The sequence below is a fragment of the Eretmochelys imbricata genome, chromosome 20 (genome assembly GCF_965152235.1).
Source record: "Eretmochelys imbricata isolate rEreImb1 chromosome 20, rEreImb1.hap1, whole genome shotgun sequence".
NCBI lineage: Eukaryota > Metazoa > Chordata > Testudines > Cheloniidae > Eretmochelys > Eretmochelys imbricata.
Genome location: NC_135591.1, coordinates 12,498,093 through 12,569,946, shown reverse-complemented (window position 1 = coordinate 12,569,946; position 71,854 = coordinate 12,498,093). Strand labels below are relative to the sequence as shown.

General features: G+C 47.3%; 1 protein-coding gene across 1 annotated transcript; it reads left to right on the top strand.

Moving 5' to 3' along the window:
• Positions 1–32,282: 32,282 nt before the first annotated feature.
• LOC144277890 (uncharacterized) lies at positions 32,283–65,413 on the top strand. Its single transcript, XM_077838913.1, has 8 exons — positions 32,283–32,347; positions 55,670–55,869; positions 58,047–58,172; positions 59,801–59,863; positions 61,476–61,538; positions 61,725–61,787; positions 64,202–64,291; positions 65,124–65,413. The coding sequence occupies exons 1-8, from the start codon at positions 32,283–32,285 to the stop codon at positions 65,411–65,413; spliced, it is 960 nt and encodes a 319-aa protein (XP_077695039.1).
• The last annotated feature ends 6,441 nt before the right edge of the window (positions 65,414–71,854 follow it).

The window sequence follows — 71,854 nt, the reverse complement described above, 5'->3', positions numbered from 1 at the left end:
ACAGGAGATCAGACTGTAAAATGGGACCTGCGAACAACCCCGATGTGTTTTTGGTTACTCTTCAAGGAGCAGCAGTGAGACCTCCTAGGGACAGAACAATGTGGGCCCTTCAACTGACACCCTATTTAACCAGGGAAGCACATACAGGGCTTTTAGTGATGAGCAGGCAAGAGATTATGACATGATTAAGGCAGCCATGCTGGACGAGGTGGGGCCTGTCCACAGAAAAGTACTGCCAGAAATGTAGAGTTGAAAGATGGATTGAGGGATTATGCCTCTGTGCATTTGGACAGGAATTAAAAGATTGGGCCACTCATTGGTAAGGCCAGATACTCAGACTGTGGGGGAGATCATGGACTGCATGATTCTAGAAGTTTCTTCAGAGTCTCCCTGAGCATATCCGAGGATGGGTTCTGTGGTGCCAGCCAGTTCATCTGGACCCCACAGTTAAAGTGAGAGGAATTTGCAGAGGCGGACATTCCCAGAGTGAGTCAGTGGCTTAAGGGACTAGATCTGAGAAGGACCAGAGTGCCTACAGCTGGGAAGGGCAGCAAGAAGAAGAGGGAGGAGCCTCAAGGAACTGTAGTGGGAGCTTGGCCTACAGTGTGCTTCCGACATGGACCTGAAGGACATCTAAAAAGAGACTGTCCTAAAATGAACTGTGGGTTTGCCCAGTTTTGTGGTTGGGACAAGACTCCCAGGCAGGAAAGAAAAAAGAAAGTACCTACCGTATCGGTCTGGGTAGGGAGGAGCCAGCAAAGGGACTAATGGACACAACTTCATCCTGTTTGCTAATCAGGCAGGAGTTAGTGAAACCCCACTGGATACTTCCCAGAGGTAGGATCAAAACTGAATACCAGGTCCATGGGGACAATAAATTCTGCCCAGTGTCCATGGGGACGATAAATTCTGCCCAATTTTAAGGACTCTGAATATTAAGGGGAAGTTTAGGCAGAAACATGTAGCGGTAGTGGATGGATTGCCCCACTGCCTTCTACTGGGCATGGACTGGAATCCCTTTCTAACAGGGACACCAAGGCAGGTATGGAGGCCCAGGAGGGTGGAAATAAAACCTGAAGGGCCAGGTAAAGAGGAAATATATGTAAAGGGGCTGGAGAAACCTAGACACGAAAGTATAGACAAGAGGGAGGAGAAAGAAAACAAAGGTCAAGCGTAAAGGTGACTTAAGATCATCCGTTGGGGTCAAACAGTCATCAGAGCCCTTACCACCAGGATCTCAGGAGCAGGCATCCCTAGAACACTTTGGAGGGACTCGGAGCAGTCTGTGTCCATGGAAGAGGCCGGGGCACAGCCTACCACCCCGTCACATATAGGTACCTAAAATGGGCCTGCACATGGGCCAACAGCATGAGCAGAATATATACTCGTGTCTGCAGCGCCTGCAATCACATAGCTAGGTACCCATCCATCTGAACAAATTCAAGTTTTGTGGACAAAACTGAGGCACCCATCTTGAAAACCTGACCCACTGTGGCCACTACCTAAGATCAGCCTTACTGGGCCAGTCCAACGGTCCATCTAGTCCAGTACACTCTCTTCCAACAGTGGTCAATGCCAGCTTCTTCAGCAGGAATGAACAGAACAGGGCAATCATGAAATGATCCAATCCCTGTTGTCCAGTCTCAGTTTCTGGCGGTCAGAGGCCTAGGGACACCCAGAGCTTGGGGTTGCATCCCTGACCATCTTGCCTAATAGCCATTGATGGACCTGTTCTCCATGAACTTATCTAATTCTTTTTTTTTAAAAAAGCCCAGTTATACTTTTGGCCTTCACAACATCCCTTGGCAATGAGTTCCACAGGTTGACCGTGTGTTGTGTGAAGTAGTACTTCCTTATGTTTATTTGATACCTGCTGCCCATCCGTGAACAGAGCTGAGATCCTGGTTTCCTAGGAAAATTCAGAGACATTATAAAACCATGAAGTCTGTAATTTGAGCACCTTGTTGGCATGGAATAAAGAAACACAATAAGAAGAGAAACTAATCATGTTGTGAGATTGGTGGGAAATGTACATTAATGTGCTACCAGAGCTGAAGTCAACTGAGGACTCAGGAATCTTAGTGTTAACTGGCGAGGGGCACAGAGTGGGTGCCGAGGGACCTGGTACGTACATTCTAGTTCACTAAAAGATTGCCCCATGAGTCTCAAATAAAAGCCCATGTCACCAAGATCATTGTGAAACGCATGTACAGATGCTGTGTAAAGAGTCATGGATATGCATTGAAAATTACATTCTTAGGATCTGTGTCTCGGGACTAGTCACCAGGAAAGGTGACAAAATGGTTTTCTTTCAGGCAAGAAATGTTTATCCATCTGTTTGTTTACATGTGAACTCTACATGCTTAATGTACATTCAGTTGAGAAGGACTGTGAGAACTTCAAAGAAAGAAAAGTAGCAGGAAGTAGACAGGGGGTGGGGACCCAATTTTGGGGTACACATCAAAGGTTTGCTCTCGTCTATTTGGGGGACATCTTTCACTTAGGAAGTAGATGGACCGCGAGTTTGCTTCATGAAAGAGGGGTCGCGATCAGGCTTGGTTGAGAACTTTGGGTGGGAAACATCTTTAGACAGGAGATTAACCTGTTGGTTAAGTTTAGTTTCTAGGAGCAGGTTATGATTTCATTTGACATGTAACCATTTTTTGCTTGCATTCTTACTGACGGTCACTGGAATCTCTGTTCTTTGATAATCTCCCTTCTTGTTTTCACTAGAAATATATCTAAGTGCTGTGTGTTTTGCAGTACAGAGTCTAAGTATCGAGTACAGAGTCTAAAGTAGAAGTAATAAACTGGTGTGTACTATTCCATTGGGAACAGCAGGCCTGACAATTCTGTGGGAGTTCAGTGGATAAAGGGCTGGACACTATATGGAATGGTCAGAGGACTCGGGGGTGGGTGTGTGCCTGTCATTAACCTGTACAAAGAGACTGAGGTCTGAGGAGGCCTGGGTGGCAGGGTTTGTTTTGCCAGAGCCTGGTAGTTTCAGGGAACTGACCCACAGCAGGCACAGACAAGACTTCCTCACTCGAAGGGCACGTGGTGGTAAGGTGCCTCGTAACCCTGGGAACTCCTGGGGAGCGTCACACAACTCTCCTGGAATTCTCTTGGTTTCTCTCCCTTCCTTCTAATTACCGGCAAGGGTTGCCCTCAGTAAGTTGTAGCCCTTTTCGGATTTCTCTCGGGCTGCTTCTCGTTGGCAAAGGCAGCTTTTGTCCGAGGGTTTGGCTGACCTGCTGCAGGAGAAGAGGAAACAACTCTGGGAGCAGTTCCCGCACAGCTTTGCTCGACTGCAGGGCTGACACCACCTCAAAGATGGCACATGTTGCCTGAAAGGAGAGCATGGTAAAAAAGGAGATCTCTTCCCAACACCATCACACCCTCTCTCCCCGTCTGATATCTGCTGTACGAAATTCTCCCTTCTGCCAGTAACTTGAACGACAGCGAGCAACTTGCTTAACTCATGGCTCACTTTCCCACATCTGTACAAATGTGTATGACCTCCCAAGGCATGCTGTGAGTCCAAAGGAAGATTTGCAAAGAAACCTGCTCCAAAGACTTTCTAATGGCCAGATAGTATTAAGTAAATCAGTAACGTATCTAAAACTGCCGTATTTGTTCCACAGGCAGGAGAGCTGGACTCAGGGAAACAGTCCATCAGAGGAGAAGTGCCCACACAGCAATATTATACCATACTTCCAGCTTTCCATCAGCAGGATTATCGCAGGGCACAGGAAAGCCTGAAAGACGTGTCTGCCATCTAACTTACTAAGAGAGGTTCAGCAGCTGCCAAATGCCTGTCAATTTCGGTCTCTGAGGTGATGCTGCCTTCTGTTCTTGTTGGAGTCTTTATCTTCTCTATTAGGGCTCGTAGGACTTGAGTGGCAAGCAAGGGGTCTCCCCCCAGAGATCTCCACTGCTCAGCGGTGTCACTGCAGTTTAACAGAAGTTACAGGTGAGCCCTGGACGCTTTTGTGGCTCACCCTGAATGTGTCATATTTTAGCAAAGACCAAATGTTCTCCTTGCCTATGATGAGAGAGTTAGGAGTCCTGTCCTCCTTTAATGCTCCTCATCTTTAAATATTGAGTTTCCAGTTACAGAACTAAGTTAAGTGACCTAGTCCTCCTGCAGCCTAACCATTAATACTAGACTTCAGAAGGACAGGACACAGAGCGCCAACCTCACTTCCTATTTTCTCCACTTCCCAGTCAATATGGAATCATGAGCATGTGGCTCCCAAAGATCTAGAGTTTGGAAGGCAAGTGGATGAAAGAAAAGCCAGATTCCTACTAGATGGACATACAACTATGAGAACGAATGTTCATGGCCATCCTAGGTCCCCTTCACAAATGGCGTCCCTACCCTCTGTTTGCCAGAAGCTGGGACTGGGCAACAGGGGATGGATCACTTGACAATGACCTGTTGGGTTCATTTCCTCTGGGGCATGTGGCACTGGTCACGGTCGCAAGACAGACTACTGGGCTAGATGGCCTTTTGGTCTGACCCAGTATGGCTGTTCTTATGGTCTTACATTCCAGCACTGATAACTGATACCTCAGTTAGGGATCTTGAAATGAAATGATGGATCTGCTTCCAGTCCACTTTTAAGTACCAAGGATGGCAACTCTGCTCTAGCAGCCACACCCTCACTGATACCAAGCAGAGGTCTGATGATAATATTGGCTCTAGTCTTTGCAATCAGCCAGGGATTTGCACCTGAAGCTGTCATGCTACCAGGAAACCAACAGCCACTGCTCATTTCCAGAGTGAGCTCAATTCAGGTGTCTAGAGAGGTAGATGTTTCCAACAATACACTCCAGTTATACCAGTAAAGATAGATCTTTAGGATGTCAAAGCAGCTATTCATGAATGGAAACAGAATGACACTTAATTTCTCTCCGCACCCCACCTTAACATGTTCTTGGACCTTCCTGCAGAAAGAGCCAGGCTATTAACCCTTAGGAATGATCCCAAACTGTTTGCGGCTTAAATGAAGCCCTACATCTCCTAGTAAAGCTGTGGGATCCATGTTTTACCAAGATGAATGCAATAGGTAGCGGTATATACCTGTCCATCGGCAGACGTTTGCTGAGGAGGCTGGAGATCACTGCCTCTTGGTGATGGTGAGCTAGAATGGACACTGCCTCCACCAGGAACTGCCTCAAGCTGCCCTCCTGGATAGTAGGCATGTGGCGATATAGTATAGCCAGGATATCTGGCACCTGGAAGGAACAAAACCAGAAAGAAATGTTCCTTTTTCTTTCTCTCCATTCAGTCTACAGAATCAAAACCTTTATTTAGCCATTTGCTGCTTTTTTAGAAATGCCTCACTTCAAGAAGCAAATGTTCAAATACGTCTGCGTAACTTGAACCCACACAAATTGCCCACACACGGCTGTAAAAATTAACACTGACACACACATAGACATACCAGGTAATTTAATGTGGTGGTGCCCAGCTATACATTACATAAACCAGTTCACATGCACAAAAGGCAGCTTTGCTTGCCCAGATTTTGCAGGTGTGATTTAAGCAGCCAAATCTGACCATTTGCCTCGAAGAATGCAGAGCTCATCAACAACCACAAGCACAAAATATGTAAGTGCTTTAAAGAGAGTGTGTAAATGCCTGGGACTATGAACAGGTGACTACCTCTCATATTCATTCCTAGCCCTTCACATCTTCAAATCACTGTGCAAACATGGCAGTTCTGCTGCGAGGGTTCCCTGTCCTGAGGCCTTTCACCAGCCTTGTTAGAGGATTTGTGGAGTGCTCCTTTCTCTAGCCCTAATGCACTGGGCTCCAGAATAAGGCATATAAATAGTGGATCCCAAAGACACTAGAGTTTTCTCCCTCCTTCCTTCTCTTCTTAAAGGGTAGGTCTACACAGCAAAAAAATCCCACAGCAGTGAGTTTCAGAGCTCAGGTCAACCTGGGCCTGTGGGGCTTGCACGATGGGGCTAAAAGTGGAGCTGTTCCTGCTCGGGCTGGAGGCCAGGCTCAGAAACCTGGCAAGAGGGTGGCAATAGCCCCGTGCTCTTTTTAATCCATGTAGCCCTTAGCCATAGGCCTCCTAATACCTGGAGGCCTCCAAGTGCCAGTCATTCTGTCTTCTTGTATTTTCCCCAGAGTCTGTTTTCTCAAGCCTTTCTTGGCTGAATACTGTGGCAACAAGCTAGACCAATAAAGAACCAACCATCTTCCTTTTCCCTTGGATTATCTCGGTCTACTGCTATTGATTCTGCCATTGCCTATCTTAGGGTAGGAACAGAGATGGAATCGACTCTATGTCCGAGGGGGAGAAACAGCAAGATTTTTCTTCCTTACACATGAGGGCAAAGATCAAAAAGCCTAGAGTTTAGGCAGAAAAGCTCTCCAGTTCCCAGTTTTACCTTGTCCAGCATGGCATCTCCACACTCCTTCAGGATGATCTTCATCCATAGTCCAGCTGCCGTGGCACAGGTGGGGCTAGCAGACAGCAGACCACCCAATGTGGCCGCAATAAAGTCTGTGGCCTGTTCGGAGGGAAAGTACTCACTAACAACCTGGGAACAAATCAAAAACAGGAGAGACCGCAATGATGTTTGGCTCCCGCACTTTTAAAAATGGAAAAAAAGATATACCTGCATCAGCAAATGGTGAATTCGCCTCCTGTCTAGCTCGCCATTTGGGATTACAATTCTCTCTCTAGTCTATAGACTACATTTTTGTCTTCTACACTAATGATATCAGGTTAGAGGCAAAGACTCTGTTGCAGTTAGCACAACATTGTACTGGATATGCAGGAGGTAAGTTTCCCTTTGTAGTCTCTTACATACACTGCATCTTTTTACAGCACAGAGAAGTCAGTCAAGAGAGGCGTGCACACAAATATCGGTGAAGGCAAACCCACAAGGTGACGGAATGAATCCTGGGTGGTTTCTCAGCTTGATGTTCCACTAACACAGTTTTTCTCCTGGATGGCTGGATGGCAGGGCCGGCTCCAGGCACCCGCCGAGGAAGCTCGTGCTTGGGGCGGCAGATTGCAAGGGGCGGTGTTCCGGCCAATCTTAGGGCAGCATGGGGGCTCTTTTATTTCATTATTTTTTGTGCTTCACTGCTCTGGATCAGTGAGAAAGCAAGAGCCGGCCCTGCTGGATAGGTACATGCGTGTGCATCCGCGTGCGCATTTTCATGGGCGTGCAACATTCTGTGGAATCTGGTTTTTACGTGGCATTCAGAGCACACATCTATGAAAAGCACCTTGCTGGTTACTAGCAGCCAACGCCCCGCTCCCACAGCTCGCTCCGAGTACGGAAAGGCATCATGAAAGAGCAAATGTCAAATGAACGGTGCCCGGTCACTCGCACATCCGCACAAGCTTTTTGAGTCAGTTACCCTGGCCATTTTGGAAGATGCCTGAAACAGAGCCTCGGGGTCTGGAGCTGTTAGTGCTTCACGGAGACATCTCAGCTCCTCCTCTGCTGAGCCCAGGTTTATGGACTGGCCTGGAGTGGAGAAAAGGAGAAAAAGTACTGTAACAATTAAGGAAACTGAACCCCTACTGCATGGATCTTCATACGGGAGGATCCATGTGCTATGTTGTCATCAGCATAGTGTAAAATCTTGGCCCCACTGAAGTCAATGGCAAAACTCCTGTTGACTGGAATGGAGTCGGGATTACACCCTAAAATGTCTGAACGTTAACAGTAGTGGTATGTTATTGTGAATGATCCAGGATTGAACAAGCACTGTATTCAGCTTGGAGCAGCTTTCTGTGTGTGTCTGGTTTCAGTAGTCTCTCTGCTCTCACTATTTACATCTAAGCTCCTATTCAAGAACAACTCATGCAGGTAGATCAGAGGTTCCAGTTTAGAGGTGAATCCCTCCACCAAACTCTCCTTGTAAAAGAGACGGGGATAGACAAAAAACTTTGGCAAGAAACCCAGGCTCATCATCAGTCACTTCTAAACAATGCTGGGATTACTATGTTGTACATTCAAAGGTTGGAGTCCCTTATTCTGTTTCTGAATCACCAACACTGTTTTTAGGACTGATTAAGAATCATTGGAAATAGGATGACCAGGGGTCCCGATTTTATAGGGACAGTCCCCATTTTGGGGTCTTTTTCTTAGATAGACTCCTCTTACCCCCCACCCCCGTCCCGAGGTTTCACATTTGCTGTCTGGTCACCCTCATTGGAAATGGCCTTAAACGATAACCAAGCTCTATCCCTTAACATCTAACCATTAGGTGAAAAGAATATCCTACTCTTTCACAAAGGGGGAAAATGGCCTCTACTTACTCCAGTAGCTCGGAATGCTCATGACAGAGGGCTGCTGGAAGAACTTTTTGTTTACAGAATTATTCCAGGAAACCCCTCCAATCCAGCCAGTGGCAGGGTAAAGAGAATGAAAATGTTTAGTACCAAGGGCTTGTCTCCATGGAGATATTCAAGAAAGCTAATCCCCATTCATTTTCAAAATGCATTAGTTAAACTTCATTCAACACCTGTGGGGACACACTTTTTTAGAATTAAAGTGGCCTTCATTCAGGTTAGTTTCATTCATGGAATTCACTACAATTAATAAGGCCCATTTTAATTCAGAATCAGAGCATCCACACATGTGTTTAATGCCATTTACCTCATGCATTTGAAATGTACACCTTTAGTTCATTTGGATTAACTTTCCTTACTGTCCCTGTGTAGACAAGCCCTAAGGAATTTCGCCCTTATCTACCTGTATGCAGACCATTTATTAGTTGTACAGTTCCCAAAAGTGTGCTAGGCTCTTTACACATCAGAATCTTCTCTTCTAATGAGCTATTTACAAGATGCCCACCATTCTGTTATCTAAGCGACAACAGACAGGACAGAAAGAACTAGATAGGCAGACAAATGGACATTACAACAGTGAAAGAAGGTGAAGAATTCCTTATACCTGCTAATGGTCTCCTCACCTTGTATACAGAGAAGGCAGCTGATACAGTCAACCACCCACTGACGGGACGTGGCCAGCGAATCACAGCTGTATGGTGCTATTAGTCCAATCAGAGATCCAAACTGATCAAAAGTTCCCTGAGTCTAATGAAAAAAGAATGAAGAACGAAGAATGAATGGTCTCCAGTTGGACTAGACTTCACTTGCCATCCTTATTGTTCAGACCAGTCAGCTCTGTGTTTTTTGGGGAACCACGGCACAGTATCTAGCCTGTCTGACTCATGAAAGACACCCCCTGCCCCCACCAGTCTCTGTTTGAACCAAAACCCATCAGAGAAAAGGCTTGCAGAGAACAATGAAGGGTGTTGGGAGACACACGTAGACCCCTCCTGAGAAGGGTGACAAGATTAAGACATCTCCATTTGCATACAGAATGAAGAACAGAGACAACTCCCCTAGCCTCATCTGCATGAAAGATGGGATAGGAATTAGCATGAAGAATGAGGAACAGAGAACCGCACTGAACTCTGGGACCAGAAAAGCAGGGACGCATTGCATCATGGGAATCCCTGCTCCAGATGCTAATGAACCTATGCCTGCACACACCTAGCTCAGCAATTATCAGACCAATTCTAGTAATAAATCTTTATTATCCTAAAATACTGAAGCAGCCTAGTTGCCTTGTGAGCTCCCTGGAAAAAAACCATCACCCCTAGCCAAGAGTTATCAGCTCCTATTGTCTAGCCTAAAGAAAACCCTTGAAAACCCATTAGTTTACCCATAAACAAATCTAGTGTTCTCCCTTGAACCATTGTATTTTCTCTACAAAACCCCCTACCTATGCCCAAGGAAGGGTTCTGATATATAGACCCAAACTCTGCATCAGTTCCACTGGGATTCCATCTCCTGACTGATTGTGCTGGGGGCTCTGCCTGTCTCCAGCACTCAGGACCCTGAGCTACCACCATTACCTGGGAACCCCACCCAGTTCAAGCTTCATGGAGTGGATGAGATTCCACCCCCCGCCGCCCCTCCGTTTTCTTTTCTTCCTCAGGTATTAACCTTTCAAATGTAACCATTATGTTTGTTTAGCCCTCCTTGTGTAGTTATCACTATTATTCAATAAATAACTTTTATGGTTCAGCTGGTTGCTTCTCTCTCGCTCTCCAAATTTTACTCTGTATTTTCCGCTTCCCCCATTTACTCTGCAGCAACCCTTCTTTTACCTAAGCTAAAGGTCCCGGTAGCGCCCAAAAATACAGTGGGGTTTGCTCATGAAGTGGGTTACTACCAGTACAATTGTAATGTGGAAGTGTGTTAAGGAAAAGTTAGCACATGTGACTCCATTTTGGTTTAGGGCCCACCATTGTTTAAATGCCAGCACATCATACACCAGGAAAAGTAATCCTTAGATATTGAATCCCTGTGAAAATCCTCCTCCTTGTCTCCAGCCTGCCTTGACTCCCAGTATCTGGTTTTTGTCAGTCTTTAACTCCCTATCTCTTGGCCTTTGATGTGAGGCCTCCCATCCTGAAAATAAAAGTTACTAATGCATGGCTTTAGGACCATGCTGTGTAATTAACATACTGGTTTAGCAGGAGGAATGCACCAAGCAGGAATAGGTGGTAAATAAGACAAGGGTTTGTTTATTGGCTAAGGTTTCCGATGCACGAGGGCAACATGCTTTGCTAAAAGGTATATAACCTTTGTATAATCTGCATTCAGGGTCCCCTCCTGGCTAGCAGGGGGGCACCACGCTCGAGCGTAATAAACTTAGTGTCTTTTGGGAACTCTGCAGTTGTGGACTTTGTTTCTGTGCCTCAGCCTACATTCGAACTGTGCGTGACCTATCAGGTATAATTCGTAGCACTTGTGTGCGTGTCCTACCAGGTTGTAATTCGCAGCAGTTGTGTGCGTGTCCTACAAGGTGTAATTCGTAACAAGTGGGATAGGGATGTGTTAAACTTGGGGCACATAAGAGGGGAGCAGCTGAAAGTGCTGCTTAACCCAGCCCATTGAGTCCAGGGCCATATGAGAGGATCAGCTGGAGAGGGCTGATGGACTTGGTCCGCTCAGACTCGCTCTGCTAGTGTGAGCGTACGTGCGTGCGTGTTCATCTAGTTCTAGGCTGGAGGGACCCAGCCCTGGGGAACCGAGGTCCTGCAGGGTAGCTCCATTGGGAGGGGACTTGCAGAAGGAAGGAGCAGAGCTCCCTATGAACACACAAGTGACATAAGCAGCACATTAATAGAATTACAGACCCCCTCCCCCCCGCCCAAGAAGAGTAACCCTAATCAATGAGCCTACCCCAAAGTAACAGGCACATCTGGTAACATTGTGCCCCTGATTCCTGTACTGTACTGGGTAATGCACATTGGAAAACATAATCCCAATTGTACATAGAAATGGATGGGGTCTAAATTAGCTGTTATCACTCAAGAAAGAGACCTCAGAGTCATTGTGTACAGTTCTCTGAAAGCATCCGCTCAACATGCAGTCAAAAAAGCTAACAACATGTTAGGAACCCTTAGGAAAGGGATCGATAAGAAGACAGCAAATATCATTATGCCACGATAGGAATCTACAGGACCCCCACACCTTGAATACTGCGTGCAGTTTTGGTCATCTCATCTCAAAAAAGATGTGTTAGAATGGGAAGAAATACGGAGAAGAGCAACAAAAATTAGGCCTATGGGATAACTTCTCACCCAAGGGAGATTAAAAAAAGAGCGACGTTTCAGCTTGGAAAAGAGACGACTCAGAGGGAATATACTAGAGGTCTATAAAATCATGACTGGTGTAGAGAAAGTCAATAAGGAAGTGTTATTTAGCCCTTCACCTAACACAAGACCAAGGGGTCCCCCAATAAAATTAATAGGCAGCAGGTTTAAAACAAACTAAAGGAAGCATATCTTCACACAATGCAGTCAGAAGACAGGATACTGGGCCAGATGAACCATTCTTTTGCGGGAGGCAGGTTAGCCATTCTTATGTTTTATGTTCTTAGCTGGTTAAATAGAAATTTTCCTTTACCACCCTGGGAGCATAAGAACCAAGAATGCATTTGTGACACTGGCAGACCAGGCAACCTGTGTATGACCCATAATAACTTAACAAGAGGCACTTCCACTGTATCAAGACAGTTCACTTGCATGTGAATTTCAAAGAGATGGATTAGACTAGCAATCCTCAACTCATTCAAAAACGAACAATAGATGCTAAGTCTATTTGTCTGTGTTGATCTATACGTGGTTAGAAGTTTCACAATGTAACCAAATTAGCTTGTCGATGCTCATTCCCTTTCAGGTCTTCATTATGTGTGCAAGGTGTTCAGTTAACCTTAAAATCAAAGATGTAAGATACTGCAGGAAACTAATAATTTCTACATTGTCTTCAGCTTAACTCTCTGTGTTATAATGGAAGAACGGCTAATCACCTTATGCGAATGAGTAACTAGTTTACTGTGTATGCACAGGAAATAGAAGATTAGCTTCAAAGCAAAGTAAAGGAGGCGATCTGCATTGCCTAGTCTTTCTCGGGGGAAGGTCCTGCTGTAACCATTTTTGTGAGGTAGGCTTGTCAGCCTGCTAGAATAGCTAGAAAAGAGAAGGCTCGGGCCTCATCCTGTCATCGCTAGTCTGCTGAAACTTTGAACAGGGAAAGTGTAAGCCATAGGACAGAGAGCTTCCAAATCATCATTTGAAAGAACCTGGAAAATGCATGGAAAAACTAACAGTCTTTACATCTAAGCTGCCTTTGGATTCTGATCTGTTGGGATGATTCCAGAGAGACTTGTACAAGCCAGAAGTTTATTCCATCACTGTTGTGATCCTGAGCTATGAACATTGATAGTCACTTGTATGGATATTGATCTTTTAACCATTTGTAACTCTCTTCTTTCTTTTAAGAAGAAATCTTCAATTTCGTTATTAAGGATTGGCTGGCAGCATGCTATTTGGGAAAGACCTGAGATTCACCTTGACTTGGCGATAAGCATCTGGTCCTTTATGATGGGTGAACCTCACATATGGTGAATCAGGTTTTCAGTAACCCCTCACTATATTAGACTGGGCTGTTTAGATGGGAGCCTAGGTCTGGAATACCAAAAGGGGACCGTGTTTGGCATTTTGTTAACTAGGGTGGAAGCTCTTTTGCTGTTGACTTGGTGCATGTAATTCTAGAATAAGCCATCAGTTTGGGGGATCGTCTGCCCTCTACTTCTTGCAGTCTGCCCGGAGTGTGGTCACAGCATTGTTGTGTAAACCTCTCTCTTATGGAAGCAGAGGGATCTTAGTCACTTTGAGATCCCAGCTGCTGCCCTGGAAGCTTTTTTCATGCATTTGCGTTGAGTCTCAGATCGGATATAAGCAGGGAAGTCAGCTCAAGGAAGAGGAAGGCTATACTCACTGTGCTATGAACTGTCTCTTGATAGGCAGTCAGCAGCTGGATGGTGGCCTGCAAGGCCCTTTCTCTCTCCCACTCCTTCTCTGAATGGAGCCATGTCTCTAGTAGCTGTTGGTAGAGCAGGGGAATGGACAGAGTTAGTACCAGAAAATCCCTCCCAAAAGTTCCTCTTAAACAGGTTTAATTGTCACTAAAATCCCTCTCCAAAGTACCCGACCTCCATGGAGCGAAGGAATTACATGTCTAATGGAAGTGCCAGGGACCAGATTCACCTCTGAGTGATTGAAGACAAAGGAGTTACATGAGAAATGAACCTGGGCCTGTGTACGTGATGTCTCCTGTAGACTGTCTGATGGGAGCTGTCTACCACATTGCATGCTGTTTGATGTCTGCTGCTGTGTTCTGTTTCCTGGGCAACTTCTCCCACATTGAGTGGCCAAATGACAGAGAGGAGCATTTCTTTTTATTAATTTGAAAAAGAGCAGAGAAGTCCCCCCCGAAGCCCAGCTCCTTTTAGAACTTCATTTTTATACTGAAGGTGCATCAAACTCCCCACCCCTCAGCTCTTCAAGATATTCTGTTCATGTCTGAGGAACAGGAAGTCTCCTCTGGATGAGTTTCCATACACAGGGCTTAACTCAGTATGAATGAATTCCTCTTTGAAGAAGTGATCAGTTTCAACTGGTTCTCTTGGATTTGGCTACTGCAGTGGTGATTTTCTTGCCGGTCCAAGTAGTGTCAACTACATTGTAAGAAGTTGGTCCCAATCCAGCCCTGGCATAAAATGGCATAGCTTCTGTGGATTTCAGCAGGGCACATGCCTGCTTATCCCAGGAAGAATTTGGTGCTTTTTCCCCCGACAATTCACTCCATTGTGGAAAATTCCTCCACAACTGAAGCTTGACCCCCTAAATCTCTGACTCTTCCCTGCAGGAACACAACAAAACAAACAAACAATCTCCACCATGGTTCAATGGTCTACTCACTTGAAACATTTCCTGGAACCAGTGTGCGGTTGGTTCTTCCTCCAGCAAAGTCTTCATTAGCTTGCTAAGGGCTTCCAAGGACTCTACGTACAGTGACTGAAATCAGAAGAGAAGGAGTGAGGCTCAGCACAGATAATTTGTGTGTGTGGGGGGGACGACGACTGGGGGCTGGGGAAAGCTAACCATAACCTTGCCAGGGAGGCCATGTGTGACTGCCATCACCCAGTGCCTGCTGGGCAGAAATACAGTGGATGGTGCCTGAGGAGAATTGTTGTCACGTACCTGTATAGGCAGAGCATCCTTTGCTGTCTCACCTTCCTCTTTCATCATCTTCTCCAGGGGAGGGAGGGGAAACAAACTTTTGAAACACTGATGAAGGAGCTCACGGTTTTCCTTCAAGGTCAAAGATGGTTTGAGTTTGCTGGCAGAAGAAAGAGAGAGAGAGAAAAGTCATGCATTAGACTCAGTACCACCTCCAAGTAAAAGAAATGGGTCCAATGACTGGAGATTGGGGTTTTAGATTGAGACAAATGCAAACAACCCTTCACTTTGCAGCTGAGCACCTCTTTGCACCTCTATTAAGTATTGGCTCATTGAGAAGTAAAGCTAAAGCTTCAAGTCCCCTTTTTAGAGAAACCCACAAGCTTCTTTCCCCCTGCCAGCAAGCCAGACACCTCCCTCCCCATCTGAACTCTCCTGCATTGGACTGCATGCCCCACAACCTCCAAGTTTGTGTCTTTCAAGCACAAACCTCCAAATGGACACATTCAAACCCTCAAGAACTAAAGTTCTGCTGGTGAGCAGCATGTGAGCCAAACCCGGCAGGCATCAAACTGCTCCCAACCTGGCACTCATGAACTAACAAAGACGATGTCACAGGGCCAGGAAATAAGGCAGAAAATAGCCTACCTCAGATGTCTAATGGCAAGAATTGCCTTGTAGCGAACTGGAGATGCCAGGGAATCCAGTGGTTCCTTTTTAATGAAGTCCTGAAATGCACGAATAGGGAAATTAAAAAAAATGGGAAATGGATTTGAAAGGCAGAGAGGCTTTCCTCTCACACCCTGAAACAGGGCCATATGCCAGGTCTGTAATAAACAGACACCGTGCTCGGCAGGCTCTCTGCCTCAGAAATGGACCGTAGGGCCATCTGCAGGCTATACAGAGGACAGAAAGATAACTCCCCAGACACAAGGCATTCCTGCCACTTACAGCCCACAATAGGTCGGCATCCCTGCCAAGCTCAGAGTGGACCCAGCAGCATTCTGGGTGCCGTGCAGGTAGCTCATGAGACTGCAGTGGTACAGTCACAGCCAATGGATAAAACAACATCTACCTGGAAACCCAGTCTGATGACATTACAACAAACTCCTTTGTACTTCAGTCCTCAAAGCTCCTCATCACTCACCAGCATGTAGCCAAGGAGCTCCAGTTTGTAAGAGAATTCGAACTCCTGGGAGTCTCTGGTCTCCAAAATGGCACAGCTAATCTCCGTGACATTCTGGATGAGGGTTAATTTTAGGTGCATGTCCTACATAATCCAGAAGGAGAAACAAGAGGATGTGGATGAGAAACGGAGAGAAGAACCAGAGTCCAGAAGATAAAGATCAGGAATTAAATCTAGCCACAGGAGAGGAGAGAGGTGTCCACAGACCCCAGAAGGCAGAGGACCCTGGCTCTGCACCCACCTCAGAAGAAGAGAAAACCCAGATTCATGAAAGAAATCCAGGGCCACTTACACCAGAGCAGCCAGGACTCCTGCTTGATGTAGCAAGGAAATCAAGCTCTATGCAATTTAAACAAGCAACTTGTGGATAGAAAAGGCAAGAGCTGAGGGCAGATTATTTAGTATTTACCTTGTTTGTAAGAGTGATGCCCAGCACCTGAAAAACGAAATGCAAAACAGCTATTAGCAATGTCTATAGTCCCACATAACACACATCCTCAAAATGGCCTGGCTGGTGAATATGGAGCAGAGAGAAATCATGATTGTTAAATCTTCCAAAAGGCAGGAAATGTATCCAGAGGGGGTGTTTTGCAGAGGTCAAGATCAGGGGCCATCCTATGGAATATTTGCATTTGTGAACTTCTGGAGGATATCTGTTTGGTTCAACTGTGATCAACTTTTTTGACAAAGGCTAAATGAGATTCTCACTTAGACAGGGCAGAATTGAATGGCAAAGTGACGTGGCGAGGTTGCACTGAGAGGAGAGTCAGTACCAGTAGTCAGACACCTAGGGAACAGAAATAACGAGCACACAGACAAACAAGACGACAGAGAAGAGGGAAGGGAAGTAGTGAGTCCAAGAAACAGAGTGACAGCAAAGAAACTAAATACAAATTAGCACCATTCTCTCTTGGCTAGCAAAAGATAGAGCTAGATACACATACATATTAGGGGAGTTAGAGTGTTATTCTGAATAGCCCAAGTGTGACTGCATCTGAATTACTGTGCAGCTGTGCTCGACAGAATTTCAGAAGAATATAGAAAAACTAGAGAAAATACAAAGAAGAGCAACAAAAGTGATACAACATGTGACAGCTCACGCTCCATCCATTACAGTTTTAAATTTGAGACATGTGACAAATTATTGCTCAAAGGAGAGTTTTAGAAAATACAAGCCCTCTCTCTATAAACTCAGAGGCAATGCTATAACTTCAGGGTAATGCTCCTCACAGTTGTCACGCAAAAGCTCTTACCTGACAACTGATTCTGTAATGGTGAAGGACGTTCCCTGTGATGTCTGCCTCTACTCGGGAGAGAAGCTGCTCTTTTGGAGCATGGACAGCCACGTTGCTGTATGTCAGCATCAGGGTGCGGCGAGTCTTGCCTCTTGTCCCATGGTGGTAATCCTAGACAATAGGAAACATCACTAGAGACAAGTTCTTCTGATTCATTTGGCCTTGGAATGAATCAAACATTGGTGGAGCCGGGCCCCCGAGCCTTGAATACTGCTGGAGACCGGGCACCATGAGCCCATAGAACTCGCCGCCCCGTCGCCATCATTCCCACTGGGTAACTCTGACCCAGAGAGCCGAAAAGGCTGAACCGACAGCAGTGGAGTACATGGGAGCTTAGTCATTGACACTGGTGGGTACAAGATCAGGCGCTAAATGTCTTGCCTAAGGCTGCACAGTGAGTAAATGGCAGAGCCAGCAATGGGAGCCCAGAGGCCTAGTCTCCTGCTCTATCCTCTAGATCAGTGGTGTTCAACCAGGGGGACTTCTGTACCCCTGAGGGTCTGCAGGGGTCTTCCAGGGGGTATATCAACTCATCTAGATATTTGCCTAGTTTTACAGCAGACGACAAAGAAAGCACTTGCAAAGTTACTAACTCAAATTTCATACAATGGCTTCTTTAGACTACTCTATATACTGCCCGCTGAAATGCAGGTACAATATTTAGATTCCAGTTGATGTATTTTCTAATTCTAGGGCAAAAATGGGAAAATAAGCAGTCTTTTTTTCAGGAATAATGTGCTAGGACACTTTTATAATTTTATGCCTGATTTTGTAAGCAAGTAGTTTTTAAGTGAGGTGAAATTTGGGGGACACAAGACAAATCAGACTCCTGAAAAGGGGACACTAATCTGGAAAGGTTGAGAACCACTGTTCTAAATCAGAGGTTCCCTAATTGTCATCCGTAGACCACTGGTGGTCTACCTAAAGCGGGTTGGTAAGCCACATGTTGCTTGCAACACCTCCTCATTTCCAGTTACTAACCTGGAATAAAAAACAGCTAAAAATACCTTCAATGCTTTTCCATGCAAGCAACTGATGTAGTTCCCACACATTGTGCATGGGAGGGGCGCTCAAGCCATGAGACATCAGACGGTAAAAATCATTTGAGAGAACCCCAGCTCCACATTGTGCTCCTGTCTGCTTAACGGCCGGCATCACGTAGAACGCAGACACTGGGGGACAATGCTAGCTGACCGGAGCAGACACTACCGCGGGGCTGCTGCCCCTGCTTCAGAGGGAGAGGAAGTCTGAGAGAACCCCCTGGCTCCTTTACCTTCAGGCGGCTGACGAACCCAGACATCTTAACCTGGCTCATTGCAGCCCCAAACTCCTGAAGTGCCTTCAAGGTGAGGTCCAAGTGGCTCGCAGCACAGACTGCGAGGATGGAAACGACTCCCTGTCACCCAAGAGAAATACAGGTTAGGATCGAACCAGGTGTCTGATAGAGCCCACGAGTCCATTCCTTTCACCCAAAGTGGTGTAAAGTGCCAATCAGGCCTGAGATACATGGGGAGCGGGCGCTGAGTGAAATAGCAATCAAGAGGCTAGGAAGCAAAATGGCATCTGTCCCAGGCCAACTCAGAGCTGAGCCCCACAGGGAGCATTCAGGGATTACTTGGTAAAATGGGGAGAGGGACAGAGGCCTCACCTGTCTCTCAGGGGCTTCCATATAATCTGCTGTCGTCAGAAGTGTATGAATCTGTGATTTAACATGGACCAGGTCCTGACAAGATGCTAAGGACGTTCCTAGAGCCTTATACAGGAAACTCTGAAAGAAAGAGACCAGCCCTGGGATATCAGCAACACAACGTGCCTGTCAGTACAGACCCAGCTCAGCAACACTCAGGAAGGAACAAGACAGCCAAGTCCAAGCACCCATGCTGCAGAAACATCCCATTGTCTAGCCCAGCCAGAGAACCAACAATGCAGGAAGACAAGCAGCCTGTCCAAGCAAATATTGGAAGGGCAGGGGGGCAAGAGAGCAGGGAATAAGTACAAACAAATTTTATACGCAGAATAAAATATCAAATAATGAAACCTTGAGAGAAGCCTTATGCAGCCCTCCAATCAGAATTTCAGGGGAAAGTAACTAGAAACTAAACCTTAACAGAGAACAAACCTTCTCTTTGGAGGGGCTGGCATAGCCGGCCATCTGCCAGCTCAACTCAAGGGATATCTGGCTGCTCCAGGCACTGTCGTTTATCATCTCCAGAGATGTTCTTAGGAACTGAGTGTAAAACCAGAGTTAAAGCAGATGGTTAATTGCAAGAATGTGGGGGTTGTTGTGGGGTTTTGTTTGGTTGGTTGGTTTTTGCTTCCTTGTTCTGTTGTAAACTTTCCAATATTCAGGTGTCCTGGGAAGATTATTTCCCTATTGAGAACTATAAACATTGACAACCCAGACTTCCTCTGCCTCTTGTTCTTGAACCTTTGCCTGAGGATTCCTCTCAGTCCCCAAACCCAGATGGACAGTGAATTGGAGAATGAGATGGAGCCAAGACATCTGACCATCGAGGAGTGATTTTCCAGTGGATGGACGATGGCTCTAGTCAACTTTGAACAAAGGGCCCTGGACTACAAAGGACCAGGCACCTTCTCTGAAGTGCTATGGACCCTTTATGACACCTCCTGAGGGTACCCAGGGTTGTGAGGGACCTCACTACCACCTGCCCTTAGCATGAGGAAGCCTTCTCTGTACCTGCCAAGTATCAGCTCCTAACTCTGCCAGTCACAGGAAACACAAGCACACCCTTCTCACCCCGTCCAGGATCCACTGTCCTTCCACAGATAAGCAATCAGTACACTCCAACCGCTTGCCCTCTGGACATCCCCAGAATGTCCAGCCCCTGTTCCACTGGACACTCACAGAATTCAGAGGTTTGCTACACACCACCTTACCAGTTTCACCTCAGCATCACCGCTCCATTTCACACACTTCAATACATTGACAGTGAAAAGAAGTAGAGTTTAATTCACCAAGATCAGAGATTTGAGAAGCAGCAAGAAAAATTAATGTAAACAAATGGTTACATAAAAATAAAATCCTAACACACTTCTAGAGCTTCAACTTAAAGAACCAAACAGTCCCCTGTCTCACAAGGGATAGCTCCCCCAAATCTCTCTCCCAGCAGGAAACACCCAGACCAAATGTGATCCTCCATTCATAAGACAAGCCAGTTGGCAATTTGTCCAATAGGTGAAGGATACCTGGTGCAGGATACCTCTGGACCTCCAGATATAGTTCCAAGCATCCATTTTCCGCTTGTAAACAGGGTACCCCCTATTGTTTGTTTGTTTTTCTTGTCTCCAATCTCCTCTGGAGACTTTGCAATCACTTGATTAGAATTTTGCTCTATTGATTAGCATCCACTGTGAATAATTACTCAGTCTACATACAGCCATTCAAGCAGCTAAGCATCTTCTGCCTGAAAGAAACTTCTTTATCACCTTCTGGTGACCAGCCCCAACGCACAGACCTTCAAAGCATCAATTTCAGTAGACAACCATGACGCCTGAGATATTATCCATCCAGTCACTGTGCAACGATTATGAGGATTATGCAGTGTGGCACAGGCATCCAGGAAAGGCTTTACATGACACCCTTTGATGATATAGAGATCAGATCCAGGGAATCCTGGGAACCCTATGCACTCCTGTGGCCTCTGCCAGTGGGTACCCAAAGGACCCGGGGTCACACCCTCAACTCCCATTAAAGTCAGCCAGAGGTTAGTAACTCTCAGCACTTTGCTGTTTTAGGCCCGACTTTTGAACAGCAGCCAGGAAATATCAGAAACCTCACAAGAGAACCTAATCTTAGTTGATTTTGGAGCCCAAAGAATTTCAAATGAGGCTGGATCTGGAATGGGAAATTCTAGAGTGTAATCCAACCCCAAATGGAACTCCAAACCTTCTGGGGCTTCTTTGTCACTAGGTCCGTTCCTGTCATTTTCAGCCCTCGCCATAAAAATCTTCCTTGTCTGGATTTACATGAGGCTGTAAAGAGCTCTTTCTGACCACAAAGGCTTCTCCATGAGATACAGACACCAAACCTTGTCTTGTCTCTTTTCCTTTTTGGGTTTCTCAGAGCAAGTTTTCTTTTGAGTGGCAAATAGAAAAAAAAATCCTTTAGACGTCCCCCAGTGATGCATTAGCACCATTAGCATGCTGGGTTTCTGGTTAAGTTTTGTGTTGTTCCCAGGGGTAATAACTAGAGCTGGTTGAACAATAGTAAGTCCATTTCACAAAACAAGTGGGATTTTTTTTGTTTTCTTGATTTTTCAACATACAAATGAAAAGTGAAAACACAAAAATATTTTGCTTTTCAAAATCAAAAATGACCATTATTCAATTCTTTGTTTTCCCCATTTCCTTCCCTTTATCCCTCATCCCCATGCTTTTTTCCCCCTCTTCCACTTTGTGATTGAAAAGCGGGGGAGGGGGGGTGGAAGGGGGAAGGAGACAAACAGCAAAGCAACTGGAAAACAAAATCAGCTTCAGTTTCAAAAAACTAAACATTTTCTATTTGGGTTGGGGTTATTTTGTTTTGGGTTTTTTTCGTGTGTGTTTTTAAAAAAAAAAAGAACCCTGAAAAATTTGAAAATGTCCCATGAAAATAAAAAGGCCATTTTTAATTGAACAAAAGTTGCGAATGAAAGGGTTTGACCAGCTCTGCTTATAATGAATAATTTATCATTAATTTTTTCCCCAGCTGATACATTTGGAGGGAGAAGGGAGGACTGTGACAATACATCTGAAAGCCATCCTCTACCTGAAGCAGCATGTGCTCCCACCGTGCATGGTCCAGGGAATTCTCTGTGTTTCCTATAAAGCAGGAGGCAAAACAATAATGTCACCTAGATTAGCAAGAAGAGTCATTCCAGGTATCTCCTTTGCAATCAGTCCTTCTAAAACTCCTGGTCTGCCAAGCTGTAACATACCTGGGCTTTCAAGGCAAAATGGGACTGTACCTATTGGGTTCTGGGAGAGTCACCCCACTCCTGTCCTGAGGGGCTTAAAACAGCCCTGGGCGAGGGCTGTAGGAGGGAAAGAGGTGAGAGGTTTTTTGCAGGAGTGGGTGGGTGAGATTCTGTGGCCTGCATTGTGCAGGAGGTCAGACTAGATGATTATAATGGTCCCTTCTGACCTTGATATCTATGAATCTATGAAAGGGATTAACAAGAGCTGGGCTGACAGGGAAAGCAGCTACAGCTGTAGCCAGGGTAATCAGGGCCCAGCTGGCCCTTATAAGAGGGCCGTGGGCCAGTAGGAGAAGGTCTTTCTCTCTAGTTTTGAAGGGATTAGGGCCTGTCTGCCTGCAGAAAGGGTACTGGGAATGAGGGTGGGCTGGGGAAAGGCCAGAGGAGCAGGGAAGCTCTAGGGTGGCAACTCCCCAGGCTATTGGGCCTGGTCCAAGGCCCATAGGGGTACTGGGTTGCAGGGAAAGGCAGCAGACCCAAACCCCCTTGCCTGTGGTGACTGGCTCTTACACTGCAATCTGCCCCAAGGTGCAGGGGCTTGATAATGATGATGCGCAGTAGCCCAGACTGAGGCAAGGTGGGGATTAGAGGGTTGGGCGTTCCCCAGAGAAGGGAGACCCATAGAGACTGAGGGGGTACTGCCAGGGCGCAGCACCCTGGGTAAAAAGGGCACCGGGGTCTGAGAGGGACACGGGCCTGCAGAGGGTGCTCTGTGCTGGAAAGAGCTAATTCCCAGATGGCCAGCAGGAGGCGCTGCAGGGGTGAGTCGTTGCGCCGTCACAGGGACCTGCGCCAACGTTCTTTGTTGGACCAACAGAAAATGTCCTGTTTCAGAATAGCAGCCGTCTCAGCCTGTATCCGCAAAAAGAAAAGGAGGACTTGTGGCACCTTAGAGACTAAGAAATTTATTTGAGCGTAAGCTTTCGTGAGCTACAGCTCACTTCGTCAGATGTTACGTACCCTGCTGGCATTTTTATTCAGGGTCCGTCAACCCACCAGGAGTGAGATGCTGAGCACTCCCAATCCCTCTTGACTTGAATGGGAGCTGAGGGTGCTGAGCACCTCACAAAACTCTTCAGCACATCAGAAGACTGGGTTTAGTAGGAATACAAACTTTTCCTGCAGAATCAGAGATTCTGGACTTGATCCAAACTGGATGTAAATCGGTGTAGCTTATACTGATTTACATCAGCTGAGAATCTGGCCCTGTTTCTGAGTGTCCAGCTCTAACCTAGCCTTCTTTAATGTCGGCACAGTGTAGTGCTGGGGACTCTGTACAGCCGCAGCCAGGAGGGAAGATACAGCTCATTTTTTAAAATCTTTTTTGGAATATCAAACCCGCTTGTCCATTGGGGGGTTCGATGTTCATGAGAAACATAGCGGGCTTGTGCTGCACTTAGGGTCTGTCCTGCTCCACAGAGACTAGACAGGCGCAGCTACGTCACTGGAGCTCTGCTGGCATAACGCCATCGTGTAGACGCAGCCTGCGCTGACTGAAGGGTTTTCTCCATGGAGGTCAATAGAGTCATACCACTGTAAAATTGGTGAAAGACATTATTAGGCCCACAATACCTAGATTCTCCCTAGGGCACCCACTTGGCCAACCTAGCTTTTATGGTGCAGGTTTCCTTACAGAAAGACAAACTCTGGGTTTTTTAATCGAATCCCCCTTGAAAGTAAACGTGGGGTTTAATTTTCAGAAAAAGTCTGTTTGCAAAATCAGACTCTATATGTAACCCCAAAATCTTTCACTAACCTCCAGCTTCATGCGTATTGACCTTCCCAAAAAATAACCTAGCAAAGGTGTGGGGGAAAGTGCTGTGACATTTCCATTCAGCTGAAACCTTCCTGGCCTGATTCTGCCCTGTTTGAATTAGCCTCAGTGGTTCACAGTTATCCAGAGGAAGGAAAAGTGTGGGCCTAGAAGCCCCATTTCAATTCCCCACTGTTCCCACGTACTGCAACAGGAATGGCACAACACACGTCAATACGAAGCTGCATTTTCTGGCTTCCCTTCTATTCTCCATGGACCACACTCCTCCTAACTAACACTTTACCTTCAATGTACTGCAGCAGAGATGGGATCTTTACTCCCCACATCTCACCCACTGCTGCATGGACAGTTTGGTGCAGGGCCTTTAGTAACTGCAAGGCAGCACATCCGTGTCCTTCTCTTTCATAAGGGGATGAGGCTACTACCTGTCAATGAGAGAGAAAGAACAGGCTAAGTTTTGTCAGCACAATACCAGTTTGTTCCTGAGGGAGGGAATAGTTCAGAGACTCTCATTGTGGAGACAATCCAAGAGAGTTGTTGCTTCTACTGCAGTGCCTTCCTGAAGAAGAAAGCATTCTAGCTAGTAGGAGGATGCAGGACAGTGTGTCTCAGGAGAGGCCGGAGAGAGAGAGAGAGACCCAGTCATACACATTCCTCAGCCTAAGTCAAGCATCTAGCTACAAAACCAATTTGTATAGTTAACTGTCCCATTCCACAGAAAACCTATTCTCATGGTCTACTCACCAGGAGTCGCGCCAGCAGCCCCTGGGGTGTAGGGAGTTGCACTAGGGAAAGAAACAGAATAGCGTTAATTATGCCAGGCTTTGCAGAGAGTCCTGCTGATGTTCTTCACCTATCCATGTCCAACATGCCCACCAATGTTGAATACAGCTGATAATAATTTGCATTTCCATAGTGCTTTCAGTCTGAGCATCTCAGAATGCTCTACAAACATGTATGAATTCCACCTCATAGCACCTCTGTGAGGTTGGCATGAATTACTCCTTCATTTCACAAGTGGGGAAGCTGAGAGAGAAAGATCAAGTGATTTCCCCAAGGTCACATCCGAATTTTGGTGGCGAGCTGGGAACAGAACCCACATTTCCTAGCTCCCTCCCATGGCCGGGTTGTAATCCCAAGACCATCCCTCATTCATTTTAGCCTCCTGATTGCAGATGAGAGAACTGGAGCAGACTGAACCTGTTCATTTCATAGTGCCTGGAGAGAAGAAATGAAAGAGTTTCTCTTATAAACCTCGTCCACTGTAGTCGAGGCAAGCAGCTGCTTCTCCTTCCTGCTGCTTTTTCTCAGCCAGTTCCCACAGGCATCTGCAAAGAGGCTTCAAAGTACCCGTGTACTGAGCTGGCACCACATACTCCAGCAGCCTTGGCCATAACACCTGCAGAGAAGAGCGAGACTGTTCAGTACGGAGCTATTTCCGTTCCCCCACCTCCAGTATCCTGCTGTCTGAATCCCTCCCTGTCATGTAGCTTCTCCTTTGATTCCTCACGGACCTATCACCTCATCTCTCTCCCTATTAGCTCACTCTACCTGTCTGGTGCCCCCTCACTCTGTCTTTTAAAGACACTATCTTGTTTGGTGAGTGTTAGGATATAGATATTCAGGCCTGTCTGCAAAGGCCTGTACTTTAAGAATTTAGGTGTATTCTTATCACTTGGCTAGTTATAGAGGTATAAAAGAAAGAATCAAAATCACTGTCTGCTGGTGTAAGAGCCTTCTCTTACTGTGACAGTCTGAGGCCCTCTTCTTAGGCTAAGGCCTTTGGCTAAGCAGAGGAGGCAGCCATAAGCTAGGAAGCGAACAGTCACATCCTCACATTCCAAACTAGTCACACTGAAATCAGGTGCTATTGGGCTGTTAGGAATACAATCCTGTCCTGATAGTGCCTATCACCTCCAGAGAAAGGGAAGGGCCTAGAAGATGTAAAAGGAAACTTAGTTTGATAGCTTCCTGTCTGGCAAGAACTCACTTACCAATACTGGGATGTGAAATCCTCACTTCTGTATTGTCTTGTCATTATCATAGAATCATAGAATATCAGGGTTGGAAGAGACCTCAGGAGGTCATCTAGTCCAACCCCCTGCTCAAAGCAGGACCAATCCCCAATTTTTGGCCCAGATCCCTAAATGGCCCCCTCAAGGATTGAACTCACAACCCTGGGTTTAGCAGGCCAATGCTCAAACCACTGAGCTATCCCTCCCCCCATTATAGTTCCCACTTTGCTATTGTTTGTCTGTATAATCTCTGTCTGGTTCTGTGATTGTTCCTGTCTGCTGTATAATTAATTTTGCTGGCTGTAAACTAATTAAGGTGGTGGGATATAATTGGTTACATAATCATGTTACAATATGTTAGGATTGGTTAGTTAAATTTCAGGAACATGATTGGTTAAGGTATAGCAAAGCAGAAGTCAAGTTTTACTATATAGTCTGCAGTCAATCAGGAAGTAGGGGGGTGGGGGAAATGGGAACAGGGAATGGGGGTAAGGAAATTGGAATCATGTTTGGCTAAGGGCAGGAATGGGAACAGGGACACAGGTGTAAGGCTCTGTGGTGTCAGAGCTGGGAAGGAGGATACTAAGGAAGGAAACTGGAATCATGCTTGCTGGAAGTTCACCCCAATAAACATCGAATTGTTTGCACCTTTGGACTTCGGGTATTGTTGCTCTCTGTTCATGAGAGAAGGACCAGGGAAGTGAGTGGGTGAAGGAATAAGCCCCCTAACAGTGAGCAATTGGGCTCTCACCCAGAGATGAAGCCTCTTTCCCAGCATTAGAGCATTATGGAGATATTTAGATAGTACCATAAGCTTACCCAGAACTTGACAGACCTATATAAGGCACAGTCCCAGCCCCAATATCTCTTCAAATCTAGGATCACCAACTCTACATTTCAGAAGTATTCATGGGGGATCTAAGGGGAAGTTGCACTCAGACAGTGGAAAGAATTAAGAGACGATCTCTGCAACATGATTCCTTCCAGTTAAGTTGCTTTATATCTTTTTTCTACTGTGAACCGCTTACTCCATGATGAAGGGGTCACATCATCCCTGACTTGAATCTGACATGCTGATCCTCCATTATGCTGACTGTGCAGAAGGCTTCCTTGTGGAGGGGTACAAGGAACGTAAGGAAGAATGTCCCTATTTCAAGAAGCAGTAGCAAGAGGTCACTTACTTGGGTCATTCCATTGACTGAGGTGTCCAGACATTGCAGGATGTCAATGCACAGGGTTTGGATCGTGCTTTCTTCCTCAACATCCTGGGTGAGAAGTGTTGTACCCTGCTGTGAGATAGCTACAGAGAACTTATTTGCTAGTAGTAAGACACTGGCAATAGAACCAGTGTCCTTCTCTTACAAAGCCATCTTGAGCATTGACCTATGCCTGCTTTTATACTGCACTGGAAGTGCACAAACGTCTGAAGGGAAGAGAATAATAGAAACTCCGAACTGGTGGGTCAGATCCCAGGCTTAGGAAAACCCTAAAATGAAGGGAATGATTCACTGAACACAAAAGAGTTCCCCCAACAGTGTTCAATTTTTTAAAATTTGAAAAACTGTTTCATCTTTTGATCTCTGAGGAAAACCATTCCGATTCCGCCCAGGGGAAATAAATTTGCAGAACCAGGGGGATCCAATCTCTTTGTTCTGATGCCCCAACCAGCTTGGTCATTCTGTGTGTAGTGAGTGTGATTCTATCAATGGGCCTAATTCTCTACTGATTTCAGTTTAAAGGAGACCAAAACTGGCCTGATGAGAAAAAGCAGCCTTCTTTAAGATATATGTGTGGGTGTGTATTGCCACAAGCTCCAACTTTGTAGAAAAGGGGCCAGGCAGAGCTAAGATCTTCAACAACTTACTGTCAAGTTGAACTGTTTATGTTCATACATATCACGGATTCAGTCATGGAGCACAAAGTGTCTGGGGCCCGCGGCTGTGTCCATGGATAGAAATACGGATTGAAGATATTTTTATGCAACCTGCATAACCTGAGTGTTTTGCTGATAGTTTAGGTCTGCTTTGACAGTCACAGAACGGGGCATCGTTCTGTTTTTTGGAGAGTCTATTTAAAACAAAAAGATGTGCTTCCTTGTACAGGAACATTTCACTGAAAAATGGTGTTTTCTGAATGTTCAATGACTCATCAGAGGTTGGAGCAGCATAGATAACTCTGTTAGATGGAAATACCCAGTGTGAGATTCTGGTCTCTGTTACACTAGTATAAATCCAGAGTAACACCACTCAAGTCAGTGGAGTTACCTTGACTTTACACCAATATAACGGATCCGATTCTGGCTCTATTCATTCAGTCCAGCTGTCCTGGAGTCAAAACTCCCACTGAAGTCAAGGGGAGCAATCAGCATGCAAGAATGGTAGGACCGAGTCCTAAGTGTTAAGAACTCTCCTTACCAGTTTACTGGTGGACACACTGAACTCGCTGAAAACATATGCTACCAGATCCCATGCTGCACAATTCTCCACACTTCCTGAACTGAGCAGCGTCCTGATGAAATGAAGAGCTGCCTTCCTCACCTGCAAGGGTAGAGATTACACACAGCACTTCTTGTTAGCCCTTCTGCCGGAAATAGGAGCTAGGATATGATATGAGAGTCCTTATGCTTTTGATTTTGTCTCCTTGGATTAGAAACATGGATACATTTAACACCGGCAGGAGAATGACATGCCTTCTCTATTCTGCAGTCTCTCATCTGGATCGGAATGAAAGCTCCACCCAGATATCCATTCATCCCATAACACTGAAAAAGTTGAAATAGTTCACTGTTCCACACACAATCTTACCGTAGCATTCTGATCACTGAGAGTAGATTTCACTGCCTTCACAATCAGAAGCTTTTTAACTCTTGTCTCAGGCACTGAAAGATAAAGAGAGGTGTACAGTGCTTCTTTGTTCCACACACACTCACTTTCCACATTGGAATTAATCCTGGATTTCAAAGGGCCCTAGTTAAGAAGAGTACCAAGCTTCTCTCCTCTACAGAATCAGTGGGGAAAACATAGGACCAGATTCTGGTCTCAGTTGCACCAGTGTAAATCTAAAGTAATTCCATTTCTCTAAATAGTGCCATCATCCTACTACCATGATGGAAATATTATAAAGGAGTTTGATAGACTGAGGTGACTGAAGTTAATCTGTGTTTACACCAGCATAACAGAACTCAGAATCTAGTCTAGAGTGTATATACTTAGGATTCTTGAGTCAGGAGTATTATTCTATTTTTATCTGATTATTGTTAACATGCATTAGCCCCAAGTTAACTTCTGTATTTGAAGTTGAAAAAGACCTTGACAAATATCTTGGGCTACATTCAGCACTTAGTTGAACCTGTTGATTTCTGTGTGGCCATATGGGAGTAACTTAGGGCAGCATTTGGTCCCTTAGGGGATCTCCAAACCACTGGTGACTGTGTGTTCTAGAGCCTCTGTGCCCCAGTTGCAGAGGTGATGAGTCTGCTGCAGCCCTGCCGTGCCTACAAAGCCTTGGTTCTTTAGCTCAATCTCTAGTAGCTCAAGCTTTTAGCTCTGGATGTCCTCAACTCAACCCTCAGCATGTCGGCCAAGAGGGCAGCTGGCACAGTTGTTCCTGTGTTACTTACAGTCAGCACCCACAATAGCTCTCAGGAAATCTAAAGACGCCACACGAACGGCCTCATGCTCAATCTCCAGCTGCTCGTGTAGAAATGCTAGCAGATCATCAGGAGAAGAACGGGCTGCAAGGGAAGAAATCACATCCTCACTGTCTGCAGAACTCTTCTTCTTACCGTACCTCACAAAGGTAAGGAAGTTACAAAGAAACCACTGTGTAACTCAGAGTCTCTTCCCCTTACCTAGCAGAAGTACACAATGGAACAGCTCTTTGTGGTTTTCTATGCTGAGCTGCTTAGCTGGAGAACAGATCTGTGGGAAGAAGGGAAATGGTCAAAGAAAAACTAATCAGAAGCAAGGGAAAAGAAAAATGTTCAATTCATTTCTAAGCTTCCACTTCCTGCTTGTCCAACTAGAGGTCTGAACTCCAGGGAGATGGTCCTGCATGCACAGCAAGACTCAAAGACAATGACCAATACATTAGATAAGAGAAGCTAAAGTGTTTTGAGCAGCAGAGCTGACCTAATCAAGACACAGCCACAGTTTTTACTTTACAACTCTGACTCCCCCTGGTAATCGGCTGATGGTGAAATCGCTTTACAAACTGAGCTGGATAGTAGCTAAGAAAATGAGACCGCTCCCTACTTACTCTTGAGCCTGCAGAAATCAGTAAGGCATGAGGAGGTCCCCAGGCTCTGCACGATCATTCCATTGATTTTTTAGTGTTAATATGCTTCAGATCTGCTGTGCCTAAGCTGAAGGGATCCAAGAAAAATCACCCCTCACCTGGTTGTGCAGAGCACTGCAGATGGCTTGAAACTTCCCTTTAGGTAGAGGGATCTTATATTCAACAGAGACCTCCAAGAGCTGGCTCAGACTCTGCAACAGAGGGCGAAAGTCAGATGGTGGGCACACAAAGGAGCCATATGTAGTGACTGAAGCAGATTCAGGGGATTCCTAGATTCCAAGGCCAGACCGGATTCTTGCCATCATCTAGTCTGACCTCCGGTCGGTATGACACAGGCCAGAGACCTTGCCCAGAATAATTCCCAGAGCAGAGCTTTTAGAAAAACATACCAATCCTGATTGAAAAATCGTCAGAATCCGCCTCGGCCCTTGGGAAATGGCTCTAATGGTTAATTATCTCACCATTAAAAATGTATGCCGTATTTCCAGTCTGAAAGTGTCTAGCTTCAGTTTCTAGCCATTGGATCAAGTGACACCTTTCTCTGCTAGACGGAAGAACCCATTAGATAATAGGAGTCCCTCATGTAAGATATTATAGACTGTAATTAAGTCACCCTGTCACAGGATAGGTCCACCCCGTCAGGGTGGTCTCAGGTTGAGGAGGAATTGAAGTAGATCTGGAGCGGCCCAATTGGCCTAGTCTCCCTAGCCACCACAGCAGTCCGGGCTCCTAGGGCAGCATCGCCTAATGGTCGGGATCAGTGCAGCAGCCCTTGGGTGAGGGACCGCGGCCCAACAGCCTGAGTCACTTGGGCTGCCCTTCTCGGGATGGCAGTGCGGCCTAGTGACCAAAGTCAGTAGACCCACCCTTGGCTGCAGGGCAATGCGGCCTAGTGGCCAGAGTCGATAGAACCACCTTTTGCGGCAGGGTAGTGTTGCCTAGTGGTGAGCCCTTCTCCACTGGGTCCTACCTATTCCACAGGGTCCCAGCCCAGGGCGCAGGGGTATCTGCCACCAACTCAGCGGGGATCCTTCCAAAGCATGCTGAGTCAAGCCTGCTACCTCAACTGGATCAATGCTTCGTCCACCTAGGCTGCTTCCCACCCGTTCTTCCACAGCTGGGAGTCTCAGGGATTCTGGGGTCTCTCCTCCATCTCTGGCATTGGGTGGCTGGGGGTCAGCTGCAGCCACAGTCCGGCTGGCCTCTGAATCCTGGAGCACTGGCAGTCTCTCTGCAGGAGCCTGCAATGCGCCTCTGCTCCCTTTGGCAGCCATCCCAGCCTGAGCTGAGCGGCTCTCTTTTGTATCTGGGTCCAGCTGAAGCATGCCGAGCAGAGATGAGGGGGCATGACCTCCTCGGCCCACAAAGCATGATTAACCCCTGCTGAACCAATGCGGGGTAGGTAAACCCCATCACACACCCTTTTACTTTCTGTGTATTAAACTAAATAGATTGACTTCCTTGATTCTCCCTCTGTAAGGCATATTTTCTAATCCTTTCCTCACTGTGGCTCTTCTGTCAATTTAGCAACACCCTTTTTGAATTGTGGGCACTAGAACTGGAGACAGGATTCCAACAGTCGTCAGACAAGTGCCAGATTTAGAGGTAAAATAACCACTGTGCTCCTCCTTGAGATTCCCCTTTTGATGCATCCCAGCTTTAGCTTTTTTGGCCACAGCATGAGTTCATGTTCAGCTGATTATGCCCCATGACCCCCAAAATCTTTTTCAGAGTCACTGCTTCCCAGGACAGCATCCCCCATCATGTATGTCTGGCCTAAATCCCTTGTGCCTAGACGCATACATTTACATTCAGCCATATTTAAAGGCATATTGTTTCTTTGCGCCCCGTTTGCTAAGTGATCTAGATCACTCTGAATCCGTGAGCTGTCCTCTCCATTATTTACCACTCCCCCATTTTTATCTCATCTGCCAACTTTATCGATGATGATTTTATGTCCTCTGCCAGGTTATTGAATAAAAAATGGTGAAAATCTAATTCCTTCCTGCATCTAACACACTTTTCTCTGTTGCTGCTTGAAGCTTCCAGAATGTCTCGGATGCCATCTACATACTTTACTATATTTACACAGTTGTGTAGTGCCCTGATGCTATCAAACAAGTCCATGATACATTGGTTCCCTCCAAATCATGGGTATTTCAACCCCCAAAGTGACCACATACTCTGTACTAGAAAGCTTCAACCAACATAGACGGTGAGTAAATATCACTACCAAGAAGTTATAGCTGTCTCATGACTTCATTTACAACTGTGTAGCCCCACTGAAGACAGAATATGGCCCCTTTCTTCTCGCTCATGTGGTACTGAGGGTGGATGAAATAGAGAGACAAGGTGAGTGAGAAAATATCTTCAATTAGATTATCACACCCACCTTGTTGCTCCAATATCTTGGACCAACATGGCTACAACAGCACTGCATAGAACGGTAGATGAAACAGACAGGCAATGATTTTATATCTATCTAGTTATGCAGTGCAAAGCAATGACCCTCAAGCCTCCTTGTTATTAATTTTCAACCGTTGACAGTTGACTTGGTACCCACCAGAGACAACAGATGGTAGCCCCTGCTCTGAGGAGCTTATGATCTAAAAGAGAGACACAGAGTTGACAGGATGTTTTGGGAAATCACAAGGAGAGAGTATCTTGTTGTGCAGGTGTTTTGTTTTTTTATCTCCTTCTCCTCCTCCCCAGGAAACAGAGGATGCTTTTCATCAGAGGCAGTTACCTACAAATCTTGTTGCCTGGGTCACCATGTGTATAAAGCCAGAACTTGTGTGCATCTTTATTATCTAACAAGTCACTATCTAGACCAGGAAACCCCACTGGTAGCAAATTCCTCCTGCAGTTCACACAAGCACACACAGAGACAGTTACCTTAATGAGTGGTACCTCACCTTGGTGACGTGAAAAACATCAATTTCCTCCTTATATTGCTCAAGGAGCCATGAGATCTCCTTAAATATCGGATTTGGTGGCTCCTTTTTGTGTAGTAGGATGCCCATCATGGGACCAAGGGCTTTGATGATTGCCTGCTTGAGCTGCATAGATGAGACACAGAATTTATGTTCCTATGAATTCATTCAATCTCTTCCAATAGGCACACCTTTTCTACTTCTAATGAGTGCAATTTCCCTTGTTCCACTGTCGGAACGGTCCTATCCCAATATTTCCTGGTAAAGAACCAGGACTCGTAGGGTTGGTGTCAGGATTATATTCTAATGCACCTCACAACTAGACCAGGTAAAATATTTCCCCAGATTAATATGCATTCTAGGCCAACTCATCCCTGCTGTAACTCCACTGGGGCTGAATGGCCTTAGACCAGGAATTAATTTAGCCCACTATCCCGGGTTCATCTGCACATTAGGTGCACAAAACTAGAATCCATGTACACTAGGTACAGACCGAATTTCCATGATGTGGTGACATTATAAACGTATGGGTTTTCAATGTTTTACATGACACTCTGTTCCATCCAAAAGGACCTACCATTAAATGCCATCATCACAAAGAGTGCCAGACACACAGAATGTAACATCACAATTTCCGCTAAAGGTTTAGAAAGTCAGCAATTCTCACCTCCAGCTCCTCACAGGTCAGCCAGTTGCTGGTCACATGACAATATAAGGGAAGAATTTGATTGCAGAATTGTGATTCACCCATTCTGGGGAATGAGCACTTTTCCCAGTTCATAAAATATCCATTCACTGCCCTTGAGCATTTTTCCAGAACTGCACGGAAGGAGAGAAGACAGGCAATATGAAAAGGACATAGTAATAATGAGGAGAAGTTGCTTTCTCAGAGAAGACACCCAGGCCTATCGTTTACTCCAATTCCATGGCAGCTCCTATCAGGACTAGATGCTGAAATCCCATATCAATTTGGAGCTATTTCTCTTTCCCCCATTCCATTTCTTGTTTCTTAAAAGGCTTTTTTCTTTGTACATCTCTCCATCTTTTTTCAATTACCATCATTTGAAGACTCGCGTCCTCTGCAGTTGTTGTTTATTCAACCCGAACACTGTATGATTTCATCTTGAGTTACAGTTTGTCTGAAAGATGTTCAGTGCCCCTAACTGCCATTGGCTTTAGTGGGATTTGAAGGTAGTGGGGAGCACTTTGCCCTAAAAGTAGGTGTATCTAGTGTCCTTGCTAAGAGGAATTAGGGCCCAATCCTGTTCTCTATGAGGTGGATGGCAAAATTCCCATTTCCCTCAAGGGCCCAGGATTAACCCCTTACTGAGCATCACCTGAAAAGCAAAGGAAGAGAGAAGTGGAGAAGAAGAGAAGACAGAGAAAGAGGGTGAAAGGAGATGATGATGATGATGATGAAGAAACTAAGGAGAGAGAATGGGTGGAGGAGTGGGAAACAGGGGATTTTTAAATGTACAGTAATGAAATCTGCTCCCTTCACCTCCTCCCCCAGGAGCCTCCTGGCAGAGGGGCAGCTTCAGCCTTTGTGTCTGTTTATTTTAAACGATATGCGTGAGTCACAAAGGGCCTGAACTTACAAATGCTCAGCACCTCCTGCAAAGTAAGGAGCATTCTCAACTTCACTGAGTGCCACAGGAGCCAAGGAACGCAGCACCTGGTGCAATCCAGGGAAGGGAGCACAGTTCAGGGCCTGTTTGCAGACTTGGTCAGTCACTTAAATCTGTACCAAGACCCCCTAAATATCCTGGCTGGGATGATTTAACTGGGAATTGGTCCTGCTTCGAGCAGGGGGTTGGACTAGATGACCTTCTGGGGTCCCTTCCAACCCTGATATTCTATTCTATGATCCATTTGGGGCACCTACAGGAAGTGCTGGCACTTACCACCACAAAATGCTTGTCTCATCCTGCTGTCCTCGACTAACTCCAACATGGAGATCATGACGTTCAGGATCATTCCCACAAAAGGGATACACTTAAGTGCTGCAGAGATAGGCCAGAAGAGAAGGAAGACAGACAATCAGCTGCTCTCTGCCTTCTTACAACACACGTAGAAACACTGTGGGGCAGGATGCTATGGGTTCCGAGGCCATTGGCGCTGCGTAAGCAGAGCAGAATGGCTTTAAAGCAGCCATTGAAAGCCAGTGGGGGATTCACCCTGAAGAGGGGAATCCTCCACAAGTGTACAGCTGTGCCCAATGCCCAACTCACTCCCAGAGTAAGGGGAGAGAGCACTGGGGCGGGATGGCAAGTGGGGTGGAGAAGAGCTCCACTAGACCTGATCTTCCACTCATTCCCATCCTTCAGGTACTTCACTCAGGGGCATAAGTTAGAGCTTGCACCTCCGGCTGGATCGCTCATGATCTGGAGGCCACAACTAGCAACAGCAGTTAATCTTGTGTTTCTACACACACACTCAAACAGAGCTCTGTTTAGCGGTAACATTATTAGGTAGAGAGATAATCCCCTGTCTTTAAATGAAAAACAATCACTTTGAAAGAAAAGAGGGAAGTGACCATACCATAGGCAGATGACAGGTTGCCCAACGTAATGAAAATAAACTCCTCAGGCAGCTCCAGATGATACATCAGCTCTAACATGACATCACTGAAATAGCAGCGTGCCAGAGTCACTAAGGTGTTGCTAGCTGCCACTTTTAGTTCATTTCTTGCTTCCTAAAACCAAAAACCAAAAGAGAGAGACTGAGGTGACTGAAGCCGGTTGCACTAGCCAGAGTTGTTTACATGAGTCAAGTCCTTATTTCTGTGCACAAGTTGTGAATGAACCAACCCAACTTTCTGAGGGTAGAGTCATTCGTCATAAATATTCCTTGAGTCACTTGGCTAAACAGTTTTCAGCCTTCGAGTTGCTTGCAAGCTGCTTCGTTAGCCTATTCACTGTTAGCTACTTGTGGTGGGTGACTGGTCACCATAGTCACATGATATTTTCCCTGCCCTTCCCTGAGGCGGTAAGTGAGACACAGACTGGGCAGCTTCAAGATATTCCGAGAGCTTTCCTGGAATAAACTGTCCCCCAAAAGGAGGCTGACTTCCTTTGGAACAAGAGAGGGATTTTTCCATGGGTTTTCCTGCTGGCAAACTATATTCTAAATCCAATGCTGCTTCTTTTGGAGATAGCTCAGATTCTGTCTGTCTTGGGGCTTTATACTGCCACTTATCGCTACAGTATCAGAGCGCCTTCCCCATAAAATCAGTCTCAATAATGAAATCCTGAGTAGACTTCGGGAAAGACTTGCTCCTTAAGACACCATAGGCCTGTCTCTGGGTCTGAGATCATGTGTCTCAGGTCCTGATCCTGCAAAGCACTTCAGCACATGTTTAACTTTCAGCATGTGAGTTGTCCCATCTTATGCATGTGCACAAGTGCTGTCTAGGACCTGGGCTTTGGTCTGGAGGAAGGTGTGGGCCTCTAACAGAAGAATACATTTTCATTTCAGTATATAGTTTATCCCCCCAAAAGAGAGTTTGAATGAGTTAAAGCTTTGGATCCTTTGATTGGTATCTCGGGAGAACTAACTTACCTGAGTCTCTCTCATGTGGTTTGAGGCTAGTGTTATTATTTTCTTCAGAAGCCTTCTCTCCAGGCCCTGGGTGTCCTGCTGTAAGACTTTCTCCAGGACACAGTAAATGTCTACTCTGTTTTGCTGGGGACAAAACATAAAAGAGAAGAATTGGGAAAACTCTTTCTTGCCGACCAGACAGGAATGTGGCTAATAAGCCCCTGCCCTAATTGGTGGCTTAATTGGTGTAAAACGTGCCCGGCCCTCCACAAGCACCGCACTGAGCAGCGCTTCAGAAGCAGCCGAGCAACTGACATCGTTTAATCTTCCTGGAGAGAAAAGAGCCAGAGGAAGCGCCCTTCACTGCCCCCTTCTCTAGTTTCATTTCTTCAGAACAAACAATAAAAATGAGCACCTTGCCCTTGCTCTAGCCACTCCAGGCAGAATTTGTAAATGTGGAATATAAAATACCCAACTCCTGCAGTAAGTCCTCAGCCGCTCCCAGGGGCAATGAGCTCAGCCGTTAGATCTACACGGGAGTGGGTTTCTGAGTGGGGGTGGAGGGACACATGTGGACAGGGCGTGCCAGGACCCACGGGTGTGCAGGAACACATGGAGACAGGGGCAGATGTGCCTTACTGAATGGGAGAGGTTAGGGGTCAGACAGGGTCTGCATGGGGGGAGCTGCCTAACAATTCCTCCCCTCCCCTCCCAAAAAAACTCTTCCAGACTTTTCCCACCCATACCCAGCAACGCTCCAAGTTCGCACCCAGGCTCCTTCCCAGCAATTTACTTCCCTCTCCCTCAGCTCCTCCATTACCCCTGACTCTACCAAGCCTTTGCACTGCGCCTAAGGGGTGCAAGAAATATGGTTCTGTATTGAGTTTAAATGAATTATTACTCTGAGTTCTGTATTAACATGCATAGTAAGGAATCAGTTTGTCAAAAAACATTTCCTGAATCCTTTTTGTTGTCTGTATTCATACAGACATACTTGCTGACAGGTATTTTGAAATAAATAACCAAAAATAATTTTAACGGGTGTAATTATATTGTATTATTTTGACAAACAAAATATGCAGAATTTTGCAGAACTTCTAAAATATTGTACGCATCATTTTTATTTTTTTCTTGCAGAATTCCCCCCGTAGAAAATATATAGATAAGGGTCCCTTCAATGCTATAATCTCAATAATATGTCATCATAATAAAGGAGTGTTGGCTAGGATTTAGAGCAGGGAGTCAGTTCACTTGGGTTTTATTCACATTCTTTGACTAACTTGCTAAGTGGTGTTGAGCAAGTTACTTAATTCCCTGTGACACAAGTCATCCGTACATGAGGATAATGCTTCCCATTCTCACAAGGGTGCTGTGAGTCTTAATTCATTAGTATTAAGGAAGTGCTTTGAGATGTTTGGATGAAGTTGCGAAAGAAGGGCAAAGTATTATTAGAAGAGATTACTGCTAATCCGATGGTGTACTTTTACTGTCTACAGCCCATGTACTCCACTGTGTGTAAAAGGACAATGCTCTCTTTATAGAGCATTATATCATCCTGATCTGTAAGAACAGCATTTTGCATGATGAGTTTACGCCTGAGGACAGAAGGGCGAATACTGATTCTCCTGATGGTGCGCCAGGCCAAGTTCTACACTGAATTATCCCCATGCAGTCCCCTGTACCCCCATGAAGTCAGGCAGAATTTGGTGTGGACACCTGGAAAGCGGATGTAATTTCATGAAACTGCCCTACCTCATCCTTTTGCAGTTTCTCGAGCAGAACTGTCAGAACGATAGCCAGCTTGGTCTCGGCTATAAAGGCAATCCTGAGGGCAATTTTGCCCTTATCTTGATCATCCATATGTGCCAGGAGGGAAACAACCTCATTATAAACACCTGAAATTAAATAAAAGGATAGCAGAAATTGGTGCTGGCCTCTTTAATTCACTATCCAGTAAAGATTCTGCAGGAGCCCCAACACTGTGAGAAGTAGACCTGGGAATCCTGGAAATCCTCTTCCTTCCTCCTCATGACCAGGTTTGTTTGCTGAACTACCCAGTGTGCTTGGGGGGAAATCATATTGAAGCAAATATGCTCCTTTCAAGTAGATCCCCCCGTAAAATAATCTTCCTTTCCCTCTTTACTGTCAATTGATGAGTTTTGATAGCATACAGAGTAATAATTTAACTCTAAGCCAAGAAATAGAGCTAAAGTTAAGCACATGCTTAAGAGTTTTGCTTAGTCAGGGTCCCATTTTCAAAAATCCTCAGCACCCAGATGTACCTATTGGCTATGCTGGGAACTTTTGGGGCTCGGTATCTCTTGAAAATCAGGCCACTGTTGGAGACCTCAGTATGAATTTAGAAGCCTAACTTTAGGCCCCTTGTTTTGAAGAAAGCCTTCAATCTTCTTTTATGGTAGTTTAAATACTTGCAGAGAAGACTCATGGAACGGAGTTCATCCAGTTCATAGAATATCAGGGTTGGAAGGGACCTCAGGAGGTCATCTAGTCCGACCCCCTGCTCAAAGCAGGACCAATCCCCAACTTTTGCCCCAGATCCCTAAATGGCCCCCTTAAGGATTGAACTCACAACACTGGGTTTAGCAGGCCAATGTTCAAACCACTGAGCTATCCCTCCCCCCTGTACAGTTGCCTGTAGAGGTCATAAAGGAATTCCCCCGCCCCCCCCCACCCCCATGCACAATTGGCGAGGTGTACGCTGTGAGTGGGGTGAGTCCCTCCAACCTTCATCTGAAGCGTCAGGGATTGACCATAGCAGGAGATGGGACACCTGGTAGGGTGGACCAGTGCTCTAAGATGGTTCAGAGAATCTGTTTCCTTAGCTGTCCTGCTCACATGCTCAGGGTCCAACTGATCTCCAGAGTTGTGGGTGGGAAGGAATTTCCCCCTGGTCGGATTGGCAGGGACCTTTGAGTGGGAGGATGGGGCACTGATCACCTGCTAGGATAATCTGAGTATATCTGACCTAATCAATTCTTGACCATTGCAAGGGCCTCAGGCATTGGTGGAACCTCAGTCTCTCCTGTCCTCTGCTGATGGCACACAACAGTTTTGTCTCCTAAAGACTGAAATGTTTTCGTCCAAGACAAGTTGTGGGGTTCAGGGTAGGGTTGCTAGGTGAAATTTAGTGGCCTGTGAAATACAGGAAGTCAGACTAGATGATCTAATGGTCCCTTCTGGCCTTAAACTCTAGGAAACAATGAAATAGCTGGTGTATGAAAAAAACCAGGATTTGATCTCCCATGTATCTCTTCGCTCTGGGCAGAAATTCTCCAGGAGACTTAATATTTCACAAGAAATCTGAAATGCCGTATTTATCTGTCTCCATTGTAACAGCATTCCAAGCATGAAGGAGGAACTAACAAGATTTCCCCTTCCCAGGAAAGACTGCCCATCCGTTATGCAAATTGCATCCTTCAGTTGTAACACCCAGATGCAAACGGAATCATAACTGTAACCTACACTGCCCATTCGTGTGGGATGAGGAGCACTAGTGTTGCTAAGAAATGTGACCCCATGCTTTGTACTCTTGCATTTAAGATATTAGCAGAGCTTCATTTAGACAGCTAGAGGAGAAGTCCTTCTGCCTTTTTTGTTCTAATTTCCCCTCTCTCTGATGGAGTTGGCTCCATGGATGCAGAAGACACAAAATGAGGACCCATAACAAACATAAAACAACTGGGAGAAAAGAAGGAAGACCTCCCCCATAACATTCCCTAGAAACTCAGATTCTCAGGAAAGTTTCCAGGTCCAGAGGCTGTAGGCCAACTCCTCAACTGGTGTAAATCAACACAGCTACAAGGAAGTCAACAGAGGGACACTGGTTTCCAGCAGCTGAGGTTCTGCTCATACAAAAGGAGAACATTACAGCTAATCTGTATGCCTATGCTTTCTACATGTGTGTGTGAATATAGAATGGATATAGAGAATACAATGCTGACCCTTACCTCTGTCGGTTACCTCCTGCTCACTCACAAATTTATTCATGTTTTAATCTTTCCTCAACACTTCCTCCAGTCCTTTCTCCAAAGAGCTCCAGTACTGATAGGCAGCTGGCCTCTCAGGCTGTCCTGTCCTGTCCAGGATAGCCAGTTCAGATTATGCAAGCACTATTATGACATCGCTGTGACTGTGACATAGCACATAAACTGCTGCTGACCAGGTGGGTGCTGTGATGACATGGACAAGAGCCTCAAAGGGATTTAGGCTCCTAACTCGCACTGAAATCAATAGATGTGAGGAACCTAAATACATTTCAATATCTGGGCCCATCCATGTACGCAGTCCAATAGGTGGCTAAATTTGCTCCAGTGTAGAATTTCTCATTTGCTCTAAATCATTTTGAATTTTGGTTCCGTCCCTCTCTCAGTTTGCCACACTTTCCAATATTGGTTTTATTGGAAAATCTGCTCCTGGTTGAATGGATAGAAAATAAAAGCACCGAACAAAGAAAGAGAAGAAACTGCCTTGGAGAATGCACAGTGACACTTGAGTGTGGTTGGTTGGTTGGAATGCACAGTGACACTTGAGTGTGGGTGGTTGGTTTCCTTTGCTTTTTAATTCGGTTGATTAAAAAGCTTGATGAAATCTTATTGGACTGTATTACAAATATTGATTTTATATTGTTTTACAATGAATTGAAATTTATTCTTCATTTCCATGTCCCGCCAAACAAATCAACTGAATTATTTTTTGTTGTGTTTAATACAGTGTGGTGTCATATGTATGGCCATATGTAGAGGCCACACTTGATTTTGGAGATGATGTTGCCTTCAAAGCATTCAGAGTGATGACACTCTTTGCAGTAAACCATATGGAAAAAGAATTCCAATGACATGTGTCCTTTGCTATGTATAACTGATTTTGTGCCTTACCCTTTCTGATTTTGCCCTTACACGGACATACTATTCTTTTGTACTCCTCCTTAGCAATTCGTCCATGTTTCCCCATTTTGTAGGATTTCTTTTTGATTTTCAGGTCATTACAAAACTTCTGATGGAGCCATTGGCCTCTTACTATTCTTCCTGTCTTTCCTTTGCATTGGCAGTTGTGCCTTTAATATTGTCTCCTGGAGGTTAAACTGCCAGCTTTCCTGAACTCCTTTATGCCTTAGACTTTTTCCCCATGGGTCGCTACCTACCAATTCTCTGAGGATGTTAAAGTCTGCTTTTGGCAGTCCTTCTCCGGTCATTCTCACTCCTTCCTTTCCTTAGAATCATGAAATCTATCCTTCCTGATCCCTTTCACCCAAATCACCTTCCACCTTCACATTCACCACCAGCTCCTCCCTGCTGGTCAGAATCAAGTCTAAAATGGCTGTCCCCCCGCTTACTTCCTCCATTTTCTGAAACAAAGCATTGTCCCCAGTACATTCCAGGAACTTATTGGGTAATTTTGGGTTTTACCATATTCCTTTTTCAGCAGATGTCTGGGTAGGTAAAGTCCCCCATTACGATCAGGATTTGTGTTTTGCATATTTCTGTTGTTTGTTCTAGAAATGCCTCATCTCCCTCCTCTTCCTGATTTGGTGATCTGTAATAGACCCCCTACCAGGACCTCACCCCTGTTTATTCCCTCTTTTATCTTTACTCAGAGACTTTCAACTGGTCTGCTTCTCACCTCCTTCTGGACCTCAGAACAGGTTTACAATGCAATATGTCCTCTCTTTTTTTTCCTGCCTGTCCTTCCTCAACAAGCTATAGCCCTCTATACCAATAGTCCAGTCATGAGATTTATCCCATCAAGTATCTGTGATGCAGTTAAGCTCAGTTAAGATTCATGTACTAAAACTCCCAGTTCTTACTGCTTATTCCCCATTATTATTACTCCTTGCTTGTGTGTACAGACATCTAAGATGTTAAGCGGATGCCCCCATGGATTTCCCTCTTGTTTCTCCTGTAATTCTACTGCAATTTTCCACATCTACTTCTCCCCACACAGCTAGTTCTCTATTAAGGCCACCTTTTTTTACCTGGTGGCTTTTTTCACCTGCCCCCTCTGAACTTAGTTTTAAGCTCTTCTCCTAAGGTTGGTGAGTCAGTGCATGAAGATGTTCTTCTCCTTCTTGGTCAGATGGACCCCATCTCTTCCCAGCAAACCTCCTTCCTGCAATAGCATGCCATGGTAGAGGAAGTCAAAGCCTCCCAGAGACCCATCTTCATAACCCTATTCTGTGGGCATGCCTACCATTGAGTGTGTATTGAGCAGAAAGAACACTCAGTGCAGGAGACAAGGGGACTGAATTAAACTGCAGATGTCAGGTTCACATACTTCCATTTACCGTGACTAATCTCTTAAGCTAGTGGGGATGGCCACGCTATAAAAATATTTCTGGAGATCAGCATGTGATTATTTGTATTGCAGTACTGCCTCACAGTCCCAGTCACAGAGCAGGATCCCATTGCGCTAGGACCTGTACAAACAGAGAACAAGATGGTCCTTAACTGTCATTAATTAATTAACACATCTTAACAGCACAACAAACAGACAAGAGGATAATAAAGCAAGCAAAAAGCCCCCTTTGACCAGGCGCCAGCAGATAACTAATATAGTGCTACCTATTTCGGGAACTTTCTTCCTGAGTCAGGGTCTGATGTGACTCAGCCCCTGTTCCATGCCATTGTGTAAACTGGGGACTCGTACATTTGCACAAGATGGAAAGTATCCAGTGGCACACAGTTGAGGCCTACTCCATTTTTAGTACATAAACAGCAGGCCGCTCTGCAAGAAGCTAAGGGCATGGTCAGCACAGAGAGTTTGCCTGTCTCTGTGCTGGTGTTCTGCACCCCTCACTGTCTACACCTGGCTCCATAAAGTTGGGCCTTTCAAAAATGCAGCATCAGGTAGGAGCACAGGTAATTGTAAGAATGCTTGCTCATTGCAGCTGTTAACATCCGGGCAAGGCATCCACATATAAGTCCACGACGGATGGACCAGTGATGGGAAGAGTGTTCGTGCATGTGACAAGTAACACCATGAACTATGTCATGCCACAGAACAAATTAAGATCAAGAACAGAACAAGAGGATGTGTGGCAAAGCCATGACAAACACTGTGGAGGCATCAAGGAGCTCATAAATTAGCACATCATCACCCAAACACTGCCACAGTTGACTTAGAACTTGGGCAACAGTAGACCCTCAAAAGGAGGAGGCCACAGCTTTACACCCGAGGTCACTATGATGTTAACTGGCTGCATTTGACAAGAGCTGGATCAGAGGTTGACTTTGAGTGTATTTACAGGGGGCAAGGTTTTCACAACACAAGCGTTGTGCACACACACAAATAGTGTTCTGCAGCAGTGCAAGTTGAGCTGCAGCAATGAGCAGCGGGATCCTGCTTGGGCTCGTAATTCATACACTTCTCTCACTAATGAGGATCAACAGATTAACCCATACTGAATGCAGCTTGACAATATACCATCACTTAAAACACATTACAGTCAGAGAGGATGATAAATATTCCATTTATACACATTATGTACAAGGCCCAAAATGACTGAGGATGCAAGAAAACAAAGCTGGTAAATACAGAAAATGCATTTGTTATAAATATAAAGGGAAGGGTAAACCCCTTTAAAATCCCTCCTGGCCAGAGGAAAAATCCTCTCACCTATAAAGGGTTTAGAAGCTCAAGGTAACCTCGTTGGCACCTGACCAAAATGACCATTGAGGAGACAAGATCCTTTCAAAAGCTGGGAGGAGGGAGAAAAAACAAAGGGTCTGTGTCTGTGTCTGTCTGTCTGAAATCAGTGGAAGCTAGGAGCCTAAATACCTACTGTAGAATTTGACCCAATAACAACAATAATAATAATTTGCATTTCTAGAGAGATTTTCTTCTTCAAAGCATTTTACACACATGTTTTCTACCTCTCTGCTTCAAATAAAAGCCATTATTGACAGACAATTAGATTTTTCTGTCACAGCACAGACAAATAGGAGAGTGAAGAGAACACAGTTTATTAATGGGATTTTAAGCAGGTTCTCGTATGGAAAAAAAATTAAAGATCCAGCACTCAAAAGATGACTCTGCTTAGCTGTGTGCCTTGTGGCTTAAAGCAGAATTCCAAGAACATTACTTTGCTTTTTGAAATGGTTTCTCAATTAATGACAACTCAAAATATCTGCTTCCACCTAGTGGTGCGGGTTTGCATAACATGTATTGTTTGTATTCCCTGTATTCGATATCTTTGCCTAAAAGATAAAATACATCCGAATCTACTGAGACAATTCACACTTCTGCACAAAGCCACAACAGCACTAAGAATGTATATCTTTGTTAGCAAATAGGATCATTAGGGAGAAGGAAAAGGATAATCTCAGAAAGAGGCTCTCTCTTTCTCCTTCACTTTATTCTATATAGGTTTTTCCACTGTTCTCCTCAATGAAGTATCTGAGCAGCTTCGTCTAGTACATTAATAATATGACTCACATCTGTCATGGTAATATCTTTTATTGGACTAACTTCTGTTGGGGAAAGGAGTGCACAGAGTTCTCCTTCAGGTCCTTGAAAGGTTATTTCTTTCACCAACAGAAGTTGGTCCAACAGAAGATATTACCTCAGCTAGGGTGACCAGATGTCCTAAGTTTATAGGGACAGTCCAGATATTCGGGGTTTAGGCGCCTATCAATCCCACCCCACCCCCATCACGATTTTTCATACTCACTATCTGGTCACCCTATCCCTCACCCACCTTGTCTCTCTAATAGCCTCGGAATGACATGGGAGTTTGTTCTCCTGTCACAGACTGTCCCCTGAGAAAGCTCTATCTACTGCACAGACAGGACTCATCCTTATAGTAGAACACTTCATGGTGCCTGAGAAATAGGCCCTGTCAGCCACACCCCTAATCCCAGGGATTTACCTGATATTTTAGATATACTGGGCCCTGGCCACTGAGCCCCTGGAAGAGAAGGACTGCGACCTGGAACCTGACTTGATGTGCTCACGTTGCAGAAGTATTTACACAGTGTCTGAAGGCAAACAACAAACAACACTTCAATGGTCACTGAATGAGGGGCCTGTGGAAAAAAATAGTACAATTGTGCAATTAAAGACTGTGTCAAAATGCACGTGCACAGTACTCAGATTCCCTGAATCCTGGCATTTCCGAACTTTCCATTGCTCAGTTTTGCAAACTTACTAATTGTTATTTTCATGCAGATTTTTATATATTTGTTGGGCGTCTAAAGATATAAAAATACAGACATCGATTCATATCATTGTCGTGCAAACATCCCCATTTCATTGTTTGTTTTTAAAGAAAAAAGTACAGGACTAGGTTCTGGCAATTTCTGTATTGAGCTGTAAAGAAAGATATTTTTCAAGGTTTTGAACTGTCGAAACAGAGGCACAGAGATTGTCTCACACAGGGAGGAGTGGGTGATGCAGTGCACACTTTCCCAAGCCAGCAGAGTTGCTGGACCCCAAGAGATTCCCCCTCTATTCCTGAGAACCTTTGCCAGAAGCAAGCAGACAGAAGGACAAAAGTAGATCTCCATTTTAATAAAGGCTCTTGTAACTTCCTGGGTAAACTGGTCCCTTCTATTCTTTAGCTGACTATTACTCAGGCTCTTTTCTTACTGGCAAACTTGAATTTTGATTTTTCTACGTCATGGCCAGTCTTTATCGTCTCTCTTGTAAACTTGAATATGCCAATCCCTGAGAGGACATACTTTCTTGTTTTTTCCTGATTCGGCAATCATTGCTCTGGGGATTGAGCTCCCATTTAAGGTACTTTTAATGATAACCCCCAGTCCTTTACTTCATCTATCAGGATGTTCAAAGAGAGCAGCTACCCTTCACTGAATGCCACTGCTCTGACTTTGGATTCCCTTGTAGAATGTGTGGGGCTGGGGTAGTTGTCTCAGCTGGATTCTTAATCCAGAGGAAAGACGCTCTCCCCTGTTCGATCAAGATCAGGAATGGCACATAGATTTGGGAGAAAAAGTACATTTTACTTTGACTCTATTTTCTTATTTCTCAAAAGGAACAGTACAACAAAGATAAAAACATTGTGAATAATCAATATAGGTATTGATGTATCTCATCTGAAATGGGACAGCTGCTCTTCTACTCTCGGGATGGATGCTATATCAATAGATAAGATAAAAAGACAGGCCTAACTGAGAGACTGAACCCATATGAGGGCCAAATTCTGCTCCTCGGTTACATGAGTATGTCGCTCCCCGACTAGGGCCCAAATCTGTGTAAAGAAGAGTAAATCTGGTCCCGAGGGAGTATCGAACAACTTCCAAACTGTATAAGAAGGGTGGTTGAGTCTAAACTAGAAAGACAGTTCCAAATATGGACCACAGTTCAGGAAAGCAGCCTTATTCATCCGAGCATATGAATGATGTAAGAAAATTCTGAAAATGTGGATCTTAGATCATGGTCATAATTTAAAAAAATTAATTGACACAGCGGACACCATTCACATTTGAAACATAAAGTAAGGACACCTGGGCCTAGTGCGAGGGGGCTTCATTGACACTCGTGGTCTTCCATCCCCTCGAGTTACCTAGTGGCCATGCCCCAGTGTCCCCAACAACTCCCTCCCTTGAGAACACTCAACAGTCTTGGCTCTGAGTTTTCTCACTTGGGCTACTTATTTCTTTACAATAGGACTTTGCATAAGCACTTTGTGATAGCCCTGAAAAGAATGACTTATTAACTTTTGCAAAAGGGCCCTAACACATGATACTGCACAGCATAATACCAGTAATACAAGCAATACAGAAAAGAAAAGTTTCAATAACAGGCTAAATATACCACCAAGCCAAGACGACAAACCCCAGCCTGAAAACAAGGTTTGCAACCAAGCGCTCTCTGGAAAAGTATAGGCAACCTGTGCTCCGGCTCAGGCATGGGCCTCAACCTGTACCACCTTTTCATAGATCTCATAAATGCTATCATTGACATATACACAACATCGGGGCCCGATGAGGGCACAAACCCCTCCTTGGGATGCCAAGAGATTAGTCCAAAGCCAGCCTTTTTTGGAGGGAAAATGTCCTGAGCTGCTGTACCTCTTTATTTAATGTTTTTACTGCTGATCCTAAATCACGAACCATGTCCTCTAACTCGAAGGCCACTTTCTCAAGTACCACTTGCAGCCTTGCAGTATAGCGGCCTATGCATGCCGTGGCTGGCCCGGTAAACAGTGGCGCTATTCCCAGTACAGAGCATCCTACAAGCTTCTCGGTTGTGAGGGAATTCTTCATATTGCCCTCCAATGCCGTAGTCAGTCACCGCAGGGTCTTTTCTCGTGACGCAACAGAGGTGTCTCGGGCATTTCTAATCTTTCCTTTGGGCAGTGTGGCAGTTATGGAAAGATGAGGAACTCCATGAGCTATATAACAGCTACCTGTCCAGTTGGCTGGCAGCACCTTGTAAGCCTTTCGGCCACATACAAAATAGTGACCCTGTAGGGCTACGTTGGAGATATTAACTGGACGGCAAGTTATATTTCCAAACCTTTCTTTTGTGGTAAAATTATTTGTAAGAGTTTCCCTAAAAGGGGAGGAACCATTACACCCACACTGTTGGCCTCCCCTTTTGGTCTTTACCCAATACCCATCAGCCCACTGTGTAATAACACAAGAGCTTTTTCCCACAGGACGCCCATAGTGATCAGATTGGTTTTGGGTAAAACATAACACTCCCTCAGTGAGTACTGCAACTGAATACTCCTGGTCCTGATAGGCGGCTTGCTGTAAAGAAGTCTTATTCCAGAACGGCGAGTCTGTTCTTTCCTGCTCTTTGGTGGCGGCTAATTCTGCTAGGGTCAAGGACAGCATGTAAAGGGGCATTCCCGTTTTGGGGGACAGTGGAGTTGGAGCACATACCCAGCAATCAGTCTGGTTTGTTAAAGTAGCAACATGGTGCGCAAGCGAAACAAAGGAGTTATGCTCCCGATATGCACAGTTTGGAAATAACAATACAGAGAATAACAATCTTACCCAATTAATTATCACCAGAGTCTTCCCAACCCAGGGTCTCCAGTACCTGGGAGGGCCCATTTTAGCGTTAAGATGCCCACTATTTGTGTCTTTTAAACAGTAGCTTTAGCCCGAGATCGTCACTAGATGAGGAGTCAGCAGGTTGGACAGTCCACTGTCCTGCTGACGAGGGGGCGGTTACTGCCTTCAGACGAGAGTGATGGATCCAGTTCTTGTGTCCCTCGATCTTTGCCACTGTATGGGAGATCAGCAGGACGGTATAGGGTCCTTTCCACTTTTCCTGGAGAGGCTCGTCTTTCCAGGTACGAACAAGCACAGAGTCATCGGGCTGTAAGGAGTGGAAGGGAGAGTCCAAGGGGAGAGGCTGGGAATCCTTGGTATACCTGTGAAGAGACAAGAGAACAGCAGACAGGGAACACATATACTGTGACAAAAAACCATTACCCAGCTCCCATTCCCCTGACAGAACCGAGGTACCATTCATAGGCCATGCCCTTCCAAACATAATTTCAAAGGGACTAAGCCCTAATCTACCCTCGGGAGAATGCGGATACGAAGTAGGACGAGGGGCAAAGCATCAGGCCATCACAGTGAGGCTTCTTGGCACACTTTTGAGAGATGCCGTTTAAGGGTCTGATTGGTACGCTCCACTACCCCACTGGCTTGCGGTCTCCAGGGCGTATGGAGTTTCCAGGGGACCTGTAAGGCATGTGAGATGCTTTGAATGATTTTTGACGTGAAATGTGTCCCGTTGTCAGATTCCATCCACAGGGGGAGTCCAAAGCGAGGAAAGATCTCCTTAACAAACTTGAGGGCCACTGTTCTGGCAGTGCAGTTACGGCATGGGAAGGCTTCTGGCCATCCGCTGAACCAATCCACTATGACAAGGAGCTATTTGAACCCTTGGGTCCGGGGAAACTCAGTAAAGTCTATTTGCCACACTTGTCCGGGGCCCGGAGTAGGTTCTAGGGCAGCTGGTGGCACAGGATGTCCCGGTCAGGGGTTATTCTTTTGGCAGACTAAGCAGTCCGCTTGTACCTGGGCAGCCAGGGGTCGGAGTCCGGAAGTGATAAAGTATTTTCCCATTAGCTGGATAAGTGCTTCCCTGCCACCATGAGCGGTTTGATGTAGTTTTTGCAGCACCGGCTGGATCAGGCCCTTTGGTAAGAGGACCTTCCCTTCTGGGGAATGGAGCCATCCCTCCTTTTCCCGGAGACCGAGTTTGTCAGTTAGCTGTCTCTCCTCCCCAGAGTACTGAGGGGTTGGAAGCTCCCCTACTGATGGCATAAGGGCATGCATATGGGCGTTCTCAGTCTGAGGGGATGGCAGGGTGGCAGCATGCTTAGCCTCTCTATCTGCCCGGTCATTACCTCTGGCCACATCTTGATCGTCCCTTTGATGGGCCTTACAGTGTACCACTGTCACTTCCGAGGGAAGTTGTATGGCTTCTAGGAGCTGGAGGATTTGGGGCCCATACTTGACTGGGGAGCCTTGGGCTGTCAGCATTCCCCTTTGCTTCCATAGGCCAGCATGAGCATGTAGCACACCAAAAGCATACTTTGAATCAGTAAAAATGTTGACCTGCTTTCCTTTTGAAAGTTCAAGTGCACGGGTCAGGGCTATTAGTTTGGCAAGCTGGGCAGAGGTCCCAGCAGGCAAACCTTCAGCTTCCACAGTGTCATGGAGGGTCACAACAGCATAACCCGCCCTCCTTTGCCCATCTATTCCAGTACTGCTACTGACAGTGTACCACTCATAATCCCTTGAGGGTAAATCACTTGGTTGCCACTCCTTACCACCATCAAACAAATGGCATGGTGGAGAAGTTCAATAGAACTTTGGGGGCCATGTTCTGTAAATTCATAAATGAGCACTCCAATGATTGCGACCTAGTGTTGCAGTAGTTGCTCTTTGCCTACAGAGCTGTACCACATCCCAGTTTTGGGTTTTCCCCATTTGAACTTGTATATGGCTGTGAGGTTAAGGGGCCATTACAGTTGGTGAAGCAGCAATGGGAGGGATTTACACCTTCTCCAGGAACTAACATTCTGGACTTTGTAACCAACCTACAAAACACCCTCTGAACCGCTTTAGCCCTTGCTAAAGAAAACTTACAGGATGCTCAAAAAGAGCAAAAAGCCTGGTATGATAAACATGCCAGAGAGCGTTCCTTCAAAGTAGGGGACCAGGTCATGGTCTTAAAGGCGCTCCAGGCCCATAAAATGGAAGCATCGTGGGAAGGGCCATTCACGGTCCAGGAGAGCCTGGGAGCTGTTAATTATCTCACAGCATTCCCCACCTCCAACAAAAAGCCTAAGGTGTACCATATTAATTCTCTAAAGCCCTTTTATTCCAGAGAATTAAAGGTTTGTCAGTTTACAGCCCAGGGAGGAGACGACACTGAGTGGCCTGAAGGTGTCTCCTACGAAGGGAAATGTGCTGGTGGTGTGGAAGAGGTGAACCTCTCCATGACCCTTGGGCGTGTGCAGCGACAGCAGATCAAGGAGCTGTGCACTAGCTACGCGCCAACGTTCTCAGCCACCCCAGGACTGACTGAACGGGCATACCACTCCATTGACACAGGTAATGCTCACCCAATTAGGGTCCAACCTTACTGGGTGTCTCCTCAAGCTAAAACTGCTATAGACCGGGAGATCCAGGATATGTTACAGATGGGTGTAATCCGCCCTTCTGGAAGTGCATGGGCATCTCCAGTGGTTCTAGTTCCCAAACCAGATGGGGAGATATGTTTTTGCGTGAACTACTGTAAGCTAAATGCTGTAACTCGCCCAGACAACTATCCAATGCCATGCACAGATGAACTATTAGAGAAACTGGGACGGGCCCAGTTCATCTCTACCTTGGACTTAACCAAGGGGTACTGGCAGGTACCACTAGATGAATCTGCCAAGGAAAGATCAGCCTTCACCACACATCTTGGGCTGTATGAATTTAATGTACACCCTTTCGGGCCGCGAAATGCACCCGCCACCTTCCAAAGACTTGTAGATGGTCTCCTAGTGGGATTAGGAGAATATGCAGTCGCCTACCTTGACGATGTGGCCATATTTTCGGATTCCTGGGCAGACCACCTGGAACAACTACAAAAAGTCCTTGAGCGCATAAGGGAGGCAGGACTAACTGTTAAGGCTAAGAAGTGTCAAATAGGCCTAAACAGAGTGACTTACCTTGGACACCAGGTGGGTCAAGGAACTATCAGCCCCCTACAGGCCAAAGTGGATGCTATCCAAAAGTGGTCTGTCCCAAAGTCAAAGAAACAGGTTCAATCCTTCTTAGGCTTGGCCGGTTATTACAGACGATTTGTACCGCAATACAGCCAAATCGCCGCCCCACTGACAGACCTAACCAAAAAGAAACAGCCAAATGCTGTTCAGTGGACCGAAAAGTGTCAGAAGGCCTTTAACAAGCTTAAAGCGACACTCATGTCTGACCCTGTACTAAGGGCCCCAGACTTTGACAAACCATTCCTAGTAACCACAGATGCGTCCGAGCGTGGTGTGGGAGCAGTTTTAATGCAGAAAGGACCTGATCAAGAATTCCACCCTGTAGTGTTTCTCAGCAAAAAACTGTCTGAGAAGGAAAGCAACTGGTCAGTCAATGAAAAAGAATGTTACGCCATTGTCTACGCTCTGAAAAAGCTACGCCCATATGTTTGGGGACGGCGTTTCCACCTGCAAACCGACCATGATGCACTGAAGTGGCTTCACACCGTCAAAGAAAATAGCAAAAAACTTCTTCGGTGGAGTTTAGCTCTCCAAGATTTTGATTTTGACATCCAACACATCTCAGGAGCTTCTAACAAAGTGGCTGATGCACTCTCCTGTGAAAGTTTCCCAGAATCAACTGGTTAAAATCGTCCTGGAGATGTGGAAAATATTGTTAGTCTTTATGTACTTGGTAGTATATTTAGAGATGCATGTGTCTTATTAACTCTGTTTTTCCTAGAGCTCCAGGAAGAAATCCCAGCCAGTGTTTCACCCTAGCTGAGATTTGGGGGGCATGTCATAAATATAAAGGGAAGGGTAAACCCCTTTAAAATCCCTCCTGGCCAGAGGAAAACTCCTCTCACCTGTAAAGGGTTAAGAAGCTAAAGGTAACCTCGCTGGCACCTGACCAAAATGACCAATGAGGAGACAAGATACTTTCAAAAGCTGGGAGGAGGGAGAGAAACAAAGGGTCTCTGTCTGTCTATATGCTGCTTTTGTCGGGGATAGACCAGGAATGGAGTCTTAGAACTTTTAGTAAGTAATCTAGCTAGGTATGTGTTAGATTATGATTTCTTTAAATGGCTGAGAAAAGAATTGTGTTGAATAGAATAACTATTTCCTTCTGTGTATCTTTTTTGTAACTTAAGGTTTTGCCTAGAGGGGTTCTCTACGTTTTGAATCTAATTACCCTGTAAGGTATCTACCATCCTGATTTTACAGCGGGGATTTCTTTACTTCTATTTACTTCTATTTCTATTAAAAGTCTTCTTGTAAGAAAACTGAATGCTTTTTCATTGTTCTCAGATCCAAGGGTTTGGGTCTGTGGTCACCTATGCAAATTGGTGAGGCTTTTTAGCCAACATTTCCCTGGAAAGGGGGAGTGCAAGTGTTGGGAGGATTGTTCATTGTTCTTAAGATCCAAGGGTCTGGGTCTGTAGTCACCTAGGCAAATTGGTGAGGCTTTTTACCAAATCTTGTCCAGAAAGTGGGGTGCAAGGTTTTGAGAAGTATTTTGGGGGGAAAGACATTTCCAACAGCTCTTCCCCAGTAACCAGTATTTGTTTGGTGGTGGTAGCGGCCAATCCAAGGACAAAGGGTAGAATATTTTGTACCTTGGGGAAGTTTTGACCTAAGCTGGTAAAGAGAAGCTTAGGAGGTTTTTCATGCAGGTCCCCACATCTGTACCCTAGCATTCAGAATGGGGAAGGAACCTTGACAGAGTCAAACAACACGGCTGGGGTAGTGGTGGCTGAACCCCCTAAAATGGCATGCAGCTCGTCACAGAAGTGGCATGTTTGGGGCTCTGAACCGGAGCGGCCGTTCGCCCCTCTGGTTTTCTGGTAGGCTTGCCTCAGCTCCTTAAGTTTCACGCGGCACTGCTTCGGATCCCTGTTATGGCCTCTGTCCCTCATGCCCTGGGAGATTTTGACAAAGGTTTTGGCATTTCGAAAACTGGAACAGAGTTCTGATAGCACGGATTCCTCTCCCCATACAGCGATCAGATCCCGTACCTCCCGTTCGGTCCATGCTGGAGCTCTTTTGCGATTCTGGGACTCCATCATGGTCACCTGTGCTGATGAGCGCTGCATGGTCACCTGCAGCTTGCCACGCTGGCCAAACAGGAAATGAGATTCAGAAGTTGGCAGTTCTTTTCCTGTCTACCCGGCCAATGCATCTGAGTTGAGAGTGCTGTCCAGAGCGGTCACAATGGAGCACTCTGGGATAGCTCCCGGAGGCCAATACCGTCGAATTGTGTCCATAGTAGCCCAAATTCGACCCGGCAAGGCTAATTTAAGCGCTAATCCACTTGTCAGGGGTGGAGTATGGAAATCGATTTCAAGAGCCCTTTAAGTCGAAATAAAGGGCTTCATCCTGTGGACGGGTGCAGGTTTAGATCGATTTTACGCTGCTAAATTCGACCTAAAGTCCTAGTGTAGACCAGGGCTTAGTGACATTGGTGCAAAAACTGAGGCAGAGCAGCCCACAGAGAGGCGGCGGAGCCAGGCCAATCATTTACCTGCTGGCCCAGGTGAGATCTTCCTTTTCCTCTTCCTCCGCTGGGTTCCCCTCTCAGCCCAGTTTTCAGAGGTATTCTGCAGCTCTGTCACTGGCAGTGTCTCTGTCCTGAGCTATCTTGGCGTTGGAGTCAGCCAGCTGGAGATGAGAGCCATTTCTTGAGGAACAGACGATTATTATTTATTTGTATTACAGTAGCATCTAGGAGTCCTGGTCCGGTTCCAGAACCCAAGATATCATCCCCTTTCTTAGAACTCTACTCAGAACAGAACTCCCTGAGACACCAACATCACTGTTACAGTCTGTGGGCTGGAGAGGTGATTTTGCATCTCTAGGGGCCAGATACCTTTGAAAATCTGGCCCCAAGTGCCTTTTGAAACTGGGATTTATGCTCCTAAATTACTTAGGGTACGTCTACACTGCGATAAAAAATCCACTGCACTGAGCCACAGAACTGGGGTCAATCGACTCGGGCTTCTGGGACTTGTGCTGTGGGGCTAAAAATCGCAGTATAGACGTTTGGGCTTGGGCTGGAGCCCCGGCTCTGAAACATGGTGAGGGGCAGGGTCTCAAAGCCTGGGCTCCCACCCGAGCCCAAATGTCTACACTGCAATTTTTAGCCCCTGCAGGCTGCATCCCACAAGCCTGAGTCAGCTGACCTGGGTCAGCCGCAGCCATGCCGCATGGCTTTTGCTGCAGTGTAGACATCCCCTTAGGTGCTTTTGAAAATATTCCCCCTAGTGATTTTAGTTACACGAGTTGTTTCAGCTCCTACTCCTCCCCTGGGTACTCCTGCCAATTTTTGTACTTTTACCGTTGCATTTTCCTTGTTTTCCCCTCCCTGGTGCTGTGAGAGAGATCAATGCAAACAACAGGGGAACCCGACTCACAGCCTATGCAGGGCTGGAAACCAGTGAAACTGACAAGATGCCAAGTGCCATCAATGGCACAAAGACCCTGAAAAGAGAGAAAGATGTTGGTGCCCTTTGACAAGTGGCTTTTCAGGCCCTTGTAGATTGGCTTCCTGTTTGGAGCAGAAATCGGTGACATGGAGTCAGGTGTTTTCTTAGTGCCGTTTGTTTATTTGCAAGATGTTCACCATTCTGTTTCCCTGAACAGCAATGTTCACAGACTGCACAGGCGAGAACCCCTCTTGCCGGGCCCAGGGTAAGGACATGCCCAGCTCTGAAAAGATCCTCCCACTTAAAGATTGTCTGTGCTCCTTGGGTCACTGGGTGGGTGGCTATTGTTTGTCAGCTGCACCAGGAATCCTGATTGGATGAAGGCTCCCAGCTGCTAGAGGAGAAGTGACAGGGTCACAGATCTCTGTGTTCTGAAGAGAGGAAGAGTGGCTGGGTACATGTGTTTCCTTTTCCAGGAAAGATGCTCAAAACCTCAGCTGGTATAAAAGCCGTTTGAGCCATTGGGGTAGGAAGAGGCTCAGAGTGATGCCTTCAGGCAGCATTTACCAAAAGTGCGAAGAGTCCGACCAAGGGACGCTCAAGGAACAGGAGACAGAAATGGCTTTTGGGAGAGCAGGTAACCCCAGGCTGCATTAGTGGGAGAGTGCGCAATCATTTCCTGCTAATCAGCTCACTCCTTGATAACACGCCCTGATCCTGCAGACTCCACACCCCAGTGAAGCCAAGAGGAGGGCGGTGTCAGCGAGGTTTGCAGGATTGGGCCCTACTTATGGTGCGGCATAGTGCTCAGCAGCAAAGTCAGACTCGAAGGCAGGTCTGTACTCTGGGAGGGTGGCGTTTCATACATCACAGCAGGAGGTGCTGGGCAGAGCCAGGCTGAGAATTCCAGGCTTGTCTCAGCAGCATTTCTTCAGATGTTTATGTTTGGTGCTTGCATACTCTGGCAATGAGGGGTTTAAAAGCGGGGGAGCAAGAGAGAGAGAGAGAGTGTATGGGGATGGAGGGGTGCTGTATGATGATAGATAGATAGATAGATAGATGTGGATGAACTGGTATGTATGGAGATTGTGAGATAGATAGGGATGGATGTGCGTGTATGGGGATGGATAGGTGGATGGGGGGGTATATGGAGATGGATGGAGGGGGGTGTATGGGGATGGATGGATGGAGGGGGGTTTATGGTGATGGGTGGATGGGGGGTATATGGAGATGAATGGAGGGGGGTGTATGGGGATGGCTGGATGGATGGACGGATGGAGGAGTATGGGGATGGCTGGATGGGGTTATATAGGGATGGCTAGCATTTATGGGATTGAATGGATAAATGGATAAATAGATCCATTTTGCATCCATATTGCACTCAGGACTAGTGTCCACAATGTACGAGTTGCTGGGCGCTGGAGCCCGTCGTACACAATTGCAGGTTATACCATCAGGAGCCTTGGCCCTGATCCCTGTCCCAGGCCCAGGGGTGGACGTGTTACGAGAGGCATTTCAGAGCCAGAGTTCTGCTGATCAGGCGGGATGTCCCTGCGTTGTGCAATAGGAACATGCCTCGTGCAATTCTGTGCTTACAGCAGATTTGTGCTTCTTTTCTTCCTCTTTTTTTACTTTCATTCCTGGAAAGTGAAGGGGGATATGTGTGTGTGTGTGTGTGGGAGGGGGCGCTGATTTGAGATGTAGGCGTTGGAGACACAGCTGCTTCCTTCCCCTCCCCACTGACAGCAGCACAGTGGGCTGGGGCAGTGGAGGAAGGGGGGGTTGGCTGGTGAGTACATGGTACTGTGCATGGAGCAACGCTCTGAACCAAGGGCTTGTCCCTGCCTGGAGGAGGCTACAGTGGATGGGACAGAGCAGCACAGAGCGGGGGGCAGCCTTTCTGCCTGGCAGGCTTCATGGCGCATGAGTCTGCAGCAAGATGGGGAGGAATCTTAGAGGACAGTGTATGGGAGAGCATAGGGCACTGGGGGGGAGGCCAGGGCTGGCCATAGGGAGGTGGTACAAGCAACCATCAGGAGGGGAGCACGGACTGAACAGGGGGTGAGGGGGAGATGTAGGCAGGGGTTGCAGCCACGGAGCTGTATCCTGATGGTGGAAGGCAGTCAAAGCAGAGAGAAGAAAGGGTGGGAGGTGAAACCCCAGGGAATCATCCCAGCATCTCACATGGATCTCATGGCCTGGCTCCCCCAAAGGATCCTTGGGAAAACAGAAGGAACTCCCAGGAAATGGGGTTCTCTTACTTCTGGGGCTTAGGCTCAATGGAAATCCAGGTGGGCAAATGATAGATAGATAGGGTGGATATAAGGAGCAATGGTCTCAAGTTGCAGTGGGGGAGGTCTAGGTTGGATATTAGGCAAAACTCTTTCACTAGGAGGGTGGTGAAGCACTGGAATGGGTTACCTAGGGATTTGGTGGAATCTCCATCCTTAGAAGTTTTTAAGGCCCAGCTTGACAAAGCCCTGGCTGGGATGATTTAGTTGGGGATTGGTCCTGCTTTGAGCAGGGGGTTGGACTAGATGACCTCCTGATGTCTCTTTCAACCCTAATATTCTATGATTCTATAGGGATAGATAGATAGAGGGTGTGAATTCCCCTGCATGCTCTGTGCTACACAGAGATTCCTGACCCCAGTGGCACGTCCATCTCTATTTATGAATTACAATAATAGTGAATTCTGAATTCCCCTAGTGCCTTCCCCGCGAGGCTTCGAGCACACCTGCCCCCGCAGCACTGGTTCGCCAGAGGGCAGGGACCAATGCTCTAACCCCCGCTGTCTCTGCTCCTGCCTTCCAGGGAATTCCTTGCTGCAGTGCGGTAGCGGCCTGAATGGGGAGGAAAGGTCAGTATTACCCCTTAACGCTGTGAACGCCGTGTCGTTTGTATTATGGGTCATCCTCCTCGCCATGGTGATTGGAAAGTGTAAGTATCCCGGAGTGTGTTTAGGTCTATCACACAGGAATGGACCAGTGGAAAAGACCAGGGGTGAAATCCTGACTCCATTAAGTCAATGGCCAAACTCTCATTGGCTTCAGCAAGGCCAGGATTTCAGGCCAAGAGTCCCTCCCAGCCAGGTCCCCTTGTGTCTGGCAATGGCCAGTGTCAAGACACTGCAGGAGAAGGGATATAGGCCCCCGCAATGTGTTTCATTGTGCCATAGTGCTGCTAATTGTAAGACAAGGCTCATTAAGTCAGGCCACCTGCCCTCCAATTCACAGCAGTGGGGCACCTTCCCAGAGCCCACACTGTACGCTGGTGTTTGATTCTTGAATGTATTCACAGGTACAAGTAAGTACAATGTGTGTTGGGATGCCCTCTAGCAGCTGCTCCACGCAGGATAACAGCCTAACTACTCCTGCCAGTTAAGAGAGTAGCTCCTGTAGCTCAAAAGGTCTTTGCTGTGGCAGGGATTCACATCCTGCTGAGGAGCCTTGGTGGGTGTCATTACACACAGCAGCCTCAGCGTTGTGAACTCTAGGTGGTGTTTGAATTAAAGCCCCAGCTCCAGGTGTCCTGTGATTAGGTGAGAATCTGAGCCTTCATTTAAAAATACTGAGACGGATTCTAGTTGCAGAGAAAAGCTTGGGAAAGCGATGTAATGGCTCAGAAACCAGGAGGCAAAGAAAAGAAAAGTAAAGTCTATTATTTTTCACAAATCTCATGATTTTTAAGCCAATCTTGTGATTGGTTTTTTAACCTCTGGAGTTGGCCAGACTGCGCCAGGGCAGAGGTCATTCAGAGGGGACTCTGGGTGAAATCCTTGAAGCCATTGAGGCACCTAAGGCTCCTACTGCAATCCACAAAACTCCCACTGAGCACTGTAGGCACCTAAACTCACTCGACACCTCTAGGCATGCGCATTCCTGCCTCCCTCCAGGCATCTGGATGCTTGTCTCCCACCTAAACCACTAGACAAATCCTTTCTGCTCCTCTGCCAGGGAGGAGGGATTTGAACCTGGGTCGCCCACATCCCAAGTGAGTGTTCTGACCATTGGGCTATAAATTATAAGGTGGGCAGCAGCACCTCCTCCCCTGCATTTTGTGTAGAACGAGGCAGGCACCTAACTCATTCCCAAAAGACACTACTTAGGTGCCTAAGCCAGGAGAGGAGTTCCTGTTTGTGGATCACTAGCAGAGCTAGATACTTCCCATTCCTGCAGCCTGGATTAGCATGCCTAGCTCTGAGAAAAGGGCGGGGATGGCTCATCAGTATCTCCCATTGGCTACTTACACAGCTCCCCGCCTAGCATGCTGCGTTTTGGGGATTGCACTCAGATGCATTGCTCTCCCCAGTCATTGTATCGGAGCCTGGGCATGTAAGTCGGCTTTGTGGGTGTTCCTGGGATTTTCTAGGCACTGTGGTGCTCAGCATTGCAATGCCAAAATCCCTTTGCGGATATCACCCTCAGAGATTATCTCCACAGGGGGAAGTTGGAAAGTAGAAATGCAGCATGTCGCTCTACGCTGTGAACCCAAATCGAAAACTCAGCCCCCTCCCCCCGCCCCCCCAAACCATATAAACAAAAGCTGGCATCTGTCCTTCTTTCTAGACTCGGAGATGTCCAAGGAGCTGGAGCAGTTGCGGACTGGTCAATCTGTGCTGAGAGGCAACGGTAACAATTCAGTTTACTTATGAGTGTCCGTGTATTTCTATTACTGATGTTGCCCCTTTGGCAGAAGCCAAAATCGGAGGTGCTGTCGGGTTTGTTCCTGTTAGGGGGAGCAATCGCTGCTCCCAAGCAGGTCTGTTCTCGCTGTGATCTTGTTTAGTTAGAACATCTTGTTCCCTTGAACACAGCAGGAACAAACAGCTGCAGGCTGTTCCCTGTCTCGGAAATGCCCCTTCTGCCCCTTCAGCTCTGTGCCCAAGAAACTCCATCTCTGCTTCCTGACAGGGTCCCGCTCACAGCTCCTTCAGCCTCCCTCACACACAGGCTGCTCCGAACACCTGGGGCTACAACCAGGGTGCCCCTCGGCCCACACAGCTCTTTCCTGCCATGCAGCCTGGTGCCTTGGGTGGTCACTTTCATTGTCTGCAGCTGTTTCACTACATAAATGAGGTTGATTGCTCCTCCTGTTGTGTCTAAAAGGGGATACTTAGCACTCATTGGCTATAACAAGGACTGTGATTGTCTATGGATCCCAGACTCGCCTGTTAGGTGTATTATGGCAGCACCCAGGAGCCCCAGTTATGAACCAGGACTCCATTGTGTGAGGTGCTGTACAAACATAGTACACAAAGCCAGTTCCTGCCCCAAAGAGCTTCCAACCTAAGTGTAAGACATGGGATGATAGGTGGAGACAGACAGACAGGCAAAGGGACACAAGGAAACAAGAAATACCAAACCTCTCTTCTTTTCTGTTCTGCTCCTATTAACTAACTAATGGTTTGATCTGAAACCCACCGAACCAATAGAAAGGCTCCCATTGTCTTCAGTGGTGTTTGGCTCAGGGTCTATCTAACTAGCTAGGTTCCTGTCTGCATTAGGGAAGTTTGCACCATCGTTGCTCATAGATGTTACAGCCAGAAGGGACTGTTATGGGCCTCTAGTCTGACCTCCTGCATAGCAGAGGCCAGAAAATCCCACCCAGCGATTCCTATATCCAGCCCATATCTGGCAATGAAGCTGGAGTGGAACTTTTAGAAAGAGACAGACAATCTTTTAATAATTCCAGGTGATGGAGAACCTGCCCCTTGTCTATAGACCGTGTCCTGATAGGTAAATGCTGATGCAAAACACTAATGTAGACACACACTGGGATAATGCAAAGTAGGACTCACATCAATAGGTCTAATCCTGGTAACCTGGGCAAGCCTTGTGCCATGTGTCTGCACTAGGGATTTGCACCAGTCCACGGTGACACTAGTACAAATTTCCCTAGTCTGGATGGGCCCTAACTAAACTCACTAACACGCTGTCCCCAGGCAGGGCTGGTAGCTGGAGGTGGGGTCTGAGTGAATGAACACGAGTCAGGGAGCCCCGAGTTCTAATCTTGCTTCACTACCTGGCCTGGGGCAAGTCGCTCTCCATCTCGGAGCCTGAGTCATGGACCGTCATGGCCAGGGGACGAAAGAAAATCCACCCGCGCCGCCTCTTCCCAGGAAGGAAACCAGCCCCGGGAGACCCCAGTACCTGACAGACCCGCTCTGCTAGGGAACACGGCCCTGCCCCACGAGATGAAGAGAGGGGTAGTTCCCAGCTCACCGGCCTCTGTGTCTTCCAGGCTCCAAGACAGCGAAGCAACTGGAGACACTTCATTTCAACCAGTCCGCCATGCACAGCACTGGTACGTACTGAAGCCCTCACAGACCCACAGCCCAGCATCACCTCTACGAACCTCCTGCACCCCAGTCACATCACTCCTCCTCCTTCCAAGCTCCCCCCAACATCCCCCATTCCCTGGCCACCTCCTTGTTCCCGCTGAGCCCTGGGTCCCCTCTCAGGAACGTGATCAGCCCTGTTTATCTCTCAGAGGTGGAGCTGGCCACGGAGCTGAAGAGGCTGCAGTCGGACCAGGCCACGCTGAGAGTGGAAGGTGAGTGCCCATGGCGGGGCGGGGGGCAGGGAGCAGGGCTCAGGCAGAGGAGGGGGTGGAGAACAGCAGAAAGAAGAGAGCGGTGTTGGGGACACTGGGGCATGGCCACTAGGTAACTCGAGGGGATGGAAGACCACGAGTGTTGATGAAGCCCCCTCGCACTAGGCCCCGGTGTCCTTGGCCCCCCTTCCTGCCTGGAGGCACTCGCAGCAGCTCTGCGTACTAGGCCCAAGTGTCCTTGGCCCCCCCGCCTGGAGGCACACACAGCAGTTATGCTGAAAATCTGCAACAATATGTTGCAGAGTCAGACTGCCTGAAACTAAGCAAGGCCAAACAGGGCAAATATAAAAAAACAATGCTAAATAAAGCAGCTTTATATATAGTTTAACAAATAATACAAAGAATCAGGAAACTAGCTGGGAACTGAATTGGCTGGCTATATGGATACTTGGGGCAGCTTGCTATTAAATAAGTATGCTAAAAAAAAAAATCTATAAAAGCCTGTGTAACTTCCTGCTCTGTGTGCAGGATTTAAGATTTTATTCTCCCTGTACCTTTTTGCAGCTGCAAATAAACTTTTCTGCTTCTCCACCCCTGTTGTAATTATTGGGTGTAGCACAGCGGGTAACAAACCAACTCAAGCTGTTGTTCAGCCTCTCGGCACTGGGTGCCGGCAACAGCGGGATGGAGAATCCCAGCGCCAGGTTCCCATGGCGATTTGGGATCATAGAATCATAGAATCATAGAATATCAGGGTTGGAAGGGACCCCTGAAGGTCATCTAGTCCAACCCCCTGCTCGAAGCAGGACCAATTCCCAGTTAAATCATCCCAGCCAGGGCTTTGTCAAGCCTGACCTTAAAAACTTCCAAGGAAGGAGATTCCACCACCTCCCTAGGCAACGCATTCCAGTGTTTCACCACCCTCTTAGTGAAAAAGTTTTTCCTAATATCCAATCTAAACCTCCCCCACTGCAACTTGAGGCCATTACTCCTCGTTCTGTCATCTGCTACCATTGAGAACAGTCTAGAGCCATCCTCTTTGGAACCCCCTTTCAGGTAGTTGAAAGCAGCTATCAAATCCCCCCTCATTCTTCTCTTCTGCAGGCTAAACAATCCCAGCTCCCTCAGCCTCTCCTCATAAGTCATGTGTTCTAGACCCCTAATCATTTTTGTTGCCCTTCGCTGGACTCTCTCCAATTTATCCACATCCTTCTTGTAGTGTGGGGCCCAAAACTGGACACAGTACTCCAGATGAGGCCTCACCAATGTCGAATAGAGGGGGACGATCACGTCCCTCGATCTGCTCGCTATGCCCCTACTTATACATCCCAAAATGCCATTGGCCTTCTTGGCAACAAGGGCACACTGCTGACTCATATCCAGCTTCTCGTCCACTGTCACCCCTAGGTCCTTTTCCGCAGAACTGCTGCCTAGCCATTCGGTCCCTAGTCTGTAGCGGTGCATTGGATTCTTCCGTCCTAAGTGCAGGATCCATTCCACCCTACCCCGCCAGGCCAGCCCGCGCAAGCAGCATTTGGGATCAAGTCACCGAGGCCGGAAACCAGGGCCCTGCCCTACTCTGGGTGACCCACCGGAGGGGCGGGGACACAGCCAGTGCCCACAGAGCCTCTGCACTCAGGGCTCCTCTTGTACCGGGCTCAGTGTGTGTGACTAGCTGGGGTGAACTGGGGAAGCCAGTTCACTCTTCAGTTCCAGGGATTCTCACCCCAGGTGCATTCCCGGTCACTGCAGGAGTCTCTGGCCTTTAAGGACTCCCATGGGCTGGGCTGCTACAGAGGGGGGATCTGGCTGTTTCTTTCTCCCTAGGTTCACTTGGGACCGCTAGGAGAGGGGATATGTGTTTTGGAAGCAGGGGAGGGCCGAGGGGAGGGAGATGGGGATGGTGACTCATTAGTGGCTGAGGGGAGGCAGGGAGATGAAAGGGCTGGGCAGAAGATGACCCAGGTGTAATAAACTGGGGAGCCAGAGGTAGGGAATTGTGGGGCAGGGCAGTGTGCCTGGGTGTGAGGACAGGGCAGGGCTCCTGCTGAGGTTTGGGGGCAGGGACCTGGTTTTAGATGAATGATTTTGACCCTTGTGAAAGCTTCAGGTTCAGCTGGTGATTCCGGCCGGGTCTCCAGTCCCTAATGACTGTATCAGACTGACCGTGTAACAAGCTCTGTGACTCCTGCTGCTGGGATAGGGGCCCCACTTCAGTGTCACAGCCAGGCCCCAAGTCCCAGTGTTTACGATCTGCACACAGGTGTGCCAGACCTAGCTGCACACACCAGCTGCTCTAGCTGGCTTCTGGCAGCTTCTGAAGTACAGAATATGGTGAGCACCACTCGAGGCTCACAGACTGCTTAAAGGGGTACAACCCTATTCCTACATGTGACAGTGTGTTGTGTTTGCAGTGTCAGAGGGTCTGGCCAAAGCGAAAAGTGACAGAGATAACATCAGGGCTGAAGCCTACAAGATTCTGGATGCTGTCCAGAAAAGGAACAGTGAGACACACGCCAGCCTTGACTTGCTGAGACTGTCAGCTCTTCACAGCAGGGACCGTCTTTCTGTTTTGTGTTTGTACCATGCCTGACAGAATGGGGCCTGATCTATGACTGCGGCATCTAAGCACTGCCATAATCCATGTAATAAATAATGTACGGCACCCAGCAAATGGGGGCCTGGGCCCTGGCACCTCGTGCAGTTAGGATTCCTGCTCCTTTTCCCCACAAGCAGTGTTAATGTTCAGGGGGCTAGCTGGGATTTCCCCTAGTTTGTCAAGGAGTCAGTTTTGTCTAATAGTTAGAGCAGGGGACTGGAATGCAGGACACCTGGGTTCTATTCCCATCTCTGGGAGGTATATGAAGTCTAGTGGTTAGAGCAGAGGGCTGGCCACTGGGACTCCTGGCTTCTATTCCCAGCTCCTTGAGGCCAATGTTGTCCAGTGCAGTGGCTTTCAACCTGTGGTACGCGGATCCCTGGGGGTCTGCAGACTATGTCTAAGATTTCCAAAGGGGTCTGCACCACCATTAGAAATGTTTTAAAGGGCCGTAAACGAAAAAAGGTTGAAAACCACTGGGCTAGTGGTTAGAGCAGGTGAGGCCGGAAATCAGGTCTCCTGAGTTCTCTTCCCAGCTTGGGAATGGTCTTGAGCAAGTTACTGCACCTCTCTCTGTCTCAGTTTCCCCCCCTCTGCAAATTAAGGGTGACGCTTCCCCACCTTGGCTAAGTGCGTTGAGGTCATTGGCTAAAGGGTACTGGGCAGACGCTATTATTGTCCGTTGCAGTCCAGCGCTGAGAGTGACCTCTCATTGAGTGACCTGTCTTGCATTGCAGACTCTGCCTGCAGCATTTGTCCAGCTGGCTGGCTGCTGAATTCAGGGACCTGCTACTACTTCTCCACAGTGCGTAAACACTGGTCCTATGCCAAGCAGGCCTGCAAAGACCAAGGTGCTGAGCTGATTATTCTTGATAACCCACAAAAGCAGGTCAGTCAGGCTCACCGAGTCCAGCCACACAGCCTGGACAGGGCGTGGAGATGGTCTCCCAGCAATTGGGAGGCTCTTGGCATGAGAGAGATGCCTGGGGACAGGATAGTAGCTGATGTTTCTCTACTCAGTGCCTAGGAAACACATTATGCACTGGTGTAAAGATGTGCACAAGAAGGGCAACAAAAATGATCAGGGGGCTGGAACAGCTTCCAGATGAGGAGAGATTAAAAAGAGTGGGACTGTTCAGCTTGGAAAAGGGATGGCTAAGGGGGGATGTGACAGAGGCTATAAAACCAGGACAGGTGCGGAGACTGTGAATAAAGAAGTGTTATTGACCCTTCACAGAACACAAGAACTAGGCCTCACCTGATGAAATTAATAGGCAGCAGGTTTAAACCAAACCTAAGGAGGTATTTCTTCACACAACACAAAGTCAGTCTGAGGAACTCACTGCCAGGGGATGTTGTGGAGGCCAAAAGTATAACTAGGGTCAAAAAAGAATGAGATGAGATCCTGGAGGACAGGTCCATCAATGGCTATTAGCCAAGATGGTCAGGGACGTAACCCCATGCTCTGGGTGTCCCTAAGCCTGTGACTGCTAGAAGCTGGGAGTGGATAACACGGGATGGATTACTCAATAATTGCCCTGTTCTGTTCATGCCCTCTGAAGCACCTGGTCCTGGCCACTGTCGCAAGACAGGACACTGGGCTAGATGGGCCATTGGCCTGACCCAGTATGGCCGCTCTGAGGTAGCCATTTGCAGTGCACAAGAAATTGTCTTGGTCCTACAAAACCCAGGGACCATGCTACATATACGTGAGCACCGTCTATTGGCACAGGGTCGAGTAGCAAACCGCTTCCCAGAACACAGACTTCGGGCGCTCCCCCAACTCCCAAGAGTTACTGCACAATTCATCCCAAGCGCCAGTCAGGCTGCTGGGGACCCTCAGGCAAATCAGCCTGACAGCTCCAGGGAAGCTCCCTGGGAAGGAAACCTTTGCGGGAGTCGAGAGAGACCCCTGATTGTAAGGAGTGATGGGGAAAGGACACACAGCGTCTGGTGGAGGACTGGGATCCATGAGATCGTGGTCACTTGGGAGCTCCCTGATGTTTCCTGCCTAGTCTCCATGTCCACATGGTGCTTCCACATCCATCCAGAGCCGCAGCTCCCTCAGCAGGTCCTTTGGGAGGGGAGCCAGCCTGGTCTAGTGGTGCAGGACAAGCCTGGGAGCCAGGACAGCTGGGTCCTACTCGCTGCTCTGCCACTGACCTTCTGTGTGACCTGGCACAAATCACCATGCCTTAGTTTCCCCTCTCACCCTTGGTTTTGTCTGTTGGATTTTAAGCTCTTTGGGGCAGGGAGCATCTTTCACTAGGTGTCTGTGAAGCACCTGGCCCAAGGGGGCCTCGATCTCAGTCGCTGCCTAACCCAATGGGCCACATCTCGGCACAAGGAGAACAACAGAGAAGCAGCTTCTCCAGCAACAGCTGCTGCTCTTCCTGCTCCCCGGTGGCAGAGGCGGGTTACTGCACGTAACTGGACTTTTAGTGTCCAGTCAGCTGTGCTGACTGGACGCTGCTAGTTTCCCTTTTCGACCGGACGTTCTAGTCAAAAACTGGACACCTGGCAACCCTACCCACTAGTCCCTGAGCTCCCCACATCCCTGGGGCGCCCCCGGGGTGAAAGTAAGTTAGAGGACTTACCGGTATGCCAGAGTCCGGAGCAGGGGCGTGGCCCCAACTGGAAGAGGCAGGGCCTTAACTCCCCAGGCCAGGGCTCCAGCTGCGGTAGTGGCGGCAGGGAGCCCGGGGCCCTTTAAATCACACCCGAGCTACCAGCTGCAGAGGCTTCAAGCCTGAACCAAGAACTTTGCAATTATTGTATGTATTTGATTCCTTTAACCAATTTTAACTCTCACCTCTTTCTTTCTATAAATAAACCTTTAGATATGAGATACTAAAGGATTGACAACAGCGTGATTATTGGGTAAGATCTGAGTTATATATTGAGCTGGGTATGTGGCTGCTCCTTTGGGATCAGAAGAACCCTTTGTTTGATGAAATTGGTTTTAAATAATCACTCATCATTAAGTCTAGTGTCTGGATGTTGAATCCAGGACTGGAATATCTAAGGAGGCTGAATTTCTGACTTCTTGTTAGCCAGTGTGGTGAGACAGAAGTTTACTTTTTTCAGAGTAACAGCCGTGTTAGTCTGTATTCGCAAAAAAAAAAAAAAGAAAAGAAAAGGAGTACTTGTGGCACCTTAGAGACTAACCAATTTATTTGAGCATGAGCTTTCGTGAGCTACAGCTCACTTCATCGGATGCATACCGTGGAAACTGCAGACTTTATATTCACACAGAGATCATAAAACTTGGATTTAAACTTGGAGAGTGGTCAGTTTGGATGAGCTATTGCCAGTAGGAGAGTGAGTTTGTGTGTGTATGGGGGTGGAGGGGGGGTGAGAAAACCTGGATTTGTGCTGGAAATGGCCCACCTTGATTATCATGCACATTGTGTAGAGAGTGGTCACTTTGGATGGGCTATTACCAGCAGGAGAGTGAGTTTGTGTGTGGGGGGGTGGAGGGTGAGAGAACCTGGATTTTGCTGGAAATGGCCCAACTTGATGATCACTTTAGATAAGCTATTACCAGCAGGACAGTGGGGTGGGAGGAGGTATTGTTTTATGATCTCTGTGTGTATATAAAGTCTGCTGCAGTTTCCACGGTATGCATCCGTGGAAGTGAGCTGTAGCTCACGAAAGCTCATGCTCAAATAAATTGGTTAGTCTCTAAGGTGCCACAAGTACTCCTTTTCTTTAAGTTTACTTTTGTTGCTGATTTGGTATATTTTATGGAAGAATACACCCCAAAACTGGTGGCTATCTGCCCTATTTCTCAGCAGTTTGGTCTGAATTTGGTATTCAGTTGTGACCCACTGAGGCATGGAGACAAGGCAGCAGGTGAGTCCTGGGGGCATGAGTCATGGGGGCTGGGGTGGAGAGCAAATGACGGAGTGGGAGAGGTGGTGCAGGGCCTCAGAGGAAGGTGGGGCAGGGGTGTTTGGTTTTCAGGGATTAGAAAGTTGGCAACCCTACTAGTGGGGTGGAGGAGGGACACAGTGGAATTGTGGGGGGGGAGAGGGAGGGAGGAACAGGGATGTTGGGGAGGGAAAAGGGGACAGAGGAATTGTGAGGGTTAACAATAGATGCACTCCAACCCAAGCCCTGTGAGCATCCCCCTGGAGAGGCCAGCCCCTGTGCCATGGGACACTCACCATGCCTTTGGCGACACTGCTCCCAAAAGGACCAGACACTGCAGTTTAGCAGCTACACCTCAGAACACAGCTCCAGTTGAAAGACAGCGCTTAGACATGTTTATACAGTGAAACCAAGTTTAAGTTTAATTAAGAATAGAGGTTTGAGAAGCAGCAAGTAACAAATATTGGAAACAAATGGTTACCTGTCAAATAAAATCATAACATGGTTTCTAGAGCCGAAACTTAACTAACCAGAGATACTTCCCCGTCTAACGAAGCTTAGTTAACCCAAAGTCTCTCTCAGCACTTAACAGCTGGGACCCTCCTTTCGTAAGACATGCATGCTGGTAGCCTGTCCCCTAGTTTTAGGCTCACATGTGTACCCCAGTACTCCCAGTTATACCCCTCCTCCCACATCCATTGTCTTTGCTCGTAAACAGGATGTCCCCTGCTGGATGCTTTCTCCTGTCTGCATCTTTCTTGTAGACTTTGCAAACTCTTGATTAGGCTCAGGCTCCGTAAAGCAAATAGGCATCCAGTGTGAGTCTTACAGCACACACCGGCTCAGACGGAGAGAGAAGCATCTCTCACCTCCTGCTTGAAAGGAACCTGCTTATCCCTGTTACGGCATCACTCACCACACTGGCACCACCTGCTGGTCATTTCAGGAATTAGCTCAGTGCAGCAGGTGCGTTCTCGGGTGGTGGCTCTCCCGTTCTCACCTCCGCCTGCAGACCTATTACAGCTCCTTTCTCTCATCTGCTTTGTGGCACAGCCCTCCAGCCATGTCACCATCCGGTTCCCCACTTCCGGGGGACTCCTCCAACAAGCATCCAGCCACTCCTCTCAGCAGCTTGGCAGTCCACAGCCAGGCTGCTCCTTCCTTCCAGCTCACTGTCTCTATTCCCTGGGCCACTTCCCCACAGCCTCGGTTCCTTCTGCTCCTGCTTCTGGCTCCAGCTCCTTTTCCCAGGGTCTCAAGCCTGTAAGTCCTAGCAGCCTGTCGGGTGCTCTCCCGGTCCCTGTTAGCACCTGCCCTTCCCCCAGTGCTGGTCTCTCTGTAGCCCTCTAGGAAGCCAGTCTTCTCCCTAGGACTCCCTGCAGCAGACTATGTGCTCTGGTCTGCAGCTTCCTTTTATGTAGGCTGGCTGGGCCCTGATTGGCTGCTCCAGCTGCCACCCTAATTTTCTACAGCCGCTGCCCTAATTGGCTGTTTCCCCAGCAGCCCCTCCTTTGGCTGCCTGCCCCTCAGCCTCCCTAGGTGGATTTTAACCCTCTTAGGGCCAGTGCGGGGCAAGCGCCCTGTCACAATCACCTTCTGGTAAGAAGCCCCCAACTTAAACTTTCAGCATCTATACATAACTTCTTAACTATTATCCGTACATACGTTTCACAGTGACTGTGATGACCAGTGAGCTACTGGCTTTCGGTAGAGACCTTTCATGTCACCTTTGGTGAATTATTATACTTATTCCTGACCCAGGGGATCCATGCTAATCCTGTGCATCCACTTTGTCCCCTCTGCCGGTTGGCACCAAGAGGTCCCTGGGGTCACATGGATAGGATTTGGGGGAAGGGCAAATGTGTGCACGGGGGATGGGTTCAGGGGTGGAGAGGGCATGTGTGTGGGGTGCAGGATGGGATCAGGGATGGGGAGGGAAAGTGTGTGGGGTCGGGAGATGGGATCGGGGCAGAGAGGGAAAGTGTGTGGGGTGGGGGATGGTATCAGGGCCCGGGAAGGCTGTCTGAGATGCGGGCCCTGATACCATCCCCCACCCCACTCACTTTCACAAGGCTGGGGCAGGGGGTTGGGGTGCAGGAGGGGGAGCGGGCTCTGGGAGGGAGTTTTGGTGTGGGAGGGGGTGCAGGGTGCAGGCTCTAAGATGGAGTTTGGGTGCAGGAGGGGTGCGGGGTGCAGGTTATGGGAGAGAGTTTGGGTGCGAGAGGAGGTGCAGGGTGTGGGTTCTGGGCGGGAGTTTGGGTGTGTGGGGAGGTGCAGTTTGAGGGCTCAGGGAGGGAGTTTGGGTGTGGGAGGGGTGCGGGCTCTGGGAGGGAGTTTTGGCTGCAGGAGGGGGTGCGGGTTCTGGGAGGGAGTTTGGATGTGGGAGGGGTGCGGGATCTGGGAGGGAGTTTGGGTGCAGAAGGAGGTGCGGGTTCTGGGAGGCAGTTTGGATGTGGGAGGGGCTGTGGGCTCTGGGAGGGAGTTTGGTTTTGAGGGGGGAATGAGGACAGAGGCTGCAGAGGTTTGGGGTGCGGGAGGGGATGAGGGGTGAGAGCTCTGGGAGGGAGTTAGGGTGTGGGGTGCAGGCTCAGGGCTGGGGCATCAGGTGTTTGGGGTGCAGGAGGGGATAAAGGGGCGGGCTCTGGGAGGGAGTTTGAGTGTGGGAGTGGGTGCGGGTTGCAGCCAGGCGGTGCTGACCTTGGCGGTTCCTGAAAATGACCAGCACTGCAGCATGGACTTTGTTTGGCCCAAAGCGAGGGAGAGAAGCAGTGGGGTGAAGCTATGGAGTTAGCTGCAATACTTTACCTCTTCAGATGTGCAAAGAGCAGGGCAGGGCATCACAGCAAAACGGGCCCAGAAATCACCAGAAACGGCTACAGGGATGAGCAGGGCTTTTCCTATAATGGCTCCTCCTGGCTGCTGGGGATGCTGTGGTGCTGGGCCCCAGACTGTCTCTCCTGTGCACTCAATGCTCCCCCGGAGACGGAGGAAACAGCCTAACCATAGGGGTGAGAAAGAGGGGAGAAGGGAACACAGCGGGCCTGGCTGTTTGGGGGGCTGAGAAGTAGGGGACAGTAGTCAAGGAAAAGGATAAGGGCTAGGCGCATAGGCGCAGAGGGGAGAGGGGGAGGAGGAGAGAGATGTTAGGGGCAGGGGCAGAAGGGGTGGGGTGGGGGAGGGGGTAGCAGAGTCAATAGCCCCCGGAACAGATGCCCTTCCCAAAGCTGGCACAGAGCCCAGGATTCCTGAGTTAGCGCCCTTTAAGGGTTTGTGTTGTGTGTACGCAGGCATTTTCAAGCCACACTCATTCTCATTAGGGTGGACTAAACCGCTGTCATAGACAAGCCCTGCATCTCATCATTCCTCCGCTGTCAGGCAAATAGCTGTGAACCCACTGGCAAAGCGTGTGTCCCATCCCTCTCTAGAGGCTGGTGCAGAGAGAGGATAAGAGTCGACCACTTCTACCAGTTCCTCCGTTAGCTCAAGTGGCAGAGGTCCATGCTGTATACTGAAATGTGTCAACTCTCCTGTGGTCCCACGAGGAGGGTTATTTTGGCTCCACTTGGTGGTATTTTGTTTTTTTCAGGTTGCAAAG

Bases quoted from the DNA above. Each gene is read 5' to 3' on its own strand.
- LOC144277890 (XM_077838913.1), top strand. From the start codon at position 32,283: ATGGGTATTTCAACCCCCAAAGTGACCACATACTCTGTACTAGAAAGC. The intron at 58,173-59,800 runs GTAAGTATCCCG...CCTTCTTTCTAG, and splicing joins CGCCATGGTGATTGGAAAGT to ACTCGGAGATGTCCAAGGAG. The intron at 64,292-65,123 runs GTGAGACACACG...CTTGCATTGCAG, and splicing joins TGCTGTCCAGAAAAGGAACA to ACTCTGCCTGCAGCATTTGT.